We start from the raw sequence: 60,948 nt of genomic DNA on the forward strand, positions 1-60,948 counted from the left end.
GCTTAGCTAACCTGCTGCAGGCTACAGCTTCATATTGAAGTGGTATCAAACCTCTCATCAACTCACAAACTCCCAACAAGAAGGCAAATAAGCTTATTCTTTTGTATTCTAAATGTGTCTGTGTCTTTATTTCACCACTATCAGCAAGACTAGTTAAGTGTCTGAACGCTCAGGTCTCGTAAAGGTCATGACCTTTGTAATCTTCTCCAATGATGGACTGGAAAGCCATGAGCTCCACGTCTACGTCAGCAGAGCGATTGGCATTTTCATAGTCTGTATCTGTGGAAAAACATGGTTGGGATCAGATCCCGCAAAGTTCAATCAATTTAAGCTGAATTAAGACATCAAACAATTTCATTTCTGCAACTGCAAAACCTTTTAAACTCTCAACTTCCATTCAGCAGAGTGTTACTGCATACCTGCTCTTTTTTCTTGTATTCAATGAAACTGGTATTGAGCATTTCTTTTGCAACTGATGGCAGTAAAATTGATCTGACCTCAAGCCAGCTAGTTCTGGCCCTTCAGACACACACACACACCCCTGCACGTGTTTGCTTGGCTCCCACTCTTACTTTGGACTCGGTTGTGAAGGTTCCTCTCTCTTTTCACAGGTTCCTTGGACATGATCTCAAACAGGTTGTTGGGGTGGGAAGTGATCTGTTTATAGATGTTCAAGTCAGTATTATCAGCACTCCTCAGCATGCTGTTCAAAACTGATGCATTTTGACTTATATGTAGAATACTGTAGTTAAACGGGGACATGCAAAGTGATGTCTGACCATGCTCCAGGATAATTCCACAAGGGGTCGAGCCAGCAAGAAGGCATCATTTATCTTCTTCCCATCCAGATCAGGGAAGACAGTGGCCAAGCCCGAACCAACGTTATGCACCACCATGTCCTAAAGAGTCAAACCATTGCAGTGGTTTTGTTAATTCAACACTTTACTTCATTAATTAGGTGAGGTGAGGGATGTAACTCAAAAGGATTACCTGTCTGAAGACAATGTTAAAGGGGAAGACCTCAAAGAAGAAGTCAGAGGTCATGGGCAAGATTTCTTGCTCCTCCTCATCCTCCTTCATGATGTAGCGATAGGCTGAGTTGTCAAAGTTCAGCCTTCACAAACACACACAGATCAATATGTTTTCTAAAGTTTAAGGCAAAGTGTGGTGAAGTTAAAGTTCCAACACAACACAGTAAACACAACACTCTGTTACAAGTAAACTTACATTAAAAGTACACAAGTATTTATTAAAGTATTATCAGGAATTTGTGTATTCATTCTTCAGTGAATTATATTATTATGTATCCCTCATTATGAGATTGATATAGGACTGATGCATCAGTACAGTAGCATGTTGCTGTGGTTAGCCCAAATATAGCTACTTTTAACTAACTATGTTAACTGCTTGGTTTTCTGAAAAGTATGAAGTAACATAAGATGGAAATACTCAAGTATAGTACCTCAAACTTGTACTTATATACGCTTGAATAAATGTACCTATAGTTATATTCCACCACTGAGTAAAATGTTACGTATGTATGTAATGTGTGTGTGCGTGCGTGCGCTTGCATATATGCGTGTGTTTGTGTGTGTGTGTGTGTGTGTGTGTGTGTGTGTGTGTGTGTGTGTGTGTGTGTGTGTGTGTGTGTGTGTGTGTGTGTATGTGTGTGTACCTCATGGTGACATGGGAGTAGTCTCCGACCATCTGCTCAGACAGCACCTCCACATGGATGTCGGTGTCGTAGAACTGCTTCCCCATCTGCCTCAGCTGACCCATGGCGTAGTGCAGGTAGCCTTTGCGTTTACTCCTGCCGGTCACAGAGAGAGACAATTCAATATCAGTCTAAAAATAAATTAATCACACAGACCTCTCTGTTTGCCCTGTTCTTTAGGTCTGATGTCTGATAATCTGTCAATGTCCCTCCTCCTCCTGGTCTCAGACCTGTAGTGAAGGGTGACTCCAGTGGCTGACTCCTCCTGGCAGAAGAAGGTTGGAGGCTGCACCTTGGGGTAGCTGAAGCGCAGGTACTCGTGGAGATTATCAAGGCCATTGACAAAGTCACGAACATGGCGGCCCAGCACCTGAAGGCAGAGACAGAGAGTGACAGCCAGGTCATGTCTTAGAAAGTTGCTCTACCTTTTTATTATAGTAATTTTAAAGGGACACTTCACTAACTTAATACCATCAGAGTTATTTTGGCTTGAGGACAAAAAGCTCTTAACGATGAGCATTTTCAATTGACTGCAAATCAGGATATCTTGCCCTTTACTGCTGTAATTTTGGCTATTCTTGACTTATTTGTACATGAGTTACATATTCCTTCTTCAATAATAAGACACAATAAGATATGTGAGACACTAAGAAACACCTTTCACTGGCACAATAGCAGGATACATTACTCACCGGGTAGTTAATACTATTCTCACACATCTACTAAAAGACAACACAGCTGTTTTGAGTGTGAGATCTTTTTGTTCACCTTGAGGATCCTGTCATAACCGTATTTCCCAACAAAGCCCAGGAAGTAGACACCCCAGGAGTTCATCAGCTCGTTGTAGGGCGTGCCTGTCACTCCACTGGCAGCTTTTGCAATACGGGGAATCACACTCTCACTATACACCTGACGACACACACACACACACACATATATAGAGACCTTTAATATAAAAATGTGTCTCTTGACATCAGGACTATGAAGCTCAGACAGAGTGACAAAAAGTGAAGACAGATTGACTTGGATGTACAGAGACAGCACACCCCTCACAGATATATTACTATTCAGTGCGCACACACAGAATGATATTATTCATCTCAGAAACCGTACCTGGTGGGTGACAAAAGAGTGTAACCTGACATCTGCTCTCTCTCTGACCAGCTTCCACACATCTTCTCCGTACGACTCCTTGATGAAGTCGTGAAGGCTCTCACACAGCAGCCCGTACATTGTGTCTCTCTGGATTGGAGCTTAAAACCGAGCAAGACGGCTCCCCAACTGATTGACTTCCAACAGCCCTCCCAAAGGCACCTGAGTGAGAAAAGTTCAGAATGATGACTCTGTCAGGGCTGAATTTCAATGCATTTCGCTTTCAACGTGAAGCTATAAAAAGCCATCCGCTGGATATTGTTGCCTATCAACACTACCTGTGGAGTTTTGAACTCCCTCAGACAAGCTAGCCAGTTAAGGTTTCATCTGAAGGCCAACAGGGCAAACGGTTTTAAAGGTGCCGTAATCACAAGCCCTTGAGTCTGAATGGGCCTCTTTTGTTCTTGTGTTAGCTGTCAGCGCCTGGTGGCTGTGCACCTCTCTCTAGGTGACATGAACACACTGCACCTCTCAAACACAGATGGCACCAGTCACGAGAATTTGTTCCATTTTCATAATCTTGTTATTGTCCTTTTAAAGAAAATTGCATTTTAAATCACAGAATTATCAATACACAACTGTCATGAAAAAACTAATTTGTAATGGATCGCAAAAAGAAATAGGTTTGGAATCAAATGGAAGCGACGGATTGATTGTAAACACTAAGGCTCAGTTGGATACAGCGCCACAAAAAAGCTTTTTATATGTTCAAAGAAGGCTGCTAACCTCCTGTGGTTTTAAATAAACTCTTAATGGCCAGCAACTATTCAACTTTTTTTTTTTGTGGCTCAGGATGACTCAACATTTTCTTTCAGATGCCGGGAGGCTTCCCACTGGGGGGAGAGGGGGGGGGGGGTGTAGAAGAGGTGGTGCTGTGGAGCAGTACAGGTGCAAAATCAATATCCAATCTCAACAGGGATAAGGAAAATATTTTCTTCCCCGCCAGGCTCCTGCTGAGCTCTATGAATCAATTTGTGATGGAAAAAGCTGCTCGATAAAGACTAACCGGACTTCAAAAAGGCCAACTAAATATAAAGTTAAAGGGCATTTTTATAGTGTCATGTAAAATGTGAGTTTTTGCAGAATTCACAACTCTTAGCAGTTGGTAACCCAAGCAATAAATGATAACAAAATAGCAAACACACTGAGTTATGTACTGCCATATTTTACACTGCTGAATAACTAAGGTGTGAAGGAAAAGGGGCGTCAAAACCTTTGGCCCTAAACTGCTAAACTGAATCACATTCTCTGATCGCAGTGACCTCATCAATTTTACAGCAGCACTTGTAAAACTGTATGGAAAACACATGGCGGGTGTGTTTGAAAGCAACTACATATATGTGGCGGAGTAGTTACAAAGTGCTTTACAGAAGGGGGAAACAGACATTGTGTTTGTGTGTGTCTATGTTTACACTCGAGAGCTTGGCCTCTTCGCCTCTCTGAGAGCTCAGTGTCACTGTCTGATAGCAGCTGTTATCATACACACACACAAACAAACACATACAGAGGGGATCAAGTTTTTATTATCAAAGAGGCTTGAGGTAAATCTTTATACTTGCCCCTTCCCCTTAATCGCCCTTTATAGCCCTCCATAACACTCCCTCCATCCATCCTCACTCTCATATCCCTAAGCTAAAATAACCCGGTGAGGTAAGCCCCCGAGGCATCCCGAGATGGGTTTTATATCGGCTGCTCCTTCTCTGCTGAGGAGAGTCCGAGTAGAGCGTGGAGGCATCCCAGCTCCAGTACGGGATAAACCATCCGGCCATCCAGACCGGCTCCAACACTCGGCATACAGACCGGCCAGAAACACAGGTAAGGGCCGAGGTTAAAAATAGACAAAATAAGAAGGCACTGCTTCCAATCTGACTGAACTGAGTATGAAGTGTAAAGTGAAGCTTCTGGGTCCTTTAATGAACTGTATATACATTTATATGATGCTACAGAGACAGCTTTAAAATGGTGTTACTGTTATATGATTGTTATAGTTAATCATGAAACTAATGCAAAAAAGGAAATTCACTTCAGTAGCAAATAATTAATTTAAATCTGAATTCTGATTCTGAATTCTGAATCTGAATTCTGAATTCTTTAATTGCCAAGTACGTTGAGATACGAGGAATTTGACTTGGTGAAAGGTGCATAACATTAAACATAGAATAAAACAATAGAACAATAACAATATAAGAAAAAAAACAATAAACAGTACAATAAAAGATAAATATGGTAAATAACAAACAGATAACAGTACTTTAAAACAAGTATATTTTAATAAGAGAAGGAAAGATGTGCAAGGGTGTGTGAAAATGTCCTGAGTTCGGAGACCGAGTCAGTCAGAGGGGGTCCGGGGCTTTGTTGATGAACCCGACTGCAGCTAACTTTAGAAACTTAACAGTTATGGAATTTCATGGGCCCTTGAAGCCGAAGTACATGACCAGAGTAATGTAGCCGTACCCTTAATATAACTTGTAATTTAGGACTTGTAATTCATGATATAGAAATGTTTTTTTTCTCGCATATGTCACTAAATAAGAAGTCCTACTAAAAGAGATTTGCAGTGGTACATTACATAAACTCGGAGAATAAAACAAATAAAAATCCTGAACAATAATTATTCACATGTCCATCAGAGGAAAATGATGATGGTGATGCAGTCAGGCCTAGATGACATGACGAAGCAGAGGATGTTGCAGGCTAAGGCTCTGTGTAAGGAGGCCAGGGGAGGTAAGTGTGGATGGGTTGAGATCCATTGATCAGATTCCCGTTGATTTCAGTACAGAACTCACATACACATAATATTTGGAAGTAAGCTAACAAACGTGGTAGTTTACATACTGGGGAATATATCTTTAACTGTGTGTATATGTTCAAACTGCCACAGTGTGTGATCACAAGTCGAGGCTGTCGGATGAGCCAGACGTCAAATGTCTGGGCACTCGTACGACGTTGCACTGTACAGGCAAATCCCAGGAGTGCCAGTGTGCGCTTGACATTTTCCAAACATTCGAGCAGGGACCCATCCCAGTTTGTTTTCTAGCACCATCCTCCAAGCTAGGCTTTGAAACCAAGTCCCCTAAACTCAGCAGAATGTGAGTCCCTCCACTGAATTTTACGCAGGCCGATCAAAGGCAGCTCCTTAAGGGCTCCAGACTTCCCCTCACACTTATCATGTGTGAAAAAGAGGGCTGTCCAGCTTTCATCCAAATATTTTATTTTTATGCCATGTTACTACCCGTGCAACCCTGGACCACAACACACATTATATACCCCTTGACATCATCTCGAGGCTATTTCAGACACTGCGCCGTGCCCTGATACAACACCAGAAGAGAGCCTGAGCTGTGTGGATACCAACTTAGTGAGGCCGCACACGTTTTTAAATCTGTGCCCCTCAGCTGTTTAATGTCGACAAAAAAAACAAAAAGATCAGAGGAGACATTATGATTTGCCAAGGGTCCTTAATAGTCGTTTTTTTTCCTTCTCTTTCCAAATGTCTGGAAGTTGCTGTTATCATAGATGTTGCAGTTGCACTTACAAATAAATGTCAAGATGTATTTATGCAGGGTTGGAAGCACCTAACCCGATGCCATGCCACACAGCTTAGGAACCTGCGGCAAACAGACTTCTCTACTTTGATCCTGCCGTTTTGAAAATGCACAAGGATATTAAATGTGATGACTTATTGAAGCACCTCCATTTGTCTGTGGTGTTGTGCCAGAGGGTGTGAACATCGGGAAGAAGAGCAGCGTTCCAAAGGATGTGATGTTGGAGGAGCTCAACCTTCCGTCTAATCGAGGCTCTCGCATGTTTCAGGAGAGACAGAAGAGGGTCGAGAGGTTCACCCTGGAGAACATTGCTAATGATGCCTACAACACCAACACGGTGAGGAACCGTAGAGAATGCACAAGGCACACAATGCCTCTCATCCACTGGCCTTACTGTAACATACACCACCAAAAGAACATCTTATTGCTCACGGAAACACTAACACTTAATTGAACTCTTCTTAAAATGCTATTCTTGCTTTAGCTCTTTCCACATGTAAACAACACACTATTATCTAGAGGAATTTTCATTTGTAATGTGCTGTAAATGTGGATCATTAACACAAATGCAATTTGTTTATTCTCATCACTCATAACAGTATGAGTCACAAATCCTTTAAATGAAGATGACCTATAAACATAGTTATTATACTGGAAAAATACAGTATATTGCCATCACAGTCCTCTAACGCTCTCTCCAAATGTGGCGTCCCTTGTGGAGCACCAAAGAGCAACCCGTGATCCTATTTATAGTGTATAGTGTGTTATAGTGATTGCTAAGTGATCTAATAAATTACAGGTGATTATTAAAAATAACACACACAAACCTTTAGTTTTAAAATGATGTGTCTAATATAGCTCACGATTCCTGATATATTACATGAGTTAGAGGTTTCAATAATTGAGCCACAAGTACCCGTTTTTGGGGTCCTGTCAAAGGACAGGAAAATAAATATGTATTCATTTTACATTTGTCCTATTCCAAAAAATATGCACTTAAACATGTACATACTTATACTACATGTACTTTAGTCATACAAACAGTAACCGTTATGTTTCTTTCTTCTAATCATTGTTGAAAACATGAGTATGTGACAAATAAATGGTTAACTCTAACTGCGTTCCTTCCCCAGGTCCACCCTGAGGCCGCTCCTCCCCCGCAGATCTTCACTGAGACACAGGGAGGAAAAGAGAACCGGGCGTTCTCCATCCCTAGTAAGCACAGCCTGGTGATGAACCTCCAGAAGACTGTAGCAAAGAAGGGCAGCCCAGACGTCCTCGCTCCAGGTAAATCTCAAAAGATGGTGAAGAAGACTGCCGCGAGATGAAGGAATAGACCACCACAAAGCCGATGCATGGACACTGTATCTCACTTCCATCCAATAGCGTTTACTCTTCATATGGAAATGTATTGAGGGAAGTGGCGATTGAGTTTTCTTAGTGTCAATGCTGGGAGAGTTGGCAGTTGTGCGACAGTGGTTGTGCGACCATCTTTTCCAAGTGCTGTTGTGTATTGGTCCTGGCAGAAGGCTCTGCCAACGATCAGACAGACTAATCTGTTTATTATCGTGGAGTCACACTGAGATCTAATTACTGTAGGTTCTATTGTGGACAGGCGTGACATCAAAGAGATTTACATCCGTTTGTGCTCTGCTAGGGCTTGCTTTTCTAAATGATCTCATGGTTTTGTCAGTTTCCAGGAATAAAAGACTATCTTTTTTTCTGAACAAAAGGGGGGAAAGTTCTAAATTAACAAAGCTTTTACTTTACAGTTTGAGCTGTATGTCATTATTAATCCAACATTGGACTTGTTCCTGTCAGGATATTCTGGCCCCCTGAAGGAAATTCCTCGTGAAAGGTTCAACACAACAGTCATCCCCAAATCCTACAGCTCCCCGTGGAGCAAAGCTCTGGGAGACGACACAGAGCTCCTGGAAGCCCTCAATAGCCAGTTGCCTCAGCTCCCACAAAGACAACAGCCTTCCAGCCGGTGCTTCAACAGGTAAATCTGCTGCTGCTCACCCCATCCAAACAAATCCAGATTTGTTAAATCCTGTTCAGTTGGAAGCACAGGCGACCCATCTTCAAATAGCCCCACTAATGACCTAACCCCGTAATCCATCACAATAACCACTTCCCTCGGCTCCACACGATGTTTCCAGAGTCAAAATTAATATCTGACTTGCACCTCCTTGGAGTGTGGTTGCGTGACGGCTATTTTGAACACCGGCTCTTGAAAGATGATCCACTTGGAGGATGCTAGCTTTTAATAACCCCCCTCAAGACATATTACGCCCAAAAGGGAATCAATTTTCTTGTGGCACACAAGGAATTGCATCACACAAACGAGGCAGTACAAAGACTAAGCTTGGGCAGAGAATATATGAAAGACACTCAGACTTTACTCAATTACGCCCGTCAATCTCCGTTTTCTGCCAGCCAGTCTGAACCTGTAGAGGGATCCGTTTACACCCCTCAGATCATTTTGAAATTGTGATGCCTTAATTAAATCTGAACTCCAAGCAGCTACACAAGTAGAAAGCACACACCCATTCTTCATGCTGAAGTCTAGGTATCATTTATCATTTGAAAGTCCCCCCATCCCCTCCCCTTCTAAGCAATACAATACCGTGGGTCATATTCTGCAAAGACCATGAAACACAATGCATTCAGCTTGCTAAGTAACAACTCCTCTCTGTCTCAGATCTGCCATGCCATTCGCTGGCGCTATGGCCAGCGAGCGGGTGATCCCAGTGATTGGCTTTGAGGCGATGGAATCCCAAAACTTGCCCGGCATCGCTCTAGACCGCATGTGTCGACGGCCCAACTTCAACAGAGCACCCAGGGGATGGGGTATTGATTACAACCCTGAATCTAATGAACTATGAAATGGGCCTGATCCACTGAAGACTGACGCACTGACCAATGCTTGGTGCTCTCGCCCTACAAAAGATGATCACTCTGCTAATCAGTGGTCACTGCAGGAGAGAAACACTCCTGCATGATATTTAAAGTGCTTTGCTACTGCTGAGAGGTTTGACCAGATGAGCTAAACTCTAAAGACTGCTGAATCACTTCATTACCACAGTAGAGTCAAACACAGTGCTGTCAGGGTTTGAAGAGCTCTGTTTCCTTTTGTTATCCATAACAATGATCCTATCAATGTCAATACCTGACACTCTTCTTTTCCAATTCCCAGTCTTCATCTGATAAGTCTCACACTGTGACGTTACATATTTGTTTCCACATTTGTCTCCCATTATGTGTGAAAAGAGAAAACCCTGCCCAGAAATAGTTAAACACAATTATTGATGAAAAGTATGTACTGTGCGAGGATCATTGACAAAAGTGCGTCATTTTAATGACAAGTGAAAAGAACATTCAAAGAAAGCCTTACAATAAACAAAGTCATTATGCTGTAGGATGTTAAGATTTGGTCAAATAAAAAAGTAACTGAAAATTAAAGTTTAAAAATGCTGCTCAGGATTTTTATCCATGTTGCACAATGTGACAAATACAAGTTTAACCGACAGTATGCATTTCTATATGTACAACGCTCCAGCCACAGGAGCCTTTAAAAACTATATGGCTCTGATCACATTGGCCAGTACTCGTGTCTGCCGATGCCACTCTGGTACATTTTAATTGACTAGTGACAAAGTAATCTTGTGATATTTTAGTTGTCGCCTCTCTAGACACTGGAGCTGGTTCATCTCATTTACTGCAGTTGGCATAATAAAGCAATGTTATCCAGTAAGACATTTTCCTCCCAGAAATAGTATGCTGGTTTCAGGCCCACTAACATCTGAAGGGAAAGCACCCAACACCCAATCACAGTATAACTTCACTATAGCAGCTATTCACCATGACGAGAGCCATGCGCAGCATGGGCACCCATGCGCTGAGGATCCTGAGAGGGGTAGTGGATTTGACCAGGTGGTCTCATGCTCATTGGAGGGGGCATAGGTGGAGCCATGTGACCCATGGGGTGAAACATTGGAGGGCCAAAACCTGTTTGAGCAGATACAAAGGAAAGAAATGTATCATTAGGCATATATATTTTCTCAGTGTTTAAATAATGTACTATGTATGAGATCAGAGTAGAGATTTTACCTGGAGGAGGCGGGTTGATGCCTGGAGGTGGAGGCAGAGCAATGTTCATGACTGCAGGAGAGGAGCTAGGGTCCAGGTTAAAGTAGTTTGCAGGAGCTTCTTCATCCAAAGCTGGTGGTGGAGGAAGAGCTACAACACAAATAAAAATAGAATTAAAGAAAGTAAATGACAAACATAAATTGACTGTCCCTATGAGTGTACACACACACAACCCCCCCCCCAAACTTCCGTGTTTGCAGACTTACCTCCAGGCAATCCAGGTACAGGATCCAGTCTGGTGCCCATTTCACTGACGCCATCTTTGATGCCCTCTTTCCCTCTTGCGGCCTGAGACCTAAAACGACAAACAATAAAAAGTTATACTGTATATAATATTCCCGTCACTTACTTTGTTTAACACCACTGAATAGTGTGATTGAAAAGAACGGTGCCCTGCACACATTCTTTGCCGTGGTTTGGCTCTTTTACATACATGTCCAATAATGTATTTAAAGCACTAGTCAATAACAGGATTCTGTTACTATCAAACACACATGTTCTCTGAACACCATTACGAGTTTTCTAAGCAAACTATCACTATAAATCTCCTCCCATGCTGCTCCAGTAAGTGGGTCTGTATAAAAGCCAAGAATCAGATGACAGGAGGAGCTTCTTCAGGTTGCATCCACAGAACTCATGACTGCATTGGAGCAAGTGTCTGGGGGTCAGGTTGGGGATGGACACCCTTAGAATTAACTTGTAACCCCTTGATTCTTACCTTCCCCACTTGACAGTGAGCCTGCGTCCATTAATGATGAGTTTGTTGAAGGACTTCTCAGCAGCCATTTCAGCTGACTGCCGAGTGGCAAACTGGATGAAAGCACACTGCTGCCTCTGGACGATGGTAATGGTGCGAATCTCGCCAAACTGGTAAAAGTGACTCCTGCAATAAAACAGATAAATGTCCAATAGATCAAGAACACTGGCGTTGTAACATCAGTCCTTTTCTGACAATGCACATTCTACAAAATTCCCAAAATTAGTAAAACCCCACTTAGTGGCATCAAGGGGTTGTATAGAGGGGGGGGGACCTTACTTGAGCTCTCCTTCAGTGACGGTATCTCCCAAACCCCCTATGTAGAGGGTGGAGATGGACTTGTCGTCTGGTGGGTCCAGCCGGGGCATAGTTGAGGCACGTTTCAGCAGCTTGTCCGCGACTGGGTCATTGATGCCGTAGTAACGGTCCTTTATGTTCTGGTCGGCTAGAGGATCATCTGGATCTGTGGGCTTCTCGTGCCTGTGTGAAAAGGACAACGACAATGAGAAAATGCTGCAGTAACTGAAGCACATGAACAAACAAATTTAGATGTTGCCTCTGGTAATAAATACTCAAGAATAAATGTAAAACTCAACATTAAAAAAATAAATAAATAAAAAATAGGAACTGCCTATGCAGCCCTATTCATGAAGTGCCACTCACCTATAGGGACACTCCTCCCCTCTCTTACACTCTCCCTTCACCCAGAAGGAGCAGATGTGCGGCCGGTTCCTCTTGTAGTATGGAGTGGTCCGGGCCAGTTTCAGCAACATATCACTAGAGCTGGGCGCTTTACCTAACTGGCCGACAGGCCGTGTGCCATCAGTATTGGCTATCTAGTAACACAGGAGCAAATAGAGAAACAAATTCTTAAAAATACATAAATTGGACCAGATACTCACTACTTAGGAACTTTAAATTGAGGACAAAGAAAAGTGTTCAGGACATCCCTTCAAGCTAATGTTAGCCTTTATAGCTGCATCCCAATAAACAGAACACACATTTTTGTCTGCTTCAGAAAGAAATTATACCTCTCTCTCCATGTTCTGTGTGTAGTATTCCTTGTTCACATCTGACTTAGGAACCTCATCTTTTACCGATAGCCCAGTGTCTCTGACCTGAATAGGCAAACCTGTAAAACACAAGGTGTGACAAGAAGGTAAATCAAACTTAATCTTTAATAAAGACTGTACACAGGTCCAATGACAATTACAAAGACTTAGTTGTGGACTTACCATACTCCAGGTCCAGCAGACATGTCTGACAAACATTCTTCATTTTACTGCATGTCTGACAGACCTCCGTCTTCTTGAAACGCATCCGTGTGCCTGGACACCATCGGAACACAGTAAACGGTCGTGCACAAATCTAATGGGCAAAGAATACAAATTAAATACATATTTTAACATGAATATAGTGGCACAGGTTTAATCTAAACATAGCTGCGTGCTGCATAACCCAGACTATATGAATGCAAAACATACCTTGCATTCTTTACCATACTTCTCCTTGGTCTATAAAGCAAAGAATGAACAAATGTGAGCTTGCACACTGATTAGTTATCAACGTTACAAGAAAATAACCTTCACATCATTATGATGCACAATAAGGCAAACTTACCATACGGATGTAAGGGTTTTCTCCTAAACATGTCTGACACAGAATTGGAAAATCCTGAAAGAAAAAAGGTAAACATTGATTTAAGACCAATAATCATATGTTATTCAACAGTCCCGTGATACATTACATTTTGTTGGCAATGTTACATCGCTCACTTCGATTTAGCCATCTGTTGAAGGATGCCATTTCAATCCAAGTGCTAGCTGCTGAAAATGACCTTGTCTTAATCCATCCCACTGACAGCATCAGCCAAACACCTAAATATAAGCAGCTCATGTGGCTGAAACGTCAACTAAAGTGTTGCAAAGTGTATATTCTGGTGTTGATAAAAAAAAATCATTGGCCAAAAGTTCTGTTGCGTCATGGCTCGGATGTGTTGCCGTGTATAAATTATAGACAATAGAATGAATGATTAAGATTTGGTCTATTTCTGCTCATTTGCATGGCTACATCAGTCAGTTTCCCCACCACAATGACTAGCAGCAAGCATGGCTAAAACGTGACTGTGCATAGAGCAGTTTGTAACACAGACAATCATGTTTCTCATGTTTCCATGAGTCGTAATATAGAGTTGGATTCGGTCCTTTCTCGTGTTGCTCAGCTAACGTTGACCATTTTAACTTAACGAAAGTAATTTACAACTGCAGATGAACGAGCACATCCACAGACAACAGCTCTTTTTGTCGGATTGCCTCGATGATGGTGGATGAGACATTGTATCGTTAACCGATATATATTATGGTTTAGCCTGCGAGTGCTAGCCTACATTAGCTCAGTAGCTAACTTTAGCACCAAACATGTTACGGTCAAATAAACCGAGTGGTTGTTTAGAGGCCACTCTCTAGTCTATCTTCTGTAGTTCACACACCGTTGGGCCAAGATGAAACGGCGATGGGTTTTTTTTAATTAACGTTTACACTGTCGCTCGTAAGAGACGCGTAAGGAAAGCAGCAGCCACGCTTTTACTAGCTGGCGTGAGCTAACAGTAGCTAGCTAGCTAGCGAATAAGCAAACAGAGCGCATTTGTGTCAAACTGGTAGATTTAATGGTCCCGTTACATCCCATAATGTGACTGTGAATTTCCGTGTTTTAGTCAAACGCTCTGTTGAGTGAACAATAACGTTATTTCAACGTACCGCGTCTTCCCAGTTCTGTCTATTGTAGGTGTTGGATCCTAGGGACGTCGCCATTTTGCAGAATGTGAGCCAAACGGCGCCTCAAAAGGTGTCGGACCACAATGCACCGCAGCAGAGAGCCACGTTTCACCTTATGGTGTCGCCCTATTTCAATAAGCTATCTGACATAATCCAATTCAGAAAATGTCAAATGTAACAAGCAAATATAAATGTTGGGAAAGTAGAAATACTTGCTGTGTATTACAAGTAACTCTGACATCAACCGTTTACATTTAAAGCTGTATTAGTTACTATATGGTTCATCGTTTTGCTGTAGTAACTACGTCTCGCGCTACAGAGTTATGGAAGGCCTTTACGCTATTGTAACATTTGTACTTGATGCCACTTGTACTTGTATTTTACAGTTAGTTAGTTACTTTGTAGATTAAGATTTTGCACAAAATATACAAGCAGTTTACTAAATGGGATGTACATTTGCCAATAATACTTTTACTTAAATTCGATTTTGAAGATTTTTACTTGTAATGCGAATATTTTTACCTTATGGTATACTACTTTTAATTTAGTAATGGATGTGTGTGTGTGTGTGTGTGTTTGTGAGTGTGTTTGTGAGGGAGTGAGTGAGTGAGTGAGAGTGAGTGAGTGAGAGAGAGAGAGAGACAGAAGACTGAGTGCTGGTGTGTGTGAGTTTGTATAAGCCAATTGTGTGCACCACTTACAGTTTATCTATCCACCTGTTCCAGTTCAGGTCAGGGTGTCTTTGCTGTGTGAAACTCCAATTACCAGGGCATACGTAGTTTGAGATTACGGATGGGTATTAAGCCCTACTGTTTATTTAAGGTCAGGTTCAGGTTTTGGAAGAGTCAAAGGACAGGGATTAGATGCAGGCCTGAAGAGCTGGCAAATATGTCATAGTGCCGCTTCCATTCAGAAGCTGTACTTTTAAGTTACTTCCAAATGAAAAACTGCTTCTCTTCTCAAGTTAGATTCTGTGACTATTATCAGTTACATTGTGGTCATCAGTTTGGTAATACAGATTATTGATCAACAGATGCTGATCATATTTCAAGAGAAAGACAACTGAAATCCTCCTCTGCCAGTTTCCTTTGTATCCAGTTGCAGAGTTTGTGTTTTGCCTTGTGTTTCGGGGGACACTGAGAAAAAGTCATCGCCCTCTTCATCTTAATGGCCCTGTGTCCTCGATCATGTGATGTGGATGAGGCTTTGTTTTAGATTTAGCCATTCTGTAATCAAAATCACCATCCTCACGAGTCACAAGGTCAGGGGACATATTGGTGTCCTATTACCTCACAGCTGCACAGCTGCTGTTTTTTTTTAGCTCCATTCAACATATTATATTCTGAGAATGGTTGCTACTGTTGATGTTACGTTCCTATGTGGTACACTGGGAAATTAGACTTATTAATAATTTGTCCATAAACTATGTTTGGTAAAAGCTATAGCTATTCGTTTTCAATGTAATCTTTGTAGCAATAATATGTGCCGTAGTTGAAGATAGTCCGTTAAAAATATAATGATTATAATGATAATCTTAAATATAACTATAGTTAATTTATCCTGAGTCACTATTGAGAAATGCATATATACTTGAAATATAGGGAGTGATATTTGTTATTGATGTAACCTAATTCTGTTTCCTTTTGATGCAACACACAACATTGTACAGATTTACACATATTGTTTACATCGGTGCTTGTTGTGTAATCTGCAGGGTGACTAATCAAAACTATCATCGCCATAGGATAAAACGGAGAGAAGGGAATAGAAAATAAATAGGAATCACAAGAACTTTCAGGATTATCCCAGTATCATGCAATGCACAATTTAATTCCGATTAAAATATTGACTCACAGACACATTTCACCAGGGCCATAATCCCACTACTCAAGAGGATAAAACTCGGACACGAATATGACCGCACGGAGATTTATTTGAGGAGGTGTGTATTCACTACATAGTGCATCCATGTGTGCGCATATCAGAGACAAAAAAAAACGTGCTGTGCGGGCGCCCCCTGTCGACAGTTATGGGCCACTGCCGGTGCACTGAGCTGCAAAAAGAGAGGGGCATTCTCAGATTTCCCGATTTCTCCCAGCCGAGTCCGCTGTGCCGCTTCCACATCACGGCCGACAGCAAACCGAGACGACGACACGCGCGCGCGCCGTGCTTCACTCCTGCAATCATCCCAACTGGACGGCGTCTTCCCCAAAGCCACCTAACCTCAAACAAGGTGAGTACATCGGCGCAACGCGAGTCGAGTCGCGGCGCGGTGTTTTCGCACATTTCGGTACGGCTAACGTCCACGACCGAGAGCCCCGCCGCTCGGTCTCCCAGGCCAGGCTCGTGAACATTGTCTGGCGCAGACGGAGAATGAGGCCAGTTTTTCGGCCTGACTACCTCCCGACTGGAAACGTGAAGCCCCGGCGACATGGTGGAGGGTCGGTTCAGCCCGCACGGCGGAAGAGAAAAGACGGCATTTTCTTGATGCGGCTCGGGTCGAAGTTTGTGCGCAGGAGAGAGCCGTGTCCGGCTGCTCCGGTCTGTGATTTAATATCGGAATTCCTTTATCCAGCCGGATACCGTAAGGCAGCTACGGCACCAGCTACGCGGGGAACTTGTTTGTGTAACTTTGCACCAGCTGCGATGTATAGAGTATTTATTAGCAAAGGCTCTCCTCAAGTTAGCTTTTACTATTTGGCGTCAATGTGGCAATTTAACCCTCCAAACGTTACAGTCTAACGTGTCCCTTGCAACGGAAAAGCCAACCGATTTTGGGTGCAAATTATAATTAAAGGTCGATACGACTGTCTGCCACCTAATGTAATAGCGCTGCACATGGCAGACGTGGATAAAAGACAACCACGGGAATGCGGCGACCGCTTTAACATTATTCAATTTGTCCAAATTATTTCGGGCAACTTGGGTTAATTATCAGCAATGATTACAGGCTCTGTGTTATGACAGATGATGCATCAGGCTATTATGTAGCTACCTGTAGGAATCATGCAGGCTGAGTGCTACTAATATTGTGTGTGTGTGTGTGTGTGTGTGTGTGTGTGTGTGTGTGTGTGTGTGTGTGTGTGTGTGTGTGTGTGTGTGTGTGTGTGTGTGTGTGTGTGTGTGTGTGTGTGTGTGTGTGTGTGTGTGTGTGTGTGTGTGTGTGTGTGTGTGTGTGTGTGTGTGTGTGTGTGTGTGTGTGTGTGTGTGTGTGTGTGTGTGTGTGTGTGTGTGTGTGTGTGTGTGTGTGTGTGTGTGTGTGTGTGTGTGTGTGTGTGTGTGTGTGTGTGTGTGTGTGTGTGTGTGTGTGTGTGTGTGTGTGTAAGATAATGCTGACTTTGCCATATCATTCTCTAGTTTTAGCTTCCCAAAAAAAGGAGGGCAGTTTGGGATGCACAGTCTACAAATATGCAGCCAGTTGTAAGTGTGTTGATATGTTGTTGTTTCTAAGTGCATATCTACTGGCTGTTGCACAATGAATGCAATAAAATAGGATATTTTTTCTTCTTCTGCGTGAGGCTTCTCCTTTTGTTGAGCATCTTCACAGTCATAGCTGCATCTGTTAAATACTAAAAACACTTGACTCTGCTCTGTAGCTACAAGAGGCAGTCCAGACCTGCCTGAAATCTGTTGCCTTGGGGTTTGTGCGCGTGCAAGCGTGCACCTATGTGAGTAAGAGATTACTAAAGGAGAATGACAGTGACTCACGTTCAGAGTGTATTTGGCAAAGTCATGAGGACTTTCCCTGAGTTACGTCTCAACTGAAGACATTCTTGGAACTGAAATGTGCAGTCCTTCTGGTTTTATGTATCATGAGATTTATTCAACCAGTGCTTCACATTTTTGCTATTCCCAAGCCATGGGTTGTTTATCACATGTTCCACCCATCATTAAAAAAAAAAGTAGGGCTTATTCCATTTGCAGATTAGATTTTTAAAAAAGTGTGGTTGACTTCTTTTGTTTGTCAAATTTGTGGAGAGAAGAATCTTAAGTTGCGCTCTATTTGTCAGTGCCAACTGTTTGTCTGGTTGTTCTAACCCTCCATCTGACTGCTCCCACTGGCTGCCAAACATGCTGTGATCTAGCGCTTTCAGTTGATGAAGGCTGCCACTGCTGCCGCAGCCATTTGATCGTATATCAGCATCTCTTCACTTCGATATGCCTGCGAAATGATGCAACTGAGTTACAATGCCTACACACGGAGGTTGATAAAATGCTGTGGGTCTGACAGTATGTGACGGATCGCGTCACCAAACGGTGTTTGGACGTTTATCAGAATGAGACATGATCACAGACAATTTGTCATTTTAGATTTTAGGCTTAAATGGGGAAGAGTAAGAAGAATATTGTTGTCAGTCATCGCTCTCACTGCTTTGCATCTCTGCATTGAGGAGGATGTGGGATTAATTGTAGTGAATTAACTATGCCATCACATTTAATGCTTACACAAGCTAACTGTTGGGAACTTTGGTGCCCAACAACTTGCCATCTCTTGTATTTTTCCATGTCAGTGCCCCTTGTATCTACACTCAGTGTGTGTGTGTGTGTGGAGGGAGACCTCTCTTTAGTGTGGGGCTGAAGCCAGGCATCTTTCCAAAACTCAAGTCCCCCCAACCCTCTCTGCTGGGTATAAGCACTGCTTTGTGCCACAGCACTGCTCCCTATGGTTCTTATTCATTTACTACTACAACACCACTGGCTTCACTAGATAGTGGAATCTACAATTGGAAGAGTACCCAAAAAAGCCTGCTGTTTGACAGACCAACTCAGATGTTTCCTCATTAAGTCAAGCTTTTGGATTAATACACCAGCATGCAGGAGGAAGATTGTACTATTGTAGCCTGTAAATTTGTATTGAAATGCCTGTTTCTGCCTGGAATGTGGCTGCAGCATTTGTTGGCTTAGGCTGTGCTATCGTGAGGGGTATTGGAGAGCAGGAGCAGAGTAAATACATTTCAAACGGAACAGCACAACCGAGTATTAGCAAATGATCCGATAGCATCTGTAATCCTCAGGAAAACCTGGAGAGTTGTTTTTGAATAGTGTTAGCCTCCATCAGATAGTTGGCAGGCACCGGGGGTGTCCACATGTGTGACTGGCTAGCGGCGCGGTGCGCCTGAATGCTACAGTATGCAGGCAGATCAGATTACTGAACGATTAGCCATGGCCTCCTATCCCCGGCCCAGGGAAATGATTTTCCACTGTCATAATTCCCTAGACTGAATTACGCAGGCCAGTGACTCAGAGGTACTCAATTCTACAGGCCCGAGTACTGCTCTGCATAACTGTTGCACTCTGGAGAGGGGAGATGTGGTTGCACTATTGTTGCACTCGAGGACAAAATAGTTATCTAATTGGAATTTCTAGTTGTGCTCAAGCATGGCGAGTAGTGTGACCCCGCATAAAATGTAGCAAGTGTGAGCGTTATTGGGATGTTTACCGTTTGGTTGGGCCCGAGACGGGAAGGAGGCAGCAGACAGCTGGAAAAAACGTTCCAAAACTGTAAACTGTCCCTCACATATCGTTCTATTGTGAGACGTGTGTCAAAAATGTGAGCCCATTAGATCAGATGGGCGATGAGGAGGTGTAAATCAAGCAGGCCTCTAATGGAATTTTGGTGAATGGAAAGATAGACGAAGAGAGAGGGCAGAGGAAAAGTGGGAGAAGCTAGCTGGGGGAGGTAAGTCCATGTTTCTAAGGTGCCTACCCCCCCGAGGCAGGAATCCGATACATTCCAGAGGTTCCTGTATCCAGACGAATAATGGTGACTAGGGTGTAGCGTTTCATCAGATGAGGAGTGTAAGTGCTGGGAAAGTAAGAGCTATGTCATAGGCTGAGAGGTAGCCAGCTCTGGTTGCCTGAGGGATCGGGAAATATTCCAGAAGAACAGGACGAGTTGTGTGAGATATGGATTTATCTCCAGCAAAGGACAGCATGTTTTTATTATTTATTTTTTATAGTTTTCATGCCCAGTCGCCAATGTTTAGACGTAGACCATTTCATAATTTTAGGCATTTAGGCAACAAATTACCATGAAAGGCACCGTAGGAAAACCCTAATCATCTTTTGTACATCAAACTCATATTTCAATTAGGCCCGTAGAGGTAGCCTAACTGGTCCTTAAAATACTTCTGACCAAAAAGTCATTAGATCCTGCTTGGCTACTCTCTTGACAAGTTATGACATGAAGCTGTTTTTACTTAAGAATTGTGTGACATTGCTCTTTATGCAAGACACATTCTCCTGGGTCCAGATCAACACCTGTGATGACGCAGTATCAAGAACCAGATCTCATTTTATTCCATGTAGTAGAGTTTTCAGCCCCAGAAATGTGTTTCTTGCCAGCTCCTAAACTAAAGACTATTTATATCGCAGACACAGAAAAATACCCAGTTTTATTTAGTGGTCAAAAAACGAGCTGTCTGGTGTTAATGGACTTCACCTCATACATTCCAGCGGACCCTTGGGGTACATCTCGACGAGAGAGCTCTTGGCACTAGCCTGTTAATGAAGCCGTTTTCATAGATGGAGAGATGCATAAATGGGAACACACCTCTTCACTGCGGGATATTCTAACCCTGTCCTCATAAGTGCTATCAGTCATCGGATACGATAAGATTTGTTTTTGTCTCTCTCCATATAGCCAGTTGAAAGAGCGTTTTCAGAGACATATGTTTGTGTTGCCTTAGCGTTGCATTGAGGAATGCTTGCCATTTTATATTGAGCATGCTGTATTGGGGTCAAGGTTTTGTACTATTACTAGGAGAACAGGAAATCTGCGATGAAGACTGTTTGTGTAAATGTTTGACAGTAGCCGTACATCATTGGACCTATGGCTTTGTGCTAAAGGCTCACTGATGTGAGCAGGGAGGGCAGACAGGTGGAGGGGAGGGGGGGTCTGTATGTTTACCCAGTTGTCTGGTGTCCTCACCGGGTCTGGCTGCACAACAGATCACACACACACATAATCTCACCTACTTCAGAGTTTATGTGTGCATGCCCACAGTCATGCATGCCTCAGGTTGTTTAACATTCAGATATAAGTGGAAATTGTTTTGTTTTCCATTGGAAAAAAAAAGCACTCCATTAAATCAGGTTTCTTAATGTAATATTTACACCGATGTCTTGAGACGTACCAAAACAATACTAACATTTTAGTAATTTCTTAGTAATTACCTTGCTGAAAAAACACTTAACTAATGTGCACAAGCATGATGTAAAAACACTTTCAGACAAAACTGATTGCAGAGCTGCTAGTTAGGTATGTACATATTAACTGACTGAGTTTTTTGTCAATGCCCCCTCTCTCCTTGTCTTTGTTTCTACTGTTTCACCATTTTTCCTGAAGCTTATACAAGACTACAGCCGCGGCCCAATGCTATCAGGAAGACCGTGTTCGGTGTTTGCATACCAGAGTTTGTGTTTAGAGTGATGTCACGGTAAGCAGGGATATTGTTGGAAAGTGAGGAATGAAGACAGACACAAGGTCAAGGTAGAGGTTTCAGCTTTCTTTTGTTTGGCTGCTATGATCATATAGTGTTGTTGGCCAGGACAACAGTACAACATAGAAATGGGCACTTCTGTGACACGGCCTTGAGATCAGACCAGGCCGGAGCTTCATGGTGTCCCACCAGGACAGCAGGACTGAGTAAACTTTAGCAAGACATCTGGTGCCCAGTGCCCCTGTTCTCTTCCCTCTCTCCCCGGTCCCTTAGCCTCAAAGCAGACCAAGCCACCATACCACAGTCATCTGGTGTTCAGTCGGCTCCCATCTGTGAGGGCATTTGGCTTCACTGCAAACAAAGCATTGTGGCATGCAAGTGGCCTCCTCCACATCTAAACAACTCAGCCCCGCTATCTAGCTCAATCTTTGGGTGGAACCTATGAGTGCATTGCCAGGGTTATGGGTCATCTCCATTTCAATTCATTAAATTGCATCGAGTCATTGAGAATCCACCATAACAAACTGACCACAGCTGATGGCATACCTCTTCTCCATTTTGAATTGCTGAGGTGGAAAGAATTGTAATGGTGCCGACCCGAGGTTTAGCTGCTGGCAGCTCCAAGCGTACCCCTCCACTGATCCGAGGCGGTGCCGTGTCTGCCCACCCTGCTGTCTCTCATCCTGTGTGTGTGTGTGTGTGTGTGTGTGTGTGTGTGTGTGTGTGTGTGTGTGTGTGTGTGTGTGTGTGTGTGTGTGTGTGTGTGTGTGTGTGTGTGTGTGTGTGTGTGTGTGTGTGTGTGTGTGTGTGTGTGTGTGTGTGTGTGTGTGTGTGTGTGTGTGTGTGTGTGTGTGTGTGTGTGTGTGTGTGTGTGTGTGTGTGTGTGTGTGTGTGTGTGTGTGTGTGTGTGTGTGTGTGTGTGTGTGTGTGTGTGTGTGTGTGTGTGTGTGTGTGTGTGTGTGTGTGTGTGTGTGTGTGTGTGTGTGAGACACTGTTTGTGTGCGACACTGTTTGTGTGCGACACTGTTTGTGTGCGACACTGTTTGTGTGTGCGCGCTCCTCTCACTGTCGATGCAGGACAGGTGTTGGCAACCCTGAGGTCAGTCCAGATGCAGCTGGGGCATCTAGACAGGAGAATGGCTGGAGACTGCAAATGACAGCAGGATGAATGAGCTTTGTTTTGGCCAGTTTTATTCAGAGTGTGCAGCTTCAAATGGGGTCAGTTGTGATGGTCAGGTGGTGTGACGGTTGGGAGCTCTCAGCGGGACGTGCTACAGCCGCAAGCATTTGGTCCTTACAGGGAGGCTCAGAGCCTGTTTGGGTAAAGAAGCTAAACTGAAGGAGCCAAAGTGGGGCCTGCAAACAAACACCACCCTGCCCCCTCTGTGAAGTGTTAAGTGGCCGGATATGTTGGTTGAATGGGACACAGGTGTCTGGGCCACGCTGTGTGTGCCTGGCCAGAGGTCTGTGTTTGTTTTCTCTCCGTAATGGCCCCCGACTCTCTGCTACAGCGCCACCAGAGCTCATTGGCCGTCAATGAGTCGGGGTGAAAGCCCCCTTATTTTTTCCCCCCTTCTACGGTGGGACTGAGCAGTGGATGAACTTGAGTCACCAGTTTGATAATGAAATTCAAGACTTCCCACAACACAATACTGAGGCTACACACTGAGCAAGCCTGGTGGGTTTTAGATTCCTCTTTCTTCCTTTTTATTCTTCCCTTTATCCCTCCGTTGCCTCTGATCTACTCTAGCAAAGTAGGCGTTAAAAGTTGTCAAGACTCTGGCTTTACTGTTGAGTCCTCAAAGTGCTTGTGTGACTGGTAGAGAAGGGCTGTAGAGGAGTAATGTGACTCCCACATAGTCCACAGCCTCCACTGTCTCCATCCTCCATGCCCTTGTCTCCTGCATCCAGGCGAAGTCTCTGTGGTGATGTCACTGCGCTGAGTTCCCCTTTGTTGAGTAACAGCCTAAAGGTGCGCCACGGGTTATGAGGTAGACGCACACACACACCACCACCATAACCCCATACTGTGTGTCCTCGGGGAGCGCAGCAGGGTGAGGTAATGGGTTGTTAACCCTTCAGTCACCTCCTATGTCTGGACGTTGTGCCATCAGCAGTGGCCACTATCACCAGCCTGATCAGATTGTTTGAGTAAACCTGTGGCCTCTCCAGATGGCCTGGCCTCTGAGCTGGTTTATGATAACCATACAGTTATACAGATATCTGGCCCACATAACACTCTCCCAGCTTCCCCCCTCCCCTCCCCACAGACTCTGCTGCTCTCATTTTCGCTGCCACCCTCTGTGCTATTGTCTCTTATGCCTTCTCCTGAGGACCCTGTTTTATTTCTTCATTTAACTCATCTTTTTAAATTTCAGGATCCATTTCTTTGGTCCCCGGGCACAACGGGTGAAGGCTAGAGACGGTGTAGCAAATTAAATTTGGTCTCCCTCTTATGCTCCCCTTGGACATGGGCATGATGGAACAGTTGAAGGAGAACAGGAGCAAAGAAATCTGGAGGAAAAAGCCTATTTCCCATGCATTACTGTCTCTTTCCTCGGGGTCTGTAGTGGAGTAACACTAACACCTCTATCGCTTTTTTTTGTGTCTGTAATTTTCTTTTTCTTGCTCCCTCCCTGTCTCATTCTCACTGCTGCTGTTCTTTCTCAGGCAGCCTAACCTGAAGGTCTCTCTGCTCTTGCTACTACTAACACAATCTGACCCAGTTTATTAGTTTGGGCCTAGTGAATCATTAATCGAGGTTATCTAACTGTTCCTGTAATGACCCCGCTGTGACTTGTGTGTCAGAGCCTCTCTGCGTTCATAACCGATCAAGCCCCGCGCTTCTTGTTCTACACATTTGTACTCTATCATAACCATCTTACAAAAAAAAGAGCATCGACCCTCAAGCTAGACTATATGTTTAATAGGTGTGCCATGCACTGTAATATGTCATTGTGTCAGAGCACAATACGAGGACTAAGTGCACTGAATGCAAATTAATCTTGTGGGATGGCAGCAGCTGAATAGAGTGTGGTTTTGGGGAAAGGAGGGGAGCAAAGGGAGGGACAGAAGGAGGGCTAATAGTGGCGACAGGGAGGAGAGGGAGAGAAAAGAGCATGTGAGGAGGAGGAGGAGGGATGTGGGATGTAGTCATCGCCAGGCCCATTCATCATGCAATGCCTGCTGGGATGCGCCGGGGTCAGTCCCGCACAACACAATTACAGCCTGTTCTGGTGTGTTGTGCTCAGCTCCACTGTGTTCCGACTATGTTCTGTTGTCTTTTGTTAGATTTCCTCTGTTCTAGCTCTCTTGTTTCTCTCTCTGCTCTGTTGTGTGCGCTCGTGTTCAGTGGCAGATCTCCTCTTTTTTTCTTCTGTTCCATAATTGTAAACTCGCTGCTCAAGCTATCGCTAAATGATCTGCGACAGTTCTTTGAGCAAAACATCTCAATTAGCAAAGCATTTGTTGTGTTTTTGTTGGTGTCTTTGAGTCTTAAACTCTCTTTTGTCTTTTGCAATTACTTGCCACAGTCTTTAGCTTGTGTGGTGTAGCGGCCATACCATCCATTGCGCAGCCGTCTTCTTTCGTCCCAATCTGAATCGCAGCCGCAAGCTTGATTCTTGTGATTGACAGGCCTGGTTAGCAGGGGCGGGAGATCCTAGTAAGCACGTTGTTTACCTGCCTGCCTGCCAGTCCTCTATGATTCTACAGATGTTTCCAGAAAGCTGTAAATATCTGCTGTGTGCTCTTCATGTCAGTTGACAGCATATCCGATGATAAGGATATCTATGTCTTTCTGTGCCTGGCTATTCTTCAAACAGTGAAAAACAGAGTTTACCCTGCCGGGAAACCTATGAGGTGGTCTGAAGGCCTAAATGAAAACGTCATGCAAGGATCCAGCAACATCAACTGTTCCAGATATTTGTGTTAACATCATAGGACATGGCAGAACTTTATGTTGTCATCTTGCCTGTAAAACAATAGACGAGACGGCATAGTGTGTGTGTGTGTGTGTGTGTGGGGGGGGGGATTTCATCTGGGAGCACATTGCTGTATATGTATTTAGATTGAACTATTAAGGAACAAACTTGATATTAAGTCTGCTGTTTTTTTAAAGACAGTGAGTATTTTTATGTTGGATAATATGCATGTACAAAATAATTAATTGTATGATTCTCTAGTGACTGTGATTTAAGATAATAAAGATTATTTTGATTATTAATGAATCTGATCATCTTCTCAATTTATCACATATTTGTTTGTTTAGTAAAAAAAAGTGCATATCATGTGTTTCCTAACACAAAGTTAATATCTTCAACTATTTCCAATCACCAGTTCATATGTGACGCATATTTCACATTTAAGAAGCTGGAACTATGAACCATTTAGCAAATTTGCTTGAAAAATGACTGCTTTAAAATTGCTGTCGTTATTAGTTACAAATAGCAACTAATGGTTTAAATTAATACTCAATATGTAATATACTATACTTTATGATCTTAACATACGGTAAATGGAATCGGTAAATATTGAGGGGCTGTAAAGTGTATTTTGTGTACACTTTGTTACTTGATGAGTTATAGGCCCTAGCTCTGTGTTTAGATGTTTAATGTTGCGCTGCTTGTCTTTGGTTTACTTTTGGATGACACATTCTGCCTTTTTAATAAATAACATAATTAGTACAACTGATCATAGTTTGTAATCTATCAAGCTGATTATGGTGAAATATTATGCAGCTGAAGTTTCTTTTTGTTTCTTTTTTTAAATAGTATTCTTCCTCATATAGTTGTATTCTGTCATTTTGATGATTAACCTGCCAAAAACAAATCCTTGAAATATATTTCCAGTAGTTGCTGAAGGATTTCTCGTAACTTGCTCGTGAAGGATGCATTGGGTGGTGGCTCGTCTGACGAGAACTAATAGGAAGCCCAGCGATTTGACTGAAAGAATGACAAATCTTTGCCAGAATATGCAACAGTTTTAAAGTATGTAGCATCTGGAAACAATCTGAAACAATGGATTGTCTGAGGCAGGCTCCATGTCGAACTGTATGGATGCTTCTCCTTCCTGACTTCCTTGAGTTTTGGCCTCTTGAGACACAATTTGGAAGGAGTTGGGTGACATAGATAGTTACTTGGCATTCTTTGATTTGATATTAATCTTAAAAATCAGCACTGAACCTTGTGTATATACTCAAAAACTGTTGGTGGAATGGCAGAATGAGGGTAAAATCATATCTTCATTCCATGTCAGCTGTGGATATCCTTGGCTTAATGCTATTAGATTCTCACTGAATGATATCACTTGCATTCAGTATAAAGGATTTACCCTGATCTGAAAGATTCATATACCCCCTATAAAGGCTACATTCAATGAACTATATAATTAATATAATATAATATAATTGAAAATAATCTGCACAAGTTATTGGCACCATTAAGGCCAACTTTTTATTTTATAGTTGGTTACTGCTCAGCTCTAATCAACAGATAAGCCAAGTGTCGTTACTTTGAAGTGGCCTTTGAGCTCTTTTTATAACCTAAACATGGCTGTAATGTATAATCTAGGACGCGTTCTAACAACATCTCATAGCGACAGTCTGGGTTGCCAAGAACACCTGCTCAGTGCCCCCCCAACCTGCAGACGCAGCGGCTTGTCTGTCCTCAAGTTGTCTTTTGTGTGTCCTAATGAAACCGGGGAGATGTGAAGACATGCCTCGCATTTCACTCTTCACCTAATTGTGTTGATGTGGAGGCCGATATTAGTGTGGCGGTGGTTAATCTTCCCAGTGAGAGGAAATGGCGGAGCCATCAAGGGACACAACACAGCTAATTAGACTTGTGTACGCTTCTATGTGTGAGGGGAGAGGTGGTGGCGAAGTGGGATGGAGCGAGAAAAGAAAATATCTGTCTCCTCCTTTTTTTTTTTTTGAATTACATTTTTTTTTATTGATTTGAATGGGCACTGAAAGTCTTGCATGTGTGTTAAATCTTTGAATGTCATGCCGCTTAATGACTGCATCCTCTTTCAAGCGAGGGACAACTGGGGGAAACCTCAACATTCATTACAGCCTGACATTTTACCCACTCCACAAAACACCATCATGGAGAGTCTCAAATTATAGTCATTTGAAGTTGCACACAGAGCAAATCACCTACTGGTACAATAATGCTGTTTTTGGCTTCACCATCCCCCGAGAAAAGCTGTTGGTAGTTTTGACTGATTAGGGCCCGAAGCCACCGGCTCTAGATAAAACAGAAGACAAAGCTTCAACCCGTACTGCTGGAAAATCAGGAGCAATGAATTAGTGATAAAGGTATTAAAGGCAACACCATTAGAGGGTCTGTCGGGAGGAGGCGGACTCCCTTTCCTTGCAATTTGCCGAGTAGGTTATTTGCAGTCTAAAAGAATACAAGTGAACTGCTCAAGACTTCTTTTTCATTTTCTCTCTGTTACTCCGCTGCTTCTTTTCCTCTCCCTCTAGCTACCAGTGACAGTGATATTAACCGTATCTCGACTGCACTGTCCTCATGTGACCTTGAAGTCATCTTTTGAGGAGTGGTCAACTGTTCTGCCTTGCAGGCTCTCCGTGGAGCTCGATATGCGCTATGATTCCATCGCTCTGAGTGGGAGGAGACAATAATATATTAAGATTATGTTGTGGGCCGTCACGCCCCACTTGGGTTGAGAAGTACTATGCCAGCAATTTCTTTTACAAAGTCATATTGTGATTTCCTCTTTTTCTTTATTTTTCCGTTCCAAAGAACGCCTGAGGCTTTGTTTGATTTTGTTTTGTATTCCGAACTTTTGCCAATGACATCCGCACCGCTCATTGATCGTATTGACCGTTGGCACACACAGTGCCCATATCGGTCAGGCTGGTAGTGACACTGTTTGCCACATTGCCCACCACCCGGTCCATCTGTTAGTGGAGGGAGCTCCGTCCTGTTACCCGAGGGATAAAGTGTATGGTCGAAACTTGTATCCTCTGAGGTATGTGGGGCAGATGCAGACCCTCCGTTAGTTCAGCTGTTGTGCCCTGTGCCGACAGCGAGGCCACAGCGTGTCTCCATCCATGTTGTTGTAGGCGTTGTAGAGCTGGGCGAGATATTTATGGTTTGCTTTGCTGTGAGGTTTTCATGCCTCTTTAAATCAGAATTTAGAGTTGGGGTGGTCCTTTTGCAGGGGTGCCTTTTTTAGTTCCTTTTGTGTTACTTATACCATCTAATTTCAATCTCTAGGACTATATTCCAAAATAAAGACAACATGTTCTTCCCAAACAGTACGCCTTTCACCTCCCTTGTATGACATATTTATCATGACTGGTTGGTGGTTATGGTTTTGTTGGATATGGTGGCATCAGGTCAGCCAACTTGAACTACAGGCAGCAGGGTGTCCATTTGTTTCCACTTCTCAAAGCAGCTTTCAAAACAACAGACTCATTTTTCTGACCAAAAACTAATTAGCAAAAAAAATTCTTTTTTCCCCACACGCATTGTCCACAATTAGCCAACGATGAGCTCCCAGGAGCCACAGTAATCAAAAGCATACTGTACTTCAACAAACTGTGCAACAACACGTTATAAATTAAACGGGATCAAATGAAGAACCTACTAATTATTGGCAATTGTACTTTCTTATTTTTATTTTACTGGTATTTTAGGAACTTTTAAGGGACAGTGTTTCCCTGATCCCTTCAAGAAGAAAGGTTAAACTTCTAGTAATGAGTAAAAGGGTTGCCTTTATTACCTTTCATGACGGCAAAGCTAGTACATTGTGTGTCTAGCTGCTGAGCTTCTCCCCTTGTCTCAGAGGTCACATGCTCTCATCAAGTGATGTGGTACTAGGTGACTAGTGCTTCAGATAGAGCGACCGCCTCGGTGACTTCCAGCATGATGGTCACAACCGCCTCTGCACTTTCCCTCACCTGCTTCCATTATATTAGCCCATGACAGTGAGCAAAGTAATGGGAGGTTACAAGTCCCTCTATGTGTAAGATCTGTCTTGTGACAGCTGGGTAATGCACATCACACCGTCTCTCTCAGACGACACTTTACCCAATCGGTTGATACGACGGTGACTTCACCCTTTCATAATGGGATCCAACCTTCCTTCCCGTCCCCCTTTGCTCTCGTCAGCTGCTTGCTCTAATTAGATGAGGGTGATTTCAATAAAGTTACTGTCGTCCTCACTCCATTAGTTATATTAACACTCAGATTCCTGCCCCTGCGTCGTCTATCTATCCTCCGTCTTTCACCGGGGGGGGGGGGGGGGGGGGGATGCTCTTCTTTTCATGGATCTGTGTAACCTAGTTACTGAGGCCCAGCAGGGAAGGCCAATCAATTAATGAACAAAGGAGCCCGCTCACTGAGAAGCGGCGCAAGTCTGGGACTATTAACGGCGCGCTTCCAAAACATGGTCGCTGTCAGTTCAGTGCTCATCTGATGGATGTTGTTTTGCTCTGTTGTTTTGCGCTTGTCTATGAGTACGCTTTCAGAAGTACCTAAAGCCAGTGGATACTGCTGCGATACCTGTTCAAACACACTAGCAGCCAATATCCAGGTGTCTCGTATGGAGAATCAGTCGTGAATGAACTAAAGAAAGACATGAACATTGAACGGGCAGCCTGCCTGTTAAAGGACTTTGAAAAGGGCCCAGAGGACCATTTGGACACTGTCACAAGCCCCTTGTTTGATCTTCAAATCATATTCATTTTTTATTTTGATTTGAGTGGTGTGTAGTAGTACCCTTACTTATTCTCCATCCACCTTTTATATCTTTGGTTCTTGCTCCCAACTGAGAGGGATTGTGTATAAAGATTGTTTAGCCTACGAAATGAAAAAAATAACAATGTGGCTGGCTTTGGGTACACAATCAAAGTCTGAAAAAAAGATAATAAACAGTGAAAGAAAAAGATGGATTTGAACATTTTTAATTATCATTATGTTTTGTCATAATTGAGATGTAAGTAAATGGACTGTAGCATTTTTTGCTACTGTGTTGTAAAAAGAATGGAAATTAAACCTCTGCCTCCCTCAGACGAAATGTGGAGCAGAGTTAACAAATTGTCTATGTGAAGTGGTCAAAGGTTAAACGTCCATATTCAGTGATTCTGATCAGTCTCCCATGGCAACAGGCAGATTTGGACGGACAGGTCTCCTTTTTTCTCCACCTGTGCTCCCTCACTATCTTTCACCACTTTCTCATCCTTCCCTTTTCTCAGTACTTCTTTTCATCCTATTGAATCCTAATGGTCTTCCCCACATCCCTCAGTTCAACCCCTCATTCGCTCTTATCTTTCTTCTTTCCAGCCTCCCGGTCCCTCTGTCATCCCTTTTTCTTAATCCGGCTATTCGTCCCTAGTGCTCCCCTCCCTGGAGTTTCCAGCTCTGTCTCCCTGTGTGTGAGATCAGGGAGCAGGCTGTTGTAACAAGCTGTTGAATAATGTAAGCAGCGCAGGGCTATAGGCCAGAGTTTCAGTTAACCCTTTGATCTCTGATCACACAGTGGGTGAGGCAGACACATCATAAATGACAGCTCGACAGCAGGGCGAAGCGGCCCGAAGGCCTTTTTGCTTCCGTCTTGCTCCAACCTCTACCTAAAGGCTAAAGTTCCCCATCCGGTCCCATTGTCAAGACCTTTGTAAGCAGGCACACAGTGAGCGTCCCTAGCCTTTGTTATTCTAACACTTATGTATAATTAAAGGGTTAGAAAAGGCAATGCTGAATAATTGATATTGGAGCAAAGATGTTGTGGCATCCTGAACTTCATCATACTCAGTATTTTTACTTGCAGATAAAAGATTTACTAGTTTGCTTTCCTTCTGGTCACTTCGTTCAGTCTGCACTGATTCATCGTGGCACCGAGCCCTCTCCTCTGACAGAGGGGCTATTAGCATTGTTCCATTCATCCTTAATTCACATGTGTGCACACTTTGAAGTGTCAAAACACAAGGCAGTGGACTGTAGAATTGTTGTATTAAATCCTCGTCAAGTTTGTGCATGTGCTATGAGTTTATCAATTAAATGACCAAGTCATGCATTTTCAATCTCCAAAAAGCATAGCCAGCACCCAAGGAGGTCTCATTAACCCTTTGTAATCGATACCGATTCCCTTCTCCTTAAGTGCTTCTAGTTAACTTTAGAGCCTCATATCCTGAGGCCAGGGTGTATTGATCTGCTGGACTGATTGGAAGTTTCCCTCCAGGAGGTGAAGGATAGCGGTGGGACTGGGGATGTTTTGGCAAGAGAGGAGAAGGAGTCGGTCTTCATGGCTGGATCAGCTTACTACTTCCTACCCCCACACACACCTGTTACTGCCAATGGGGGGAAAATACCCAACCAATCTGTCTGTGGAAGTGTGTGTATCTCTCTGTGTGTAAGAATTGATTGTGTGCGTGTGCTCAAGAAACGTCTTTGTGTGCTCAGGAAAGCAAATGTCTGAGAGGCGTAGCAAATGAGAAATGTGTTACATAGGGTTTATGGTGTCGGCGTGTGGCTGAACCGCAATGACTTTGGCAGCTGCCGGTTATGGATGGGTGGCGGGAGACGGCTTTTATATTTTTATATGGCTAACTCATGACACGACAGTCTGCTTTTCAGTTTGGGTGTTTGGACCCATAGCCCACCGCCGAGCCGTATGCATCCAACAACATGTGAATGTGCAAGCGTCTACACACACTGAGAACATGTGTACACACCATTAAACTGCCAGGTGTGTGTGTGTGTGTGTGTGTGTGTTCACAATGCTGCACAGTGATATGTAATCCATAACTCTTGACAGGCTTTCCTTGAACTGACAGGAAAATGCACCACCTCTTGCCACATAAATACACCCCCCCTCTCTCTCTCTCCTGCTAAAAAAAATAATGTATTATTGGTTTCATCTCAAAGTGTTGTGTTCCATGGACATACCCCATGCATGCAGCACTGTCAAGGCTTGACCCTGTGCACAGGCCACAGCTACCCCCTTCTGTAAACTTGTGTGTGTGTGGTGACGCAGTAGGATGCACAGCAGCTGTAGAGGCGGCAGTGAAGAGAGGAAATGGGAAGAGCCAGCACAGTAGACGGAGCCCAGATAGACCTGTCAGCTCTGACACCCACACATGTCTCACCCTCTGGTCAGGACAGGAACAGAGGAAGGGAAAGCAGCTTGGATGCCGACAGGTAGAGCGCTTCAGCGAGGGGTGGAAATAGACACAGAGTCTTGACCAGCTGCAGACTAGAGCAGGGAAAGGAATAACGGTGCCCTGTGGCGGAGCTGTGTTTTTATTTTGAGGAACACTGACAGACTTGAGGAAGAGGGGATAGGAGAGCTATGTACAATGCCTAATTATTCCTAAGTAGTCCGCTGCCTTTTGACTTTTCATAATTAATTTATTGGAAAAAGCTTCTTATATTACACTGATCAACTGATAAAAACAGACAAATATAAAATGCAAGATAGTGAGATTTCTTTTATCCATCCCAGGTTAATAATTAGTAGATAGTCAATTACAGGCTTATGGCTGTGGGGATAGGTCTGTATTGGCACATATATTAACAGGCTCTGTCACGTTTCATGAACTGCAGCTAATTCCGTATTGGATTGAGGTCTGGACCTTGTCACTTCAGGACATTAACATTGTTGGGTTCAAGCCATCCCTTTGTAGCTTTTGGCCTTTGTTTGGGATTGACGTCTTGCTAAAACATAAATCTTCTCTAAAGTCTGTCTTCTATCAAACTTTAGCAAGTTTATCCCATTGGTTTGTGCTGTATTGTGTTTTATCCTCTTCAGCTCTTCCAGCTTGTACTGCAGAGAAGCATCTCCAAAGCGCATGCATTGCATTTTTGTCAATTTTGTTTTTCTCCCACTTGCCTTCTGGCAAACACTAGCTGAGGTGTCATGTGAGTTATTTTTAACAGTGGCTTTCTCTTTACCAATTTGCTATAAAACTGTGACTGCTGAAACCCCCAGGCAGCAGCTTTTGAATGCACAGTGGCCTCCCGGTGGCCTTCAGACTAGTGCTTTAATGCAGAGAGATCCTCAGTTCTTTTTCTTCTTCCGTATGGCCTTCTCTTGGAAAAGAGAGCCGCTGTGCCAGATTCAGTCCTTCTTTTAATGACTGACCTTACTGTACGACGAGGGATAATTGAACATCTATTTACTCATTTAGAATATTCCTTTGACCTCATTATGTAGGTTTTGACAGGATGTCAGCTTTTACATCATCCAAATGCAGGTGTATTTATCATGTTTATACCTTAGTTACACACAGCTCTGTAACGTATGCCCCTTCTGAAAACTGTATGCACTGGTTGTTATCATAGTTTTCACAATTCTACTGTTATTAACATTAAACCACATATAGAGCTAATACTGTACATAACAAATACATTCCCTTAGCTGGTCATAGAATCACATCTGTGTGGAGCCATCTTATATTTGTTGACACATTAGTTTTTTATTTTCAGAAGATCTGTTGAATTATTGGCCTACAAACAGCAAAGAGGGTCTCGGAGGGGGAATACTGCCACGTTGGATTACAGGGGAGTGTAGCTTCACTGTGGTTGTGTTTTAAAAACCACGGCTCAGGCAGAAAGTATGAGAGAGAGATGGGGAAGAGAAAAGCCGGAGCTTAGCTTCAGTTTCAAAAGACACATGGTTTGTAATAGGATTCATAATCGAGGCTACAATTGGGAGTGTAATTATTGTTGTTGTGATAAACCAATCATGAGGCTGGGTATGTCTCTGCTGTTGGAGTTTTCACACATTTCTTGCCTGCAATTACCGCGATGGGTCCACATGTCTAGTGTGCACTGTTTGTTTATGTAAAACATACAGTATACAGCCCTCCAGACAAATTTATTCTGCAATCCATTTGTCTGTTCTTGATTGGTCTTTGAATGCAAGCTGATGATTATGAGCACGTTTTCATGCAGGAGGAACACTCCTATCCGTTTCATCTCGCAGGCAAAGATATGGGCAGTACAACACAATATCATCTCTTGTGTCAGCTATTCTTTCGCATCGTGATATTCCCATGGGAGCGCATTTCTGCTGCGTCGAATCAGTCAGATCAATGCAGGCCGTTTCTTATCTGGACATGAAAGAAGGGAAGATGGAAGAGGGAGGTGTAATAAAACAAAAATGGGTGGGGGACGGGGACGCGAGAGACAGGTCTCCCCTGGAAATGATAATACCTGAAATTCACTGGGCGGCATCTGAAACTAGCTCATCATCATTTCATGAACAGGTATTGTACAGATGCATGCTCTGCTCTGCAGTTTCCACTCAATCTCTCCCAGATTGATTGAGCAGATTAGACAGTTATATTGTTTATGCCTGGGGATTTTATGAGTAGTTTTGATTTCTCTTATTTGTCTGCGGTCATCACAAACGCCGTTGTTGTTTTGATGGCATCTCTGGTTCAAGACAGGTCAGCAAATTCATTATTGCTGTTCCGCTGCAGGTGTAAAAGTCTTAATAAAACTGTTGCGCTTTAGTCAGAGATCCTGTGCAGCTCAGAATAGGGTTTTCTCAGCTGAATAAGCAGTTAATTTGATCAGCAGACCCTGCAGTATGAAACCACACTGACAAGTACTGTTATCTCTACTTGCCCCTTCCCCTCCAAACTCACACATTCACTCACACATACAGACGTGCCTTATCCACAAGCACTATGGCTTTCACCTCTGAGTGATGTCCATTGTCTGTATAAGGAGAGGCCCATTACGAATCCTGAGTCCCAATGGAGACATTGTGCTGCCCGCCATGCTCCCTTGTCCTTCAGCAACGTCCTGAGATGACAGTAGATAAACAATGTGAACAAACAGTCACTCCCACCAGCATTGATCCGTCTCCCTCGCCCCCCCTCCTCTCACCAACAACGCCACATTGATTCCACCTACACTCAATTTATATGAAAGCCCCCGTGCCCCACCTCCCCTTTCTTCCAGGACTGACAAAAATGATGAATGACCAACTCCTTACTCCCTCTGCCACCACCTCCCTGTGCCTCGCCTTGGCTGTCCGGGGCACTACAAGCCTATTTCTTCTCTCAGACTCCAATAGACTGCCCCCCCCCCCCCCCCCCCCCCCCCCCCCCTTGTACCGTTTTTTTTATTTTTTTTGTTGGTAGAGGATGGGGGTTATTCATTGCCTCGGGTCCTTACTATAATTTTCACACATAAACATGCCACTGCTGTAATTTCAAGCCTACACAACATCCATATGCACATTGTCAAACCATCAAAGGAGACCAGTGAAGGAAATGATTATGTATTTCGATGGCGCACACCGTAGGATCTCCTCATGTGGATTGTGGCTAATAGTCTGCGATGCCACTCAAAGAGGAAATCGTATGCAGAGCCTTCCAAGTGGGGTCAATTATTTCTCTTTCTCTGATTAATCTGTCCACTTTGTAGTCACACAAATGAGATTGCAGTTAATTTAGACATGACCCCGTTCTTGTTTGAATCGGCGTCATTTGTGAATGCGAGCAGTTTGACTGTCCATCCTAATGGACTTTCAGCTTCCTGCAGTATTTTCTGTACAGGTCTGCAGTATACAAATGATGTCTTCTGTGGTCTCCCCCTTTTTTTTCTTTTTTATTGTACAGATTCCATGCTTGTAAATGGAGCACACCGTGTCTATAAATAGATGTACTGTGGCAGCGAGCTGCCGGTGGTTATCAGCAGGGGTGGGTGGGGAGGGTATTTGTGCATCCGGTGCTTTTTTATGTGCTGATTTGAGGTGATCGAGGCTATTGATGAAGGTGTTGGTTCCGCTCTCGCCACTCTACCCCACCACCCAGAGGAGTAATACCCTTCAGGAAAGTCTCCATTTCACATCTCTGCACCGTTCCCTAATGACCCTTCCTCGCTTTGTCCCCGCCCCGCCACCGTTTTCCCATGGCTCCCTCCCACAGCTCATCCACACTGCTTTTCACACTGCGAGGTAATCCATTTTACAGTTCCTGCCGCACTCGGAACGCTCTTGCTTAAGATCCCCGATTTAAAGAGGGCGAGAGGTTTGGAGCCTGTTTTTAAGATGAAAAAGACTCAGAGCGGCATGTATATTTTATTCTCTGCCCTGCGTTTTTATACATCTTGGTCCTAATCGTCAGCACATAATAGGAATGTGTGAAGATGCCATTGTGCTTGTGCTTGCTCAGGTTTTCTATATGGAGGATGATATCAGTGTTGATGGGATCTGACATGATCTTCTCTAATGGATGTCTGAGGGTGGGATCTTGCTCTGTCAATTTAAAGTACAGCAGTGGTACAGAAATTGTCATTGAACACATTTTAGCTGTCATCCCATTCTGTTCATAATTGCTCTTAGGAAAAGATTGCACTCCCTTGTCTGGATTTGAAGATGAGTCTCTGCCTCTTTGTCCCATTACTGTGTCAACGAATAACTTTGAAATCATTTCAATTACGACAGCACTGGGGCTGAAGTCTCCAAGTAGGGCCTTGAGATGTAATTGGAGGGGCATGGGCGAATTGAGGAAAGGCATTTTTCTTCTGTGATATTGCCTCAGTCTTGGGGACAGTAAAGTGAGGTGGTGAAATATTATGTGATAATTCAGCCACATGAAAGTCACTTTCTAGAGAATTGGAAGGCAAAACTACATTTCCCTCCCGAGTCCTCTGTCCTTCACGCAGTGGCATGAAATGAATTGATGAGACGGATAGAGAGGGAAGTGTCGGTGTACATGTTTGCAGCTAAAATGAAGCTCCCTGCTTGTGCATTCAGATTATCTGAGTGGTGGGAGACTCAAACTACTAAAAAATATGGCGCCGCGTTCCACGCTATTTCATGGCCTAAGCCTTTAATCGCAGCAGCAGCAACAATGGATGCATAAAATGGAATTCAAAATTCTGATTGATTCTATATTGATGAATGCCAAGGCTGGCTTATGGAAAGGAAGAAAAAACTTTTTAAATGTAACCTTTTTAAGAAGGCGAGTCCTTGCTCCCTCTCATGTGCCTGGTTGTTGCTTTTAGATGTGCTTCAAAAGAAATATGAAAATGTGTCCTTTTTTTGAAGTTTAATCTCCGGCATGAAAGGGTAGGAGGCTTTGCTTCTGGCTGCATGCAGTGGAGACTTCCAGCACAGTGGTCTGATAGCACCATTATGTAACGAGGTGAGGAGTCGAGATCCATCGCATTTCGACCTCCCCTCTCAATACAACGTTCACCCCTCGCCTTCATCTCTCTATTGTGTCTGATTTCTTAATCCCTTCAAGGCATCTCGCACAGTAACAGAGCTGGCATAAGCACATTTGTTACTGTTTGCAGTGTCGTGATTAACAGGATTACAAATTGGGGATTACACTGGCGTCATTCTTAACCTTGACCCATGCCCCAGTGTTCAGTTCAAACCGTCAGACCAAAGTTGTTTTTGTCTTTTGTGAGGCTTGAGTGTTTGCACAAAAGCTCAGTAATATTTGTTCAGGAATAAAATTAAACGCACACATGCTTTGTCGTTGGATAATTTGGACTTGTCTAATGAGTCTCTCGGGTCTGTCTCCGCTGTGATGGAGCCCCCGTGGTAAATGCACATCAATACTCATACAGAAAAGTGACAACAACAGTAGCCTTTTGATGAGTGCCCTATGGATTACTGCCCTCCCTCTTTTTCCTGTTGAACAGTTTCTCCAGCGTTTCCATGGAGAACGTGTGGTTGCCATGGTCTGTGGTGATTGAACACAAAGGGTCATCGTTTATTTCTGTCAGTCAGTGGCGAGGGGATGGATCGGGCAGAGAGGGGACAGCAGGGGGAGAAGGGTGAACTATTGGGTCCTGAGGGGCTCAGAGGGTCCAGCTCTCCTTTAAAAGTTTATTTGTCGAAGGGATCACCCACGGCTAGTCTGACTCTGGCCAACGGTGTTAATGTACTGACTACTCACATCCCTGGGACACTTGGTCTTATTCACACTTTAAAAGAAGTGCAACAGCAGTGTTAGGGGGAGGGGGGCGCTACATATGGCCAGCCTTAGCGCTGTTTATCCAGAGAGTTGTTACAGCTGAGGACCAGGCTCCGTCCCCCTGTTCCTCGTCGTCTCTCATTAATCTAGCAGTATGGTTCTGGCTTGCTTCCCATGATGTAGAGGGAGCAGGTTTTAGTGACCACCCACCCCGAGGAAAAGCATTAGTCTGTCCTCTCGACAGTCACCTGCCATTGTTTATGCCTCCACTTCATTCTGTCACCATCTTTCAGCTGCTATAAAATAACGAGGGGACTATTTTAATTGATGTTTTCAAAGCCTTGAGATTGATGGTTGCCTTAGGTGGGAATCCCCCCCCCCCCCTCATATTCAGTCTGAGCTCTTTCCATCTTTGAAAATGAAAAGATTGGCTATCAGATACACATTAGTCTCCATCTGCCTCTCCTTTTATGCATGGGTTAAGACACTTACTCTCTTTGGCAGTCTCGGGTCTCTACGCACCTTTTGGCTGCTCTGTACCTTGCGTATATGTCTGATGGCTACACCTCTCATCAGCTAAACATGAAATATTCATGTTCTCCTTTCTTCCTCTACATTTTTGCATCAATTACTGTGGAGGAAGGCGGAGTGAGATGTTTGCAGTTGCATCTTGTCTTCTTCTAAGGTATACATGGCACAGAAAGTAGAAGACACATTAGGTAAGATGGTACAGACATTTGAGATCCATTAGCCATTATTCTCTTATGTCAGTGTTATATCCCCGTCTCCATTAAAGTCTAATGTATTGTGCTCTATTTAGCTGCCCGATCTCAGAGCTGGAGTTTCACACTCGAGGCCTTGAGCTTTCCTTCCATTCGTGTCAGCGGCTCTCTTACTGCCCCTCTCAGGCCGTCACATTCTCTCTCTCTCTCTCTCTCTCTCCCTTCCTTCGGTTGTAGCTCTCTGTCTCAGTCTGAAGGTCAACATTGGGAGGCGGTCATCACCTCTGCGAATTGGGCAAGAAGTGAGGTTTTCTGTGCCTCTGCCATGTTTGTGGTGTGTCACCATTTGATCTGCTCTCAAGCCTTTTCAGCAGTGTCATTAGAGTCACGGCAGAGCTTATTGTCTCCCTGCAGACGGAGATAACGTGTCTTCATTCGGATTAATCATTAACCGAAAAATAGCTTAAAGATTGCCTTTTTCCTAGAGACTGGAGCTGGGCGATACGTGTTTGAAATCATTGTTGAATTATTAATAACGTTATTTTACTTTGTCAATATACAACACATCTCATACATGTGCACAAGGGAGACGTTACTTATTTATGTTGGGATGGTTTCACACTATTTCACTGATGTGCAGGGTGCGGTCGAGGTGTGCAAAGAAATGCAGCAATGCACCAGCAAAGACGGTGTAGAAAAGAAGCTGGCGAGTGAGTAAACAATGCAGGTTATGCAATGTTAAAAAAAAAACAAATGTGTCAAAGATGCAAACTGCGCTTTGGTAAGAGAAATCCACAGGGCACCTTTTTAATTTACATATTTGATCAATTGTTTGTATTTAATATATTTTTGTTTTTGACCACTGGTTGAACAAGTAATTTGGAAACCTGTGACTTACATTTTTACTATCTATTGATTTATGTAGATTCATTGCCCAGCCTTCATAAATAGAAGGTGGTTATGAGATATCTCATCATTGTAAGTTTTCATTTATTGCAATATTTTCTATTTTGCCAAACTTTTCGCAAAAGACCCGAACAGTGTTGAGCCTCGGTGTGGTGTTTAAAGTTGTCTCCCTGTCTCCTCTTCTGCTTCACTGTTTCCAGCACAGTCACTTCCTGTGGCTAATCAATCTTTGATATGCAAGGACACAAACCCGGGCCCCCTCAGAAACGAACAAACAAGGCATCGGGAGGATCTTCAAGCGGCCAGGGCTGTTTGTTTTCATCTGCTCGGCTGCGATACATTCTCTGGACGCCCACTGTTTTTTCACAGCCTCTCTTTACATTAACTCCCCGTAAAGAGGAAACTTGGAAACGACTCAGAGAAAAGTGTGATTTCTTCCACTGCACTCGCAGGGAGATTTAAGGCGTTCTGTTAAGCCTCACTGGAATGCTAGAGGGGGCAGAACTACTCGCCAGAATGCTGACCCTGATAACATTAAAGGGACACTATATGGGCTGCATTTTTTCACAAAGTAATACTGTGTTTACATGAATGATAACTTTAATAATCAAAGGATCATCTAATGGGGAAACCTGGAACAATCTGAAGTTCATCTCCTTTGTGAAAAGGGATGGTTGCAGCCCATAGTGCTTGCACACTCTTGTATTTTTTATGTTACTCATCTTTTAATCAAACCATGGTTTATAGTGTTACTAATAAACCCTTTTGATGGCATTATCAAATCCATTTTATGTCTGATTTGTGTCTAATGAGTCTTGATGGGTTTGGTGGTCGCTGTTTAATGCATCTGGGTTCAGAGGGTTGTGACTGGACTCTAATGTGGTATTGAGGGTTTTCTAAAGAGTTGTGTGTGTGCGTGTGCACCTCAATAGCTCTCCAGCTTAATGGACAGAGCATTTCCATGCAAAGGTAATGATGCTCTGTGTCGCTTCTCCACCAGGCCTCTAAATGGAGAAATGATGTATTTGTAAGAGACAAGTTCACACCGTTCTCATGCCGCATTGTGTGCTTTTCTCACTCTGCTTGATGGAGATTGGCTAAAGGGCTGCTGTATTATGATGGGTCTGCTGAGGGTATGGGGATGTATATTGAATGTGATAAGAGCTTTTCTCCTGGAGCAATGGATCCCACTGTTGCCAGGTCTGTCTGTCACTGTCATCCTCTGCTTGTGGATTGCTTCCCTTCCATCAGCTTGCTTTTCTTCCTTCTCCTGCACTCCATTTTGGTCTGGATACTGTTGAGGATTTGAGGAAAATAGAAGGCGAGTGTCCCCGCGGGTGATGGCTTCACATGTATGCAGTCACACAGTCCTACTGAACTGGGGTTTGGCTCGCCTCGAGGCTTTGTTGTCACTCACTTTCTGCCTATTGATTGTGTGGAGGCTGCGTGAGCAAGTGAGCAAGCGTGTGCGTGTGTGTGCGACATTGGCAGCTCTTACTCTGTGTAGGTGAATGCAAGGACTACTTAGAGTGAATTCTTGGAGTGTTGGCACTGGCAGTATGCACGCATTTCTCCCACACACAGTTGGACCCACACAACAAAAGAAAGCAATATGTTTGTTCTATAGGTGCTGCTGCTGTTCTTTCAGATTTTGACATTTTCCTCTGTCTTGCTGTTTTTCTAGGAGAGGAAATTCGATCCTACGGGAATGGTGCTGCTGAGATGACCTACGTGACTTTGCTTTTCTCAAGAGATCATTCTTCAATCAAAAGAGCGGGGCGGAATCTAACCAGGACATGGTTGGCAGGTTCACATGATGGACAGGTGATGGAGTCTTCCATCATCTTTTTCCACCAGTGACTCGGCCTGCCAGCACTCCCTCTGAGGCATAAGTGTGTACCAGCGGTCCAAGCCCCCCTATTTCTCTGCCATGGTGACATAAGCAGTGCTGCAATATGAGGGAGAGCCAACGTGAGACCGTCTCATTTCTTTCTCCAGTAGCTGCTGCAACTGCTACTTTAACGCTGTTTGTGTTTAGCTCGAAAACAAGACTGACTCTGTTGTGAATAGTCCCTGCTCGCCATTTTCTACCCACACCGAAAGAGACTGTCCCCGTGTTGCTGGGCTGGTGGGGCGGAGCGGTGTGGCGTGAGACGATGCTGGGATGTGTGACACGCCTCCGTCGGCTAGTCCGTCTCCTCCCCCTGCAGACCTCCCTCCTCCTCCTCTTCCTCTTCTGTACTGTCAGCGTCTTCATCTCTGCCTACTTCCTCTATGGCGTCAAGCGGGAGCTGGAGCCATCGGGAGGGGGCGTGTCTGGGGCCGAGGGAGCGTCCGCAGACTCCGATGACTCGAGGGTTACGCCGTCCCGGCTGCTACCGCTGCGGGGCGTCTCAGGGGGCCCAGGGATGGATCCCGGAGGGTCCAGGACAGATCCTGTGGTTCTGGTGTTTGTGGAAAGCCAGTATTCTCAACTGGGTCAGGAGATTGTGGCCATCTTGGAGTCTGGCCGGTTCAAGTACCGAACTGAGATCTCTCCCGGTAAAGGGGACATGCCCACATTGACAGACAAAGACAGAGGGCGTTTCACACTGGTGATTTATGAGAACATTCTCAAGTATGTTAACTTGGACGCCTGGAACCGAGAGCTGCTGGACAAATACTGTGTGGAATATGGAGTGGGCATCATTGGCTTCTTCAAGGTTAGGACAACACCACACTCCCTCCCTCTCCCCTCTCCCTCCTCTCACTCACACCTTCTGCCCTGTCCATCTGGCTCCTCCGTCTCTAAGGAGATGGGATTCACAGGGTTGGAAAGACCTGGCTGGTTCAGTATCGCTCACTCCTGTTGCACCTTTTCTCTTATGCTCCATCTTTTTCTTGTTCATCTTTATTCTGCTATCAGGTTGCCTTCTTCTTTCTCTGTTCTTGTCTTCTCTCCTTTGTTTTAGTTTCTCTAAAGTGCTCTAAACCTCTTTGTTCCTGTCTTTCATACTTTCTCTCTCCCCTTCTCTCTCTCTCTCTCCCAGTAATCCCTTACTGAGCCTGTTTGCCTAAAGGCCTGTTTTCAGGTCTTGTGGTTTTGATCACCATCTCTGAGCCATGGAAAGAATATAGAAAGAAATGTGGAGGCATGGACGGTGGTGCAGTGATATTAGGGGTGTAGGTGAAAGTTAGAACTGAAAGCCTGGTGGGATTTAGCAGCTATTGGGAGAGGAGGAAGTAGAGCAAGGGTGTGCATCCCAATGAAACAACGCCGCTGCCGGCTATCTGAACCGATCTGTTTGCAGGAGAGCCCAACTGATGTCTGGATACACCATTTTAGCATATTACAAATCATGTTGATAAAGAGTTACTAGAGAGATGAGCAACAAGAAAATGCAATACAAAAAGAAGATCATTTTGAGGTAATTAAGAGACAGTGCCAGTATAGTTTTTTTTTAACTGTAAAATGTTGCCTTTGGTACTTAGCCTCGTCACAATTATTTTACATCAAATTTAAAGGATCCATGTAAAAAGTTTACGTTATGTGCAGTGTTTTATCTGAACTCTTATGTTCGGTTTGGCATCCTGAGAACGTCAAAACACGTAAACATTTTTATCAGCTTGGTACTTTATGACCTTTCCTCGTTTTATTAGAATTGCTTAAAACATGATTTTGAACAGTCTACAGTAGAAATTGATGAATTACTTCAGTTTCTTAGAGACCTCAGTTATAATATAACAGGTTTTCATATGCACTCTCTCTATGGATTTCTGTTCTTGGTGTTTTACAGTTTGTTAGTCAGTGTATAGGATTACATTCAGTAATTGTATTGGAAAACAAAAGTCATATTCATTAAAACACAGTCATAAAACAAACAAATCAAATGTTCCCTTATTTGGAGGATTAACAATACTTTATGGTCATGTACACATTTTGGCACCTTCACCTTTCCACATTGGGTTTTAATAAGGAAGAAACGCAAGAAGTAAACAAAATAAATTGTTGATTTGCAATTATTATAATTACAAATACAGCAATCAGGTCTGTAGGGTCGGATTAACGAGAATCTAATATATTGTTATTGGATTTTTCAAATATCAGTGGCTGTAGATAAAAGACGTGAACGCCCCACAGTGTCAGTGTGTGGGGATCTTACACCCACCACACATGCGTCGTAGTGAAGTTTTAAGACTTAAGTAAAAGTGCCTGAGAAAACAGGCCTTGTCTATCCGTGGCAGTGGAGATGTGAGAGATTTGGAGAATGACACATTATAGAGGAGAGATTTCAATGAATAATCACTGAACCCCTTTTAGACTTTGAATCGTAGAGGACACAGCAGGAGGTCATTCATTTTGACTGCAATCTCAAGGCACAGCAGATTCAGCATAGCAGGTAGAAGCTGCCTCATGCCTTCACGTTTGAGTACGCCTGACATTCTTCACTTCACACATGATTGGAGAAATTGGGGAATTATATCCAATACATTTATATCTTCATCACTCTGGTGTATGATACATATTTGTGATCTCTCTCTCACTCTTGTCTCCGTCTCTCTGTTGATCAGGCCAATGAAAACAGTCTGCTCAGTGCACAGCTGAAAGGCTTCCCTCTCTTTCTGCACTCCAACTTGGGTCTGAAGGACTGCACTGTCAACCCCAAGTCCCCCCTGCTCTTTATCACTCGATCCGGGCAGCCCTTGCCAGGTCCCCTCCCCGGGGATGACTGGACCGTTTTCCAGTCCAACCACTCAACGTACGAGCCTGTGTTGCTGGCCAAGACCCAGTCAGCTGAGAGCGTTGCATCGATGGGGCAGAACGCTGCTCTGCTCCCATCGGTGGTGCAGGACCTAGGGCTCCATGATGGTATCCAGAGGGTCCTGTTCGGCAACAACTTGGTCTTCTGGTTGCACAAGCTGGTGTTTGTGGACGCCGTGGCCTTTCTGACGGGGAAGAGGCTCTCGTTGTCCCTGGAGCGCTACATCCTGGTGGATATAGATGACATATTTGTGGGCAAAGAGGGCACACGCATGAAGGTGCCTGATGTCAAGGTGAGTTTGTGCATGAGTTTCAGAGTGAAATAAAAACTTTATCAGAATAGAAACTGAACCCATTTATGTATTTTTCAACAGCTCTTTGCTCTTTGTCACACACATAGCATATGGTACCCTGTGCCAGTCACACAGAGAACCCCGTCTCCCGCTTCCCTTCTCCCTTTGAATGCGTTCGTCCCAGTAGGCCGCTCAAAGCTGACAGGCCCCACTGCTCACACTGTCACAGAGGCTCCACAGCAATGAATATTTCAGGGGTCCAGAGACATACAAAGAATGTTGAAAAGCTCCTTGTTTGCGTCCCCTCAAAGCAGAACAGACCCCCTCACATCTGGAGGCCGAGGGTGTAAGAAAAAATATACATGGAGTAAGCATCAAGCCGTCTCACTGGTAGAGCAACAGCGAGCTTTAAGGAACAAATCATACCCTGACAAGACTGAGAAATCAGTGAGCGGGAGAGAGGGTGTGTGCTGGGAGTCTCCTCCAGCGTGGAGATCAAATGAAACAAACACCCAAATCAGAGGAGAGAAAAATATCAAACAGAATGAAGGAGAGGAGTGAGGCTACCGGGACTGGATGTTGGATGTTTACCGAGAGAAACTTGCGTAATAAGATATTTATGTGGGCACGCGGGTGTTCACACTTCCTCATTAATGCGCTTGTGCACCAGTATGAGCAAAACGTGCATTGACTCACTCTGCTTTCCTCCCATCGTTTCAGGCCCTGCTGGAGACGCAACGGGAGCTGCGCACCCATGTGCCCAACTTCACCTTCAATCTGGGTTTCTCAGGGAAATTCTTTCACGCTGGTAAGATGCAGCCTGTGAAGAAAGCCTTTGCTACTGTTAATTCAAGCAGAGATAAGAACACATACTAAACCAAAAGAGATAACACCTACGTTTTGATTCACAATGTTTTAATTTCTCAACTCTCCTTCATGCCCTGACTTTATTTATTCTGCTGTTAATGCTCCCACATGCTCCTCTCTAATGTTTGAACGTCTCCCTCTGCCTCACTGACTTTCATTTCCTCCGTGATCCCATTTCACCTTTGCCTCTTCTTTGTCATTGTCAATTTTTTATCTCCTCCATTTTCTTCTCACCCATCTCCCCTTGTTTCTGTTAACCTCTGTCGTCTCCCTCCATCTCCTCCCTCCTTTACACCTCTGTCATGTCCAGGATCTGATGAGGAGGACCTGGGAGACGACCTGCTGCTTTCCTACGTGAAGGAGTTTTGGTGGTTCCCTCACATGTGGAGCCACATGCAGCCCCATCTATTCCACAACCAGTCGGTGCTGGCCGAGCAGATGTTGCTCAACAAGAAATTTGCCATGGTGAGTCACAGGGGGCGAAGGTCAGATCACAGCTTTGGGTGAGCGCCTGATCAGAGCTGTACTTGCATATCTCATTATGCTTGTTCAAATAGCGGTCTTAGGCAAGCTATTAATGCTTTTTACAAGCTAGTCTGTAAGATTTGAGTCCTCGCTGATTTGACAATACCTGTGGTTACCGAGGCAACAGCAAGTTTAGTGAGCGAATTGGTGTGAAAATGGTGAATCCCTCCTGTGAATATAGGCTATCTGTATCCAGTGTGGGAGTAGTTGACCACCACCAATAAAAACAAATGCATTTAATGACTTTGGGGGTTTTATTTCATGAAAATCTTAAGGGTAGTATTATAGCCTTATTATGTTTGGAACATGATGGGTTGACCTTTTCATTTTCTCTTGTTCTTGCCTCCCAACTCTTACTGATGTCTTCAACCTCTAGGAGCATGGGATCCCCACTAACATGGGTTACGCGGTGGCGCCCCACCATTCTGGCGTCTACCCTGTCCACATGCAGCTGTACGACGCCTGGAAGAAGGTGTGGGGCATTAAGGTGACCAGCACAGAGGAATACCCACACCTGAAGCCTGCCCGCTTCCGGCGAGGTTTCATCCACAGCGGCATCAGCGTAAGACCACTTCTCATCCACATCGGGCATCCACGAGGCCTCATGATCTTGTTACCTCTGGCCCGTTGCTTTTCCTCCACTTGTCTTCTCGGCATCCGTTATCTTTTCAGATAATAATCCCTTACAGGGTTCTCTTTCTCCAACAACATATACTATCCTTCATTCATTAATTATCTCGCCATCTCCACCTCCTCCAGTTCTTTTGTACTCATTACTCTCTCAGGACCAGCAGCGACTCTCCCTCCTGCATGTTTCCCTCATCCTACTTTCCTCTCCGCCTCTGCTTTTCTTAAGTCTTGTCTCCAAAGATACCGAGCAGAATCTTATCGTCACTACGGTACACCACTGAGGTAATCATCTCATTAGTCGAGCTGGGCTGTTGTATTCTTCTAAGTATGAGATGATGGTGTCAAAAAGTCAAGTGAACCAATCTTGCATGAGACCCCTGTCCGAGTAGTGCTGTCCAGCCGGCCTCAGCACCTCAACTAGCAAGTGTCTGGTCACAACCAATCACTGAAATGTCAACACCCCCCCAAAGAAACTTCACTCCATTCAACTTCACAGCGCCAGCCGATGCTAAATAATATAGCCATGAGAGCAGAATTAAAGTTGAATAGATAACATTCAAGAGGTTTGAAAAAGGAAGAAGAAATCTTATCTATGTCTTTCCCAGGTTGACCTTCAGCGCTGATAGGAAACAGTGCATCCTCCATCCAGTTCCTTTGTAGCGTTGGCATTCAGTCAGCCTGTGTGGTCTCAGAGCTCTACAACCGTCCTTCAGATATCGCCGCAGTCTGAATGGACAGTCTCCACTTCTTACTGATGATTGATATTCAGTTCCCCTGACTCTCCAAACTGTAAACGCATTTCCATGAATTTCCATATAGACTCGGAGTGAATAAGGGGTTTGCTTTGGCTAGATGAGCTGCATAATACGAATGTTATTGAGAGCAAACAATGTGTGGGGTAACCGCCTGGAGTCCTGACAGCGCCGCTCTCAGCGGAGGGCTGATGGTGTTTGTGTTTTTATTTGTGTGAATGCATTTCTTTGTGATTTTCCTTTATCGATGTATTTGTGAATTCTTTTTTTTGTCCTTTTGGTGACTTTGTTTATATCACAGGTGCTGCCCAGGCAGACGTGTGGTCTCTTCACACACACCATCTTCTATAAAGACTACCCGAGCAGTCCGAATGAACTGGACAAGCTCATCAATGGAGGAGAACTCTTCCTCACAGTTTTGCTGAACCCTGTGAGTCAAATGCACATGCACAAGGCCCAGCGTTTGTCTTGCTCTCATGGAAACCCATTCAACTGGCAGTGTAAATTGAAATCTAAATGAGGATGGGACAGTGACTCACGCAGTGATGTCTGCATCGGGCTTTCTCTTTTTACACTACTGTGAAAGCTTCTTTTATTGGAGCTGCACATATTACAATATGTCAACCTGAATAGTCCGCAGGTAATTGTATGTCTGAATTACTTTTTTTAAACTAAATTATGGAATAATAACCCTTTGTTCAAACTATTTAATTATTGTTTGGTCTTTTCCTTCAATCAAGTTCTCCACCACTTTATCTTTATCTATATAAGAGGGAAAGGGAAGCAATTACTCTTGTATTTGTAGTGTCTTGTCAATGACACTGCCTCAGTTAAATGATTTTCTTAAAACAATAGTCGGATATAAACATTGCTTGCTGCGGACTTCCTCCTGTTCATACTGGCCCTTCAGGATGTCATCGTCTGTGATGGGAGACAACATCCACAGAAAGGGATCTCTTAATGCAATGTTCATATGACCTCCAGACTATTGTTATCAGATCGATTTAAAACATTGTTATCTTAACCTTTAGCAGCTGTGCTGTCCTTATTCTGATGACAGATCATTCAAATCAGTCACATTTAGGTGCGCAAGTAACACTTTATTGATGTCATTATCGATATAATCTGCTTAATATTTCCTTGATAAATCCGTCCATTGTTTAAAAGTCTGTCATAACATGGCAAAAAAATATGAAATATGATTGCCTAGATCTCAATGTGACGTTTTCATTTGCCATTGACACAATTCATACCACCCTTCCCCGATGTATAGCATATAGAGTTACCCTTCATCCACTTTAATAACTTTTTCTCTGCTTGTCCTTCCCATCACAGATCAGTATCTTCATGACCCATCTGTCCAACTATGGAAATGATCGCCTCGGCCTGTACACCTTTAAAAGCCTGGTGATGTTCCTCCAGACGTGGACCAACCTGAAGATGCAGACCCTGCCACCTGTTCAGCTGGCTCAGAAGTACTTCAGCCTCTTCCCCTCTGAGAGAGATCCACTCTGGCAGGTGATGGTGATATCATTTATTTATATATTTATTGCTTATCAAATTTGCATCCACTAGTAATTTTGTCACAGCCTTTAGTTGAATGCTGCAATAATGACACAATATAGCAGACGGAGGTACTGTATAAAACACATTGTATCCCTTAAAATATGACATTAAACAGTAATACCTTGAATCTTTTGCAATAATGATTTGGGTCATGAGTAATAAGTTGTTTAACGGCTGGATGGAGAGCAATGTCGTTACTGATCGTATATTTTATTAAATGCATCTCATTTCTTAACTGTAGTCCTGGACGAACAAAGATTAACCTGCTTTCTCTTATATTGTTAAATTGATGTATTTGTGGGAACTCTGTAGAAACCAGACATAAAACAAAATGATTGTTTATCTCTTTGTGGCTACAGGATCCTTGTGAGGACAAAAGGCACAAGGACATCTGGTCCAAAGAGAAAACATGTGACCGCTTCCCCAAACTGCTCGTCATCGGGCCCCAGAAGACAGGTGAGAAACAGTGCTTCAGCACCACCTACAGGAGGAATCTGGAGGTTATTTAATCAGAAGTTCATCATTCAGTTCGAAGCAGGACTCTGGGCCATATTCAGATTTTTGGTTAGAATGCTGCTGTTGTTTACATTGCGTGTTCATCTTATAATGGGATGTACACTCCCTTAAACCCTTTTTCTCTTTTCTTCCCCTCTTTGTCTCGTCTTTGTCACTTGTTCTTTATTTCTCCTCTCAGGGACGACAGCGCTCTACCTGTTTCTTGGCATGCACCCTGACCTGACCAGTAACTACCCGAGCAAGGAGACCTTTGAGGAGATCCAGTTCTTCAATGGGCACAACTACCACAGAGGCATTGACTGGTAAGTAGCTCACAGATTGTTGTAACGTAGCCGTGCATGACAGCAGTTACCGAGCACATTTAACTAGCGTCATGATTAGATGTGCATTATTTCTTTTGGTATTTACTTGTTTTTGACATTGAATTTCAGTTTCGATGTTCAGTTTGTGAGCACAGACTAGTTGTGGCTTGAGGGAGTAAAACTCTGTTGCAAAGTACACTAAATATGAAATCTGTAGGGACTGCAGGTGATATTGGTCTGCAAAGAATGGCAAGTTACGAAAACATGAAAGAACAGTTTAAAAAAAACATTAGTTTGTATTCTGAATTTCTTAATGAATTTAAAACCCCAAGGTGGTAGGGCTGTTTTCTATTTAATGCAAATTAAATCAAGAATCAAAATGCAAATGTTGCCGAGACCCCACTAGACAACAAATATACAAATATATTAGTGAAATTCCTAAGAGGCAAGACCAGCCGCACAATCAACACCTATTTAGTTAGACCTTCACTGTTCGGAGTTTCCTGTTGGTGTAATTGATGTGAAACCTGCATCAATGAGACGCTTCATGCATCACAGCAAAAAGAGTCCACCACAAAATTGACTTGGCAGGCTTGATATTTATGTGAGCAGGCTGCCCAAATATTAATATCGTAAGTGCTGCTTGATGGGTTTTTCCTGTATACGAGGTGACAAGCTGATGCACATGGCCGATCACTCACGTAGCATACAGATAAATTATTCTTATCTACGCAGAGCAAACTACTACGACTACGACTGCTTGTAACGCTTTGTGTGTTTGTGTTTGCTGTGCGTTAGGTATATGGAGTACTTCCCCCTGCCCTCCAACACCAGTTCAGACTACTACTTTGAAAAGAGTGCCAACTACTTCGACTCTGAGGTGGCTGCTCAGAGGGCTGCGGCTCTCCTGCCCAAAGCCAAGATCATCACCATCCTCATCAACCCAGCGGACAGAGCTTACTCTTGGTACCAGGTCTGTCACCGGCAACACCAAACTAATAACACCAGCACCTGTTAAAGAAAAACACCGCAATATAATGAGATTTATTTTACTCACTTCTCTGTCTGCCCACAGCACCAAAGAGCCCACGATGACCCGGTGGCATTGAAGTACTCCTTCCGTGATGTCATCACTGCAGGCCACGACGCTCCGGTCAAACTCCGGGTCCTGCAGAACCGCTGTCTGGTGCCAGGCTGGTACGCCATCCACCTGGAGCGCTGGCTCAACTTCTACCACTCCAGCCAGGTACCGTGGGTGTATTCCTACTCATAGTGGTGGGCAGCATGCCGTTACAAGCTTTATCGGTGGCTGGCAGGTCTATTTGTTTTCGATTTAACAAAAAGTTAATAAAGTTATAGTAAACTATCTATTAGCCGATCCTTTAATCCAGACTTTAGGTTTTCAGGTAGCATTGTGGTGAAAGAAAGAACATCTGTATTTTTTAACCGGGAACATTTTTTTAATTCATAAAATGATTGCAGTAATGATGACGTTTCACAGCTGTTAACATACCAGCTCCTGTTCTGACTGCTTGGTTGTGGTTTGTGTGTCTCACCCAGTTGTTAGTCTTAGATGGACAGATGCTGAAGACTGAGCCTGCTTCAATCATGGATAAAATCCAGAAGTATCTGGCCCCGGTCAACGTCATCAACTACCACAAGATCCTAGCGTGAGTATCGTCTTTCACTGTAAATCACTTGCAGAGTAATTTCTTCAACCGTCATGTTTACAGATTCATTTACAGTTTGAGTTATAGTTTTAGACTCTGAAACGGCATACATTTAGTTGTTGCACTTTTCAACACTTGTGTTTCAAGTGCAACTGAAACAAAGCAGATATGTAAGAAATCGGGTCTTGCTATAAAGCACTTTCTTGACTTTGGGTAAAGATGCCAACCATGAACCGCATCATCCCCGTTTCGTGTCATCCTTCTACTGGTGCTGTCTCGGAAAATGTCCAAAAGTTACTTCAAATTGTGTTTTTGTTTTTAATGTAACGTAAGGAGGTTGTGATTGGTAACTCCAAATGAAGTACTCTGTAGTTCACACTTCTTTTATGCATGTATTATGTACAGGTTCGACCCTAAGAAAGGGTTCTGGTGTCAGCTGCTGGAGGGAGGGAAGACCAAGTGTTTGGGGAAGAGTAAAGGGCGCAGGTACCCTGACATGGACCCTGAGGTATGAGACTTTTGCTCTCAGAAATACATTTTACCAACTGTTATATTTCTATTTTTGCTAATAGTTTTTCACGGTGATTTCATCTTATCTCCTTGTCTCCTTCAGTCCGAGGGCTTCCTTAGGGAGTACTATAGGGATCACAACATTGAGCTGTCCAAGCTGCTCTACAGGATGGGTCAGCCGCTGCCCAGCTGGCTCAGAGAAGAGCTGGTCCACACCAGGTAGCAGCACCACAGGGGGGAGACCACAGCTCCACACACTGAACTCCACCCTGCTGGGGTGGCCTGAAATGTTGAAGATCCCAAATAGTCTTGAAAGGGACTGATATTTATCGAAAATTGAGGATGGGATGCCCAACCAGAACTCAAAACTTAACTGTGATCTTCCCAAATGAACAGGACAGCAGTGGATGATGATCAAGATGAGAGCGTAGTTGCTTTGAGCAGCTGTTAGCGCTCGCCTCTCTCCCTGAGCTTCCAGATGCTGTTAGTCCCCTGCAGGACAAACCAGAACCATGGATGTCCGAGTGATGGTCTCCGCTGTGTCCTGCAGAAGAAGGAAAGGCTCAGTGGTGCAAAGGAGGGGCCTTCAGTCAGTGTTTGATAATCACATCCCTGCTCTCCTTAAACAAACATCTCTTCTTCACATGGACTTCATCTTGAAAATCAAAGGAAGGAAAACCGTCTGAAGCTCGAGCAGTCTTCACGGTTTCACCTCTGGAAAACAGGTGGAAAAGATCTCCAGCGAAGAGTTGTTGTGTTTGGAGCACATGAAAACAGGCAACTTAACATTGACTTACTGATGATGACAGCCTGATTGACGGAGAGACAAAGGTGGCAAATGCCTTTGACATAAGAAAGTGTTAAGTGTTTGTATGAGAGAAAAATGAGACATCTGGAGTCTTGACTCAGGCTGCATGTTGTAGCCTTATTCGATAGGCCTTGGTAGTATCTAGTTATCGCATTTACAAGTGCCAGGACAGAATCTTCAATGAAATATTACCATGTGGATTTTTAAGGGTTCCTTTTTGTTTTTTGTTTTTTTATAAAGCTATACGTTTTCTTAACTTTCCTCCGACTTTTGTTTTAACGTTTCTATAATGCGCAAGGCAATGCATTATTGTAGAATGTACCAAAACTAAACATTTTAGCCCAGTTTTCTCATATCGGCCAGATGTACAGAAGGTTTGTTAAACTGTTCGGCTCAGCCTCCTGTGTAGTCAGTTTAGACCAATTAGTTGGCTCAAGCAGGAGCAGTAGGATATATATGTTGAAAGCACAATATTTAAGGCACTCAAGTAAACATTGCTTCTGAACATACAGGTTACTGGAAAGCACACTAACAAAATGGATCCTCCTATAGTTTGTGAAGATGATCATAAGCTAGCTACTGTATGTTTAATTACACATTGTGGTCAGAGAGATTCAGATAGTGTACAGAACAAGGTTGGGCTTTTCAAATCTGTTTTTAGCATTGGATTCTTTTTTTGTCGTCAGAACTGTATATTTTATTTCATTTCATTTATTAGATCATTTTAAGTTTTGAGGGGGGAGAATACTGTCTCTGGGAAAAACGTTAAAAGTTGCCGGGCAGAACAACAGTATGCCCATTGAGACCATACAGACATTTGGTTGTCGGTTAAGGTGTTACCACTGCAACTAGATGTCAAGCATAGATAACAAAAAGCTGCTCTTATTGCAATAGTTTTGTACAATGTTCTGATGTAATATCAATGCACATGTTGGTCCTTTCATTTCCCGACTTTGTAATGTACATAATACGCAACCCTGGTAGACCTAAATTATTGAATGTGTTTGGGTTTACACTCATCAGCCCATTCCCATAGTGTGAAATGTCAGTGCTGTGCTGAGGGGAGTTTGGATTGCCTCATCGGGCAGAGGTGTGTCGCTGAGATCGTTTCCTCTCATTCCTCTCACTGCCAACTATTGTACACAGGTACTGAGTCTCTCCATATAAAGTATTAAGTGATAACACATAACAGCAATGATGGTACTAATCTCCTGGACTGTATGATAAAGATTTGTAATTGTTGTCAATAATTTTTACATTGTAACTAATATTGTCGGTGCTTTTTAATTTGCAAATAAAACACCACTGTATTTTTCAATAGTTTGATCTGTTTTCCCCTAATTTCTCAGTTTAATTCCTACCTCTTTATTGTCAACACACTTTTATTTAATTTAGCTCTAAATTCAGTGCAAGCAGGACGATGGTGTCTATTGTGCAGAGATTTCTAGAAATTGGCATCACTCCAAGGCTGGAATTTAGCTGAAAACAAGGTTGGTTTGTCTTTTGGTTTCACTTCACATGACAGATGCAAAGAACCTGAATCTCAACATTACAGGAATAGGCCGGGTTCAATAGCAAAATACACTTTTGTATTGCTCTTCTGATGGTTAACCTAACCCTGGGTAGATTTACATGCGGCTCGTGTTACTTTTATTTGTATTCCTAGTTTAAGAAGACTGTACCAACGAAGTTGTCCTCTGTTGCTCCAGGAAGTAAACATTGGCCTACGTATGGTAACATGAATTGCTGCATTTCAGAAGAATAATGGATTCAAGTTTAAATACATAACTGAAATACCAGTTTGAATTGTCACTACTGATTAAAGTACATTTAAGTATTATTAAATGTATTGTTGCGCTATTATTGTTGGTATTGAAGGTAGTAGTTATACTTTTATTTGATGTTTGCTTCTTTCATTTTCTTGTATAGCACTTCCTGTAACCATGCTAAACTGAAAAGTTCTATGCTGATGAGGTTTATTAGAGGTTTTATTAGAGGTAGCCTATTCACCAGTCAAATATATTAAGTAATAATATAAGCAGTATTATTTTTATAATAACGTATTAGTAGTATTAAACATACATGTTTGCTCAGAATTAGTGCAAACGATAGATAATATCCAGAAGAACAAGTTGAGTGAAATACTCCTTCACTGTTGTCTGCCTCTATCAACAAGTGACGGCAGATAGTAATTGACCAATCACAGCTCGCAGCGCGGTCAAGTAGGGTGGGACTTTCCACATCATTCATCTTTCTGAAGAACACGCCTGTGCTCCTTCCTCATTTCTAACACCATTTATCCACCAAACTCGTCGGACTTTCACCAGTGTGTTGCTTTAACGTAAAGACGTTGAGACAAACAGATGGCCGACTCTGCAGAAGATGCTCCCCTGGCCAGAGGGAGTCTGGCGGGCAGTGAAGAAGTCCTTGTTGCACCTGCAGGACCCACGACCGGGTGAGTGGTCGGAGCTGTTCGCTCAGGGGTAGCACACACTTCACACCTTTGCTATTAAAGTACTTGTTCCTCTTTGTGTAGCTGAATTAAAATATAAACTAAATATAAAGTATTACACTTTACACTAGAAGACCAATTCATTTAGTTTACAGGAATGACCTATTAATTGGCTTATTATTATTAGTTATATATTCCGTTTATTTTTCCTAAATGGGATGATATCGAGCAGCATCTTTTCTTTGCGTCAGATTAGTTGATGAAACCAATAAGTGGATTTAGTTATTGCTTTCCAACAAGCTTTTGTCATGCACTAAACTTTAAAGCATCGTTCGTCATCTAACTTTAAATCTGACAGCGGCCACTTCACAGAAGCCGTCTGCCTGGTAACTGGTGATGCCGTCTCCCTATTGGTTCATAATTAACAACAGCGAAAAAACATTGGCCAACGTTATACATTTCAATTTAGAAATAAATAGGATGTATGAGCGTTACAAAATAATAGTGTTTGTAATATTTGACAAATGTTTGTTTGTGAGGGATAAATGAGGCGTATCATTTCCCTCTAATGTAACTTGTTGTTTTGTATTCAGTTTTAATAATATTCTCTGAAGATACATTATAACTAACAGACCAACATCCTATTAACAATGCCCAGTTAGATATGATGCCATTGTTTACATACTACTGTACAATGAGCTTCTGGGTTGTAGTTTAATTTTTTTTACTGAAGCAACTCTTCCCAAAATAACAAAATATACAGTTGTTTTGTCCTTTTTATGAGATCAAATATGTTTTACACCACTATATCATTTTGAATAGGTGTTAACTAGTAGTTGTATGTGTACTTCCTTACAACACCAAACATGTCTGCCTGGTAACAAGTGATGCTCACATTTTGTTGTCTGATTGATTGATATATATATTTATTTCCATGTTCTTCCCTGCTGTTTTATCCTCACATAGTTTTCTATTGGTCTCTCTCAGGAGCTCCAACCGTCATGCCTTTAAGGTGGCAGGCCTGACAACCATTGCATGTCTGCTGCTGGCCAGCATGGTCTTCACTGCCTACATGGTGTTTGACCAGAATCAGGAGATCCACTCACTGAAGAAAAACGCAGAAAGATTGAGCAAACAGCTGACCCGCTCATCCCAAGGTAAAAAGAAGCATGAAAGTCCCAATGACCAGGCAGGGTGGTCCGAGCCGGAATGTGTCACTAATGAGTAAATAGTCTTTGTCAGACAGGAGGAGGAGGAGGAGGCTGTAGGAATAAGGAATAAGGAGTTGGACAAGGAAGTGAGAGTTTGTTTTAAGGAACTTGATATGAAAATTAAAACCTGGACAGAGAAACATAACATTTGCTTCTGATTCATGGGGGGAGGGGCAGTAAGTAGCTGTGTGTGCACTGTTGATCTTGTAATTTCGAGCAGCATCATATGGAGTTACCATACTTCTCTAGCATTCACACGTCCGCTGTTGCTGTGATGAAACGCATCCTGTAGAGGATTGATTATGTGTTGCCTGCATTTTTTTCAGTTTTAATTGTATGTATATATATATGTATATATATATATATATATATATATATATAGTATTTATTAATTCTATTACGCTTTAATCTTGTGTATTGTAATTTTAGATCAGGTATTAACCTTGTGTGTGGTTAATCACGCAAACAACAAATCAGTTCATTAGCTTTCAATAAAAACAAACAAAGGTTATCTCTTTATTTTGCAATGACATATTTTGGGGTTTTTTTGTCTTTCTTTGCAAATTAATTAGTTTGTTTACAGCTCCAATGAGAAAGATGCTGATTCCCATGAGGAGTCTTCCTCTGCTGATGGACTTCACATTAGATGAGGACGCCAAGACACCTCTGACTGTAGGTTTACACCGGCTTCCTATAAAATTAAAATAATTGTAACTATTTAGGTGGCAACCAACTTGTTAAATATATTAAACTGGATTATGTATAATGGGAGAATGTTTCAACATGAATTCAAACATTATTTGACTAATTTCTTCCCTCCCATCAGAAACTGCAGGACACTGTTGTCAGCATAGAGAAACAGCTGAAGGACCTCATGCAGGTATGTTGACCTTGTGTCCCGTGTGTCCTTGCGTTGCTGATGTTGTCACTGAGCTCTCGTCTTGCTCTGAGCAGGACTCCCAGCTGCCGCAGTTCAACGAGACCTTCCTGGCCAACCTGCAGAGCCTGAAGCAGCACGTGAATGAGAGCGAGTGGACGGTAACGCCTCACACACACTTACATGGAGACCACCAAGACAAAGATCGATGTATTGATTTGCATGAATTTATACGTTTTGCAATTTGCAGAGCTTTGAGTCCTGGATGCGTTACTGGCTGATCTTCCAGATGGCCCAGCAGAAACCTGCAACCCCAACACCGGAGTCAGGTTACTGCAACTTTCTTTCCTTTACATTTTAGTGTTTAGTTTAGTTCAATTCAATTCAGTTTATTTTGTACAGCCCAGAATCACAAATTTGCTTTACAATCTGTACATATACGACATCCCTGTACCAGGACCTCACATCGGATCAGGAAAAACTCCCAAGAAATAGAAAAAAAACATTCACAGGAAAAAAAGGGAAGAAACCTTCAGGAGAGCAACAGAGGAGGATCCCTCTCCCAGGATGGACAGAAGCAATAGATGTAATGTGTACAGAGTGAACAACGTTACAGAGTTACGAATATGACAGAAATTATTAATATAATGAGTAGTAGGCATGGACCACGATCCAGATAACCACGATCCATGTAAACAGAAGGAGGAGGGGCATCAGCAGGGCCACGGAGGCAGGAGGCATGGCGAAGGAGGCCAGGCCCTTGAGGCAGGAGGCACAAAGGAGGTAGGGCCAATGAGGAAGGAGGCCAGGGCCAAGGGGCAGGATGCAGGAAGCAGGGGCAAGGAGTAAGGGGGCAGGGCCCAGGAGTCAGGACCAGCTCCAGACACAGCCAGGTCCAATGGACCCTGTGAGGCGAGAAGGCACAAAGACTCCGGGGAAGAAGTAGTTAGTAATGTGCAATGAAGAGACGTGAATTTGTCCAGAAGGAGAGAGAGAACCTAATATGAGGCACCATACTTGATGTTCTTATCCAGACACATGTAACTAAATCATCCAATAGGTAATAATGTATAATAATTTTCTGCACTGTTGATGGTGAAACTTGAATCAAAGATTTAGCCTTGCATTCAATGAATAGTTTGACTAAAGTAACATGAGAAGATCAATACCACTCATGTGTGTCTGTTGCAACCTGTTAGCATAGCATAAAACACTGGAAACAGTTAGGCTGGCTGAGTCCAAAGATTACAAGATCCTCGCATTGTACCAGCACATCTAATGCTCACTTTATTAACACATTGCACACATTGTTTAACAAAACGTCTTTTGTCCCAATTAAACTTTTGTATTTGGTTACCTTTGGAAACAGCCAGGCTATCTGTCTAAACTATATAGTGTCCTCTACTAATTCCATCCCTCAGCCTCTGTGATCAAGACCAAATGCCAGACGGACGCAGCAACTGGAGCCACCAAGATCGGTTTTTACAAGGCCCAGTGTGACGAGCAGGGCCGCTACAAGCCCATGCAGTGCTGGCCCCCCACCGGCTACTGCTGGTGTGTGGACCTGACTGGCACACCCATCGAGGGCACCCACATGCGCGCTCGCCCCGACTGTCAGCCAGGTAGAAGGCACAGATGAAAGATTCAACACAACGTCTGTAGCTTTACGTGAATCATGAACTTAATGTCCCTGTTTTCTTTGCCTCAGCTCAACCTAGCCGCAGAATGCTTGCACCCGCCACGCTGCTGCTGAAGAACCTCAGCGTTGATGGTGAGAATATTAGTTTTATTAGTGGATTGCAGTTTTTATTCTGGAATCGCCAAGATCCAAAAACGGGTACAATTATTGACCAGGTATGCTAAACCATAAGCCAATTGTCTGCTTTACACAAACAAATTCAAAAACTCACTTTATTGATTATGAACCAGAGCTTGAACTCTATAAATAGCACTCTGGGGTGCACAACAAGAAGGGAGGCCAATTTTGGAGAGAGTTAGAGGACTGTAACTGCAATATACTGTATTTGGTTTACAGTACCATACATATCTTCAAGTAAAGTTATTACATTAAACACATTGTATTTGTTTTAAAAGACATGTTAGATATTTTGTGTTTGTTTTTGGGTGTAAGATAATAACAAATAGGGTCCAGTTACAGAAATTATTTTAGCAATTGCAAAAACCTGTTTAGATGTTTACTCACAAGCTTTTTACATGTTGTACTCTTTTTTTCCTTCTCCAGATTAGTGAAACAAATGGAGCAGAAGATTTGCAGTTTCTTTTCATCAAGCTTTTGTGTATTTTAAGTATTTTGATGGCTGCTTGAAATCAAATCAATATAGGCTTCTTACAGTGTTCTTGCCATTCTAATCTTTATTCATATAAATCAACATATTTCTGCCTGCATTCGACAACAATGGTGCATACAGCATTGAAACATTACATGTAAAAGAAAACAGCCAGAATCTTTCCTCCAACAGTGTCCATTGTTACTTTGATAATCTACAGACCATACTGAACAGTTTTGATTCAAACCATTTCTTTATAAGAAAGTAGTTCCAATAAAAACTGTTCACGGTGAAGTCTGGATGTAATCATAATGGGGACACCAATTCTCAACATAAATGTTTTTCAATGCTGTGAGCACCACCAATAAACCCCAGATAAATAAAACCCAAGCTATCTGCATATCAATATATGAGTTTAGTGAGAATATGTTCTTTGTAATTTGGGTGAGCCTTTAACAAGATTGTGAACATATGCAATTGCGACTTATAAGGATGTTTGTGATAAGAAGGTTCAATAAAGTTTTCCTGACCAAAATATTTGCCTTGTTATCTTCTACCTGATAAGTTTCACTCACACTGCTTACTTACTTCTTCCATCCACTCTTAGTTTAAAGTTTCACTTTTCATTGACGCACACTGGACTCATTTTAGACATTTGCTGTTCAATAACTTTTAAAACATATTTAAAATACACTTCTCACCCACTGACTGGAATTAAAGATAGCTCAGGTGTATCGGTCACTACACAAACAGAACAATCAACCAGTAATTAATAGATACACTCTGACCTTTTCATGGCATACATCAGCAGGAAATACATTTGTGTAAGTAGTCATCAAATGTAGTGTCATGTTGGCAGAC

The 60,948-nt window shown here is 43.1% G+C and overlaps 5 protein-coding genes across 6 annotated transcripts in view; 3 read left to right on the forward strand and 2 right to left on the reverse strand.

Moving 5' to 3' along the window:
• The window catches only part of LOC117737590 (soluble guanylate cyclase 88E-like), a 7,787-nt gene extending 4,840 nt beyond the window's left edge, over positions 1-2,947 (reverse strand). The window contains exons 1-8 of one of the 2 annotated variants that reach the window (XM_034543642.1): positions 2,828-2,947; positions 2,483-2,623; positions 1,945-2,084; positions 1,676-1,810; positions 991-1,114; positions 780-899; positions 573-657; positions 193-279 (exon numbers count right to left, since the gene is read on the reverse strand). In XM_034543642.1, coding sequence (XP_034399533.1) covers positions 193-279; positions 573-657; positions 780-899; positions 991-1,114; positions 1,676-1,810; positions 1,945-2,084; positions 2,483-2,623; positions 2,828-2,947 — 952 coding nt within the window. Of the gene's footprint in view, positions 1-192; positions 280-572; positions 658-779; positions 900-990; positions 1,115-1,675; positions 1,811-1,944; positions 2,085-2,406; positions 2,624-2,827 lie in introns of those variants that run through there. The other variant, XM_034543643.1, reaches the window with a different exon arrangement.
• A 1,619-nt stretch (positions 2,948-4,566) lies between these two features.
• LOC117737833 (myozenin-2-like) lies at positions 4,567-9,299 on the forward strand. Its single transcript, XM_034544037.1, has 6 exons — positions 4,567-4,656; positions 5,497-5,590; positions 6,585-6,748; positions 7,545-7,698; positions 8,233-8,413; positions 9,116-9,299. The coding sequence occupies exons 2-6, from the start codon at positions 5,503-5,505 to the stop codon at positions 9,297-9,299; spliced, it is 771 nt and encodes a 256-aa protein (XP_034399928.1). The 5' UTR covers positions 4,567-4,656; positions 5,497-5,502.
• Positions 9,300-9,745: 446 nt separating this feature from the next.
• rbm22 (RNA binding motif protein 22) lies at positions 9,746-14,173 on the reverse strand. Its single transcript, XM_034544036.1, has 11 exons — positions 14,077-14,173; positions 12,941-12,994; positions 12,805-12,834; positions 12,556-12,688; positions 12,352-12,452; positions 11,984-12,156; positions 11,600-11,800; positions 11,282-11,446; positions 10,770-10,858; positions 10,525-10,653; positions 9,746-10,422 (listed from the first exon to the last, which is right to left on the reverse strand). The coding sequence occupies exons 1-11, from the start codon at positions 14,128-14,130 to the stop codon at positions 10,268-10,270; spliced, it is 1,284 nt and encodes a 427-aa protein (XP_034399927.1). The 5' UTR covers positions 14,131-14,173; the 3' UTR covers positions 9,746-10,267.
• Positions 14,174-16,202: 2,029 nt separating this feature from the next.
• On the forward strand, positions 16,203-54,529 carry ndst1b (N-deacetylase/N-sulfotransferase (heparan glucosaminyl) 1b). The gene is made up of 16 exons (XM_034544063.1): positions 16,203-16,327; positions 41,764-42,781; positions 44,631-45,113; positions 45,834-45,921; positions 46,291-46,445; positions 46,882-47,067; positions 48,189-48,317; positions 49,223-49,405; positions 49,813-49,909; positions 50,148-50,271; positions 51,070-51,244; positions 51,347-51,517; positions 51,832-51,941; positions 52,347-52,449; positions 52,555-52,670; positions 52,848-54,529. The coding sequence occupies exons 2-16, from the start codon at positions 42,236-42,238 to the stop codon at positions 52,900-52,902; spliced, it is 2,721 nt and encodes a 906-aa protein (XP_034399954.1). The 5' UTR covers positions 16,203-16,327; positions 41,764-42,235; the 3' UTR covers positions 52,903-54,529.
• Positions 54,530-55,500: 971 nt separating this feature from the next.
• LOC117737678 (H-2 class II histocompatibility antigen gamma chain-like) lies at positions 55,501-60,624 on the forward strand. The gene is made up of 9 exons (XM_034543776.1): positions 55,501-55,714; positions 56,699-56,868; positions 57,506-57,594; positions 57,749-57,802; positions 57,877-57,960; positions 58,050-58,128; positions 59,221-59,421; positions 59,508-59,570; positions 60,042-60,624. The coding sequence occupies exons 1-9, from the start codon at positions 55,623-55,625 to the stop codon at positions 60,044-60,046; spliced, it is 837 nt and encodes a 278-aa protein (XP_034399667.1). The 5' UTR covers positions 55,501-55,622; the 3' UTR covers positions 60,047-60,624.
• The last annotated feature ends 324 nt before the right edge of the window (positions 60,625-60,948 follow it).

Source organism: Cyclopterus lumpus, chromosome 10, assembly GCF_009769545.1.
Source record: "Cyclopterus lumpus isolate fCycLum1 chromosome 10, fCycLum1.pri, whole genome shotgun sequence".
Classification (NCBI taxonomy): domain Eukaryota; kingdom Metazoa; phylum Chordata; class Actinopteri; order Perciformes; family Cyclopteridae; genus Cyclopterus; species Cyclopterus lumpus.

Excerpts from the sequence above, each read along its gene's own strand:
- LOC117737833 (XM_034544037.1), top strand. The coding sequence starts at position 5,503 with ATGATGATGGTGATGCAGTCAGGCCTAGATGACATGACGAAGCAGAGG. Across the intron at positions 5,591-6,584 it reads GTGTAAGGAGGCCAGGGGAG|AGGGTGTGAACATCGGGAAG; the intron begins GTAAGTGTGGAT and ends GTGTTGTGCCAG. Across the intron at positions 8,414-9,115 it reads TCCAGCCGGTGCTTCAACAG|ATCTGCCATGCCATTCGCTG; the intron begins GTAAATCTGCTG and ends TCTCTGTCTCAG.
- rbm22 (XM_034544036.1), bottom strand. The coding sequence starts at position 14,130 with ATGGCGACGTCCCTAGGATCCAACACCTACAATAGACAGAACTGGGAA. Across the intron at positions 12,157-12,351 it reads CACAGAACATGGAGAGAGAG|ATAGCCAATACTGATGGCAC; the intron begins GTATAATTTCTT and ends CTGTGTTACTAG. Across the intron at positions 11,801-11,983 it reads GGGGAGGAGTGTCCCTATAG|GCACGAGAAGCCCACAGATC; the intron begins GTGAGTGGCACT and ends CTTTTCACACAG.
- ndst1b (XM_034544063.1), top strand. The coding sequence starts at position 42,236 with ATGCTGGGATGTGTGACACGCCTCCGTCGGCTAGTCCGTCTCCTCCCC. Across the intron at positions 46,446-46,881 it reads TCAACAAGAAATTTGCCATG|GAGCATGGGATCCCCACTAA; the intron begins GTGAGTCACAGG and ends TTCAACCTCTAG. Across the intron at positions 49,406-49,812 it reads AGAGAGATCCACTCTGGCAG|GATCCTTGTGAGGACAAAAG; the intron begins GTGATGGTGATA and ends TTGTGGCTACAG.
- LOC117737678 (XM_034543776.1), top strand. The coding sequence starts at position 55,623 with ATGGCCGACTCTGCAGAAGATGCTCCCCTGGCCAGAGGGAGTCTGGCG. Across the intron at positions 56,869-57,505 it reads GCTGACCCGCTCATCCCAAG|CTCCAATGAGAAAGATGCTG; the intron begins GTAAAAAGAAGC and ends GTTTGTTTACAG. Across the intron at positions 58,129-59,220 it reads AACCCCAACACCGGAGTCAG|CCTCTGTGATCAAGACCAAA; the intron begins GTTACTGCAACT and ends TCCATCCCTCAG.